Raw genomic sequence first — 66,885 nt, forward strand, 5'->3', positions numbered from 1 at the left:
GGCCGGGACCTGTCAGAGAGAAGGCACCCAGTCATGATATCATCCAGGACCTCATCTCATCCTTATAACCACATGGTCTATTAAGTTGTGATCTTCCTAATGCCACGTGAAGAAACTAAAGCTCAGAGAAGGTAAATTACCCGCTCAGAGTCACACAGAAATCCTGCAACTCTGCTGTCCTTCCAGAGCCTTCCATCAGCCAATTGCCCCCAGTTCAAGGAGCACGGGGATGGGCCAGATAGCACAGGGGTCTGCAAAGACAGAAGTCCAACATCCTCCTCATCTTGATAATTGCACAAAGGACATAAATTCAGCAACATGTGCCTGGTCAGCTGCCCCCGTTTCCTGCTAAGTAGCAAATTTATGGGGCACACATGCACATGGGTGATTATTTCCTGATAGTTTATAGTATCAGGGCTCCTTTATTTCCCTCCAATAAATCTAATTTATATGGATTGACAGATCAAACAGTGCATTTCCTGGCATCGGGAGGTTGTGAATCATTCACAGTGATTTAGGAAACTTGGGGAGATTAAGGTTTTGCATAATGCAAATAGTGATGGAAACGTATTTGGTTGGACTTGCTGTGGATGCAATTAGAGCAATGAACACCAGGAGAAATTCGTTTTCCCGGGACAGAGAAAGGTCTGCTTGATATGCAAAAGAGCACAGTTATTTGCAACACAGGAGCCCAGAACGTGGTTAGCAAAGCATCCAGTGACTGTTTGATTTGCAGCTTTAAAGAATTCAAGGATGAATAAAACATTGAATTAATTGCCAAAGAACTGTCGCCAGCCTGCATGTGATCTAAGCGGCTTAGAAAGCACAAAATACCCCGAGTCCAGGCCTGTGGTTTCCCTGTTCCTGGCCCCAGAAACTGCGTTTGGCTCACAGTACTTGGTTCTACCTGGAATTTCTCCCTTCAGAACTCTCCCTCTCTCAGTCCAACTGGTCCCACCCCAAGTACCCTCCCTCCAAAAGCCCTCCCTGCTTACCCTGCCCTGCGGTGGGTGCTCTCTTGTCTGATCTCCTATTGCAATGGCCTCATTTGTTGAGTGACTATTTCCTGAGCACTTGCTATGTGCCAGGCATGCTCTGTTCTAGGTGCTGGGGAAACAGTAGTGAGCAAAGCAGAGGGTGACTCCTGCCTGTGGGGAGTGAAAAATGACAAGCAAAAATAGAGAAATTAGTGCATGGGAAATGACAAGTGCTAGAGAGAAAAGCAGAACGCAGGAAGGTGGAAGGGAGGGTAGGAGATGCCAGGAGGGTGGATCTGGTGCAGATCTGGGCAGAGTAGGCAGGGAGGCCCGAGACCCCTGCAGGCGGTAAGGGCAGGAGCCGTGAGAAACATCTAGGGGAGGAATGTGCCAGCCAGAGGGAAGAGCATGAGCAAAGGCCCTGAGGCGAGAAAACTCCCTGGAGTCTGAGACATGGCAAAGGCAGGTGTGGCTGGAATGACCCAGAAGGACGTGCTGGGCAGCGAGTCCAGACAGGTAGCAGGGCCAAGGTCATAGAAGACCCATTCATTCCACTTCCCAGTTTGTTCATTCACTCAACAAATATTTTTGGAAGCCCTACTACGTGCCCGGCACCTGCTCCCCTAGGCCCCGGAATCCAACACTCGATGAGCAGGTCCTGTGCTCTCATGGGGCTCACATTCTGGCAGAAGATAGAGAAGAAGTGAATGAGTAGCTTAAAAAAGGTGATTTCAGAGAGAGATCGGGAGGCATAGGGAGTAAGGCGGTGGAGAGGATGGGCCCGGCAGGGATGAGAGGTGCACCCCGGGGTGGGCAAATAGACTAATTTTGGGGGTGGTAGGGGGTGACTCTCCTGAAGTGGGCAGGACCCCTGTCCCCATTGACACTGTCCAGGCCCATGAGCCCTGCAGAAATTCCTCATTGTTCTTGAGTGACTCTTATCTTCTCCCTAAGCCCATGTAGCAGATGGGAAAACAAAGTCTCCTTCGGGGCTGGGAACTTGGCTTCCACTGTTTGACCTCTCCCCATCCAGTCTGGCAGGTGATGGGGGAGAGAATGGGGTGGGTGGTCCTCATGGAGCCAGCATGAGGGAGGCTCGCAAACCGTGGGTGGGGTCTTACACACGCAGCCTCCTGCAGACCCCCCGCCCTGGGCTGGCCGCCCCAGAGGAGCCACTGGGTTTGGAGAGGGAGGAGCACCCATAGTCAGGAAGGAGGAGCCCCCTCCCCTGCACTGCAGGCACTCTGGGGGCAAGGGGCTCCAGGGCTCTCTGGGTACCAGTGGGCAGGCCCCCCGTCCTGGTTCCAGAGGGCAGGTTCAGGTCAGGAGCAGGGGCCCGGTGTGCAGAGAGGGCAAAGCAGGCTGCGTCTCTCTCTGGCAGCCCGGCTCTGACTCAGGCCCCAGGAAGGTCTCTGCGCAGCTACTCTCCCTTCTATGGGAATCTCCTTCCTGCCTCCGCCTCCACCCACCCTCCATGGAGCCATAGAGATCCCAGCTCAAGACTTCCATGACTCCCACGGGACCCAGGTTGAGAGGACGCCCTAGTGACCAGGCCCTCTGACCAGGCCAGGCCAGACCCTCCCAGCACTTTCGAATTAATCCTCCAACGACCTTGGAGTGAGGACTGCTGTCATCCCTACCTGTTGAGCGGGAGCCCCCTCCCCAGCATTTGTTGAGGGAACAAAGGAACAGGGGGGTGACTCCCCCTCTCTGCTGCCCCAGGGTCTTGGGAGGGCACAGAGGAGGCCTGTGTCACGCAGGGGGAGGGGGAGGAGGTCTTCAGGGGCTGTTCTTCTTGGTCCAGAGGCAACACCTGACTCTGCTCTTCACCACGGGGGCGGGGGGCTGGGTGTCACTTTAAAACAGAAAGTCCTGCTCCCACTCACCAGGCCGCTGGCCCACCAGCTCCGTGTCCCCATCCCTGTGGCCTCAGAAGGCCTGGGAAAGGGAGAAAACAGAGGATGGGGGCACCGAGGCACAGGGAGGGGTGCTGACCAGAGGCCATTGGTCCGGGGGCTGCTCCAGGCACCCGGGGTGGACGTGGCCTTGGGTCCACACGCCCGGACAGGGCAGCTTGGTGGACATCTGTCTGGCTGTCTGCCCCCATTTTCATGTGAAAGGCAGGCGGGACATGACACGGGGACGACGCTGCCATCTGCTCCTGGAAAAGCGCTGTGTTGAGAGCCGTGTGTCCGCAACCAGGGTGGAGAGGCTGGCTGGGGCAGAGGGTCAAGGGGAAGAAAGCCAGCAGCAGGTGCTTGCAGGGCGGCTCATGTGGGGGGTGGGCTCTCGAGGGCAGGGCTGTTCTGGGCTGGGTCACCATCTGTGCCCGTGTCCCTGGAGGCGGTTCTGGGCTCGGCCCGGCTCAGAGGCACCCCTCCCTGCCCAGGGCCCGGCCGATCCGATGCAGCCGGTGCTCGGCCCCTCTCCGCTGCCTGCTGCGGAGCCGACCCCTGAACCGGCTCCATCTGCCTCCAAGGTCTGCCCAGCAGGATCCTGCCTCAGTTCCTCGGCTACCAGAATGTTGGGATGGTCCCTAGGCCACACCTGCTCGGTGGTCAGGAGGTTGTCCCCCTGGGAGGTTCCCTCCAGCTCTGACCCTCCGGGTCTGGACACCTGGACACTCCAACCAGAGGTGGCTCGGGATGAGGGAGCAAAGAGAGGCTCTCCCAGGGAGCAAGCAGGCGGGGGAGGAGGAGGGACACCATCCTCTGGCAGTGCCCCTGTACACTTGAATTTCCAGCGAGGAAGACCAACGGTGGTCTCCTCTTTCTGCAGGGACTCTGCACAGGGGGGCAGGCTCTTTGCTGGCTGCAGAAGCCCCCAGGTCAGGACAGCCCGCTGTCTCACTGCAGACACCTCCCTGCAGCCCAAATTCCGTGCCGACCTCAACAGGATCCCTTTGTCTTGTTTTAGTGGAAAGTTGGTGTGTCCCCTTTTGAGCAGTTCTAGGGGTTGGGGAGGAGGCAGGCTGTTGAGAAGAAGGTGTGCTGCCCGCGTGGCCCAGAAGCGGCAGGAGCATCTGCGGGGGTTTGACGGGTGACTGGCGGGAGGGTCACCCAGACGCAGAAGGAGGAAAGGAGGGACCGGTCTCACTGGCCGCGGCGGGGCAGCCCATATGGGGAACGGAAGGGAAATGCAGGCCCGGCCATTCCTGCAGGGCTTTCTCCCCTGCACACCCGCCGCGCTCACCCAGAGGGAATGCACAGGTATTCTGTTTGTAATTAGAAAGTAATTTAATTAGCTGCTGAAAATGAGGTTCCAGAATTAATATTGAAATGAATTTCTAGCTGTGCCATTCAACATCTTCTCTCCTGCCTGTTAGAAAATCAGGAGGTTGGAGGGAGAGGAGGCCCGAGGAGCAAGCGTGAGGCTCCTTCTTTGGTAGATGCCGCGGCAGCCCAGCTCTGGGCTGGGGAAGGGGAGACACAGCCCCCGGTACCCTCAGACCCAGAGCACCTGCGGGGTCTGGGCGAGACAGGGAGGAAGAGTTACAGTCGACTTTGGGGGTTGATGGCTCTGCCACTCAGCGGCTGTGTGGCCCTGGGCAAGTCACCGAACCCCTCTGAGCCGAGTGTCCTCACATGGAAAACAGGGATGACCTGTTGGGGGATTTGGACTCCTTGAGCTCTGGACTCTGATGTCACTTGTGAGCAAGGCTGTCCCCGGCCGCCTCACCTGAAGTCTCCACCCAGCCCCTCGTCAGCGCCTGTCTCCTGGCAGGTAGCACCACCGCCCACGCTGCGTGTTGCCCTTCTCTCTCTTGTTGTCTGGCTTCCACCGCGAAATTTAAAGTCCTTGAACGAAGGGATTTTGATCTTGTGCTCCTTGCTTTACTCCTAGAACCCATGACACTTGCTGGCCCGCAGCAGGTGCTCAGTAAAGGCAGGTTTGGGTGAGACGGTGAGTGGATGAATGGGTGAGTGGGTGAGTGAGTGAACGGGACGTAGGGCCGCGAGCCCTGGCTGCACGGACAGCTCCTGGGAGAGTTAGCCACCCTGTTCCCCTCTCTCCTCCTTTTCTTCCTTCACTCACTCAACAGTCATCCACAGACTCCCGCCACGTGTCGGGTGCCCTCCTAGGCGCTGTGTGAATACAGCCGTCGGGGGAGAAAAGACTTAAACTCCTGTCCTCTTGGAGGCCGCATTTCGGGGGCAGGAGGCAGACACTGAAGCTTTGTGTAAAGGTTAAATACCCAGCAGAGCGTCAGCTGGGGCTGAATCTTAGGGAGGATGTCGGGAAGGGGGTGGAGAGTGATGGTGTGCTAGTCAGCAGGGCGGGTGGAGGGGACCTCTGGGGACGGCGGCCCGTGGGCAGAGCCCCGGGGGGTTGGAGCAGCCCTCGGGTGTGGGCGTGGGTCAGGGGGCCCTGCAGAGGGCAGAGGCAGGGGGAAGGCCCGGTGGGCACCGCGTGGGGGGTCGGGGGCTGCAGGGGCGGGCGAGGCGGTGCCAGGTGGGCAGAGAGGAATTGGGGGGAAGGGGTGAGGTTGTTCCTGGGGCGCCTGTGGGCGGGGTGAGGGGTTCGGCTTCTACCCCGAGCGAGATGGGAGCGGGTGTCCCAGCACCGGAGGGCCCTGAGCGGGGTTTTGAGGCTCCCTGGGGCCACGCGTGGAGCCCCCACTGGGCAAGGGCAGAGGCCGGGGAGGGGGCACACGGGCTGGACGACGGTGCTTAGGGAGCAACGGGGGGAGAGGGGCTGGAGGGAAGGCGAAGAGGGCGCGGGGTCTGTGCTGTTTCCTCTGGTCCCCTCTTCCCCCTTGCAAGCCTCTTCCCACAGGGCCCCGGGGCCCCGGAGCCCAGGCCACGGTCAGGTGTGCTCACCGCCCACCCAGGGCAGACCGGGGTGGGTCCTGTCGGGCTCGGCCCCCGGGGGTCCCCTGGGCTGGCAGGTGGCTCCAGGTGGAAAGGGGGTGTCAGCGGGGCGACGGGGGGCACCACGGGCAGAGAGGGGTGGCCCCTGGGTGGGCCCAGCCTCAGCAGCAGGAGATCCGGGCCGGGGTGTCAGCGCCCAGGCCTCCAGCATTTGTAAATCAGAGTCACCTGCAGCTCCGGTTACTTACACAGGACAGTCGCGGCGTCCGAAGGCCAAGCTCTGAGACCAAGACGGTGGCAGAGCAGAGTCCAGGGCTTGACTCCTCCGGGGCCCCTTCTTCATGTGCCCGCTGCCGCCCGCCTGCCTCCTGTGGAAGCTTCCAGGAGGCTCTACTGGGCCTTGGGAGGACAGGCTCATTGAGCTGAGGTTCACCGAGGTCTTGCAGGAAGCCTGGGCAGCTCGAGGCCTCCATCGATCAATACCGTCAGCCGAAGCTTCCTGGCAGGGGCCTGGTTCCCAGAAATGGGCTCTCAAGACAGGGCTGTGACAGGCAGGGACATGGGGGACCTGGCCTCCTGGATGCCCTGGCTGGTGGGTGGACGCAGGTCTCCAGGGGTGGCTCTGACCAGGGTCTCGGCAGTCCCAGCGGGAGGGTCCTGGGATCTGGGGGCAAGGGAGGGCAGGACACGGGGAGGGTGCCAGAGCGGGTGCTCACCTGGAGGGCGCTCACCGGGTGGCCCCGCTCATCCAGGAGTGCTGTGCATCCTGGTCACCTGCTGTTGGAGGCGTTGAACACCCTCCACCGTATCACACACCGTGGGCTGGATTTGCCGCTAGATGCCCAGCAGTGACCCTGGCAGTTGACCATCAGTAAGTATCTGTAGAATTGGTCATAGAAGCTGAGCCTGGTGACACCTGTCACGGTGCATCATGGACCCTACCAGCTGCTGAAGGACAGCCTTTTCTAGGGCCTCTGAGCATTGTCTGTTTGCTTGTCTTCTCTTTCTCACTCTGCTCCCCTGCCCCATCAGGCACAAGTGACACTTGAGCCCCCAAAGGTCAGGGGACAATGGGATCTGGGCAGACATGTACCTGGGGCTGAGGAACTACCAGCAGAGTCCCTCCCCAGACTGCTGAGAGGTGCTCCTGCTCCTGCCTTGGGGGAAGATGTGCCACACAGAGGCAGCCTATGTTTACCCCAAGCTGGGGCCGTGCTGGGTGCTAGGGACGCAGGGAGGGAACAGACACTGTCCCCACCCTCAGCAATGCCCAGTCCAACAAGAGCGAACACAAGTCAGGCACTGGGCTGAACCCTCATCCCCCTGCTCGGGGGGAGCAGGAAATCCATCCTGCCTTTGCCCCAACTTCAGCCCATGTCAGGGCTCCCGTGAAGGGGTGCAGAGTAGTACAGGTCAGGATCTGTCTAGTGACAAAATGTAAAGTGGGCTTCCCTGCTGCAGGGTGCATCCAAGTCACTCTATGTCCCTTCCGAGTACTGCAGTGGGTTCCTCCGTGGTCTGCATCCCCCCCACCCTGCCCCCTGTGGTTCCTTCTCCACATTCAGCTACAGGGGCCCTCCTCGACGGGCAGCCCCCTCCAAAGCCAGCATCCTCGCAGCCATCCACAAGGCTGTGCCTGGTCTTTCCCGTTTATATCTCACCCACCCTTGTTACGATGCAAAGCAGATTTATTTGCATGTACAACAATGGGATTAGGAGATAAGATAAAAAGGAAAGCAGTCTTCTGTGGGTAGAAGATCAAGATTCTTAAATAGCTCACTTTGGGCCCAGTATGATGGGAAGACATAGTCCCCACTCTCCTCACTCGCTCCCCTCAGGCACGCTGGCCTGCGTGCTGGGCCACACACACACACACACACACACACACAAGTACACATAACTGAGCCTCAGGACCTTTGCTCTTGTCCTTCCCGCCATCTAGAATGTCCTTTCCCAGATATCCAGCCTACATGGCTTTCTTCCTCAACTAACCCAGTCTTTTCTCAAATGTCATCTGATCAACAAGGCCTTTCTTGGTCACCCACTTTAGAATTGTGCATGCGTGCACATACACACACGCACACATACACACACACACACACACACCCTATCCTCTTTACCTGCATTATTTTTCTCCTTCGTAATTATCACCATTCTATATGCTATTTTTTTGTACTTGTTTCCTTCACTTACTCTCTGGCTCCCCTGCTAGAGCAGCAGCTCCGCAGGGCAGGGACATTTGTTTATTCAAGCTATGGCCATAGCACCTAGTGCTCATTTTCTCTTGATTGGGTGATGAGTGAATGGATGGATGGGTGGATGGATGGATGGATGGATGGATGGATGGACAGGTGGATGGGTGGGTGGCTTTGTGTTGTCCCTTCCAGCTGATCTGGAGGCCTCTGCTTTCTCTGGGCCCTGTATGAGACACAGAGCACTTAAGGAATCCCCCCTGCCTAATGCCACAGGGAGGTGGCTAGAGTCCCCAGATGGTGTGTGGACTTTGAGCAAAGCCAAGACTTGGGCTACTGGCTGGGGTAGAGCCAGTAGCAAGGCAGCAAGGCCCAAACACAGAACCACTGTATCCAGGTGTAGGCTTAGCAGAGGCCCAAAGACATTTTATGCTTGACCTATTTGGTGCTTTTTAAATTGCCATTTTGCCAATATTTAAAAATCAGGAGATTTCACACAAAAGCTCAGGCTTCTTTCAAAAGTAAAGAATTAAGCTCCATGAGGTCTCCCTTCTCTCACATAATGATGGGCCAGACCCCATTTATACAGAGCACGAGCGTTCTGGCTCAGGGTGGGCCCCACCCCCACTCCCGCCCATTCACTACGTAGGTCACCTGCCCCCCCCTGCAGGTGGCTGAGTGGGTAACCCTTTCCCCGAGCAACTGGATCTTTGAGGATGACAGAGAGTCCCTATCCTGCAGCATAGGAGCTGTGGGGGGACTTCAATGTGCCTCAAGTGGCAAAGAAGAAACAGAGAGAATGGCCACTGGGAGGGGCATGGGACAGGCACAGAAGCATCTCCATGGTAGTTGTCTGAGTCAACCCGTGGACCCAGCCAGAGAGTGGATGTCTCGGAGAATGCCAGCTCGAGAGAAGGGGCCTGAGGACTCTGTTGCTCCTTCTGTCACCTGGAACCAGGTATATCTTCAGAAAAGGAGAAGGATTGGCACCACACTGTCTGAGGTCAAGTTTCCATCTTCTTGAAAAAAAGTGACTCAAATGGAACCAAAAATAGCTAACATGGCAGGCACTGTTCTAAGCGTTTTCACAGGAAAGTGTTTTTTTATTTTCTCAGGACCCTAAGTAAAGGTTCTGTTATTGCCGATGAGGAAACTGAGACACAGAGTACTCAGGTAGAGGTGGTCAAGGGCGTGGACTCCTGAGAACAGCTGCCTGGGTTCAATTCCTTGCTTCACCCTTTTATTACTGTGTGACCTTGAGTGAACGCCTAACAGCTCCGGTGTTAGTTAGCTCATGGTAAACTGCACCATAATAATCACAGTGGGTTCCCGGGCTGTGCTGAAAGAGCTGCTACCCCTGAGCACCTGGGCCTGAGCTGCCCAGAGTGAACGCGTCACTGGACAACAGATCTCATCTAAACCAACCCCCCTGGAACTTCCATGTGACTTCATGTTCTGCCTCTTCCAGGAAGCCCTCTCTGACCACCACAGGTTTCTGGGCTCCCTTGCATAACATGCTGCTGGGCAGTGCCCCAGACCTCCCAGGTCAGCTTGTCAGTCATGTGCCTCTGCAACCGATGATGATGGTAATGAATGATGACGATGGTGGCGATGGTGGCGATGGTGGCGATGGTGGCGATGGTGGTGATGGAGGTGATGATGATCGTGATGGTGATGTGGTGATGGTGATGGTGATGATGATGGTGATGATGTGATGGTGGTGATGGTAACAATGGTGGTGACGGTGATGGTGATGGTGGTGATAGTGATGGTGATGATGGTGATGGTGATGGTGATGATGTGATGGTGGCGATGATGGTGATGGTAACAATGGTGGTGATGGTGATGGTGATGGTGACAATAATGAACTATTACTGAGCCCTGATGTGGACCAGGAGGTACATTTCATGTTTGTGTATCACCTCATTAAACTGACCAAAGGCAGACAAAGACTCTGCTGTCAATCCTGCGCCCATCAGGCCTCCTGGCAGGAAGGAAAGACCAGGATGCACAGCTGTTTCTAAGCCCCTGCCATGTACTCAGCTTTTTTACACACACTGGCTCCCTTAACTCTGCAGGATCATGTGTCCATCATCCCCATTTCATAGATCAGCACAGTGAGGCTCAAGGAAGCTGAGGTGACCTGCCCCGGGTCACACAGCCAGTGAGTGGCAGAGGGTGGTCATGCACGCAGTGTGTTTGGTGCTAAACCCCAGATCTGCCCACATGTCCTCCTGGCATTTCCTCCAGACATGAGTGGGAAGAAGATTCCAGAAGGCAAGGCTTGCCCCCAGGTGGGCCATTGGCTCAGAGAAGGTTGTGATGAGACTGTGAGGTAGCATTTTGGGGTTCCCTCCCCTAACCTCCACTGCACTCACTCCACAAAAGGAGACTGGGCCCCCTGCAGAGGCGATGGCTGACCTCTACACACTGACAGGATGGCTTCAGGCATGGCTACATCCAGGGGCTCCTACAACGTCAGTGAGATGCTGCCGCTCATCTCTCAGGCCTGGTTTCCCTCTGTGTTGGTGTCGTTCTCAGACAGGCTCTTCCAGGTGGGGGCAGACTGGTCACTGGCAGCTCCAGGCTTCCATCCACCAACGTAGCAGCCCAAGTAGAAACCAGAGACCTCCTTCCAGGAGTCCAGCTGAGCCCCAGGGTGCTGCTCATCGGCCAGACCGGGGTCACATGAGGAGGGGATTAGGCCACATGGACTGGGAGTGAGAGGAGCTTCCACTGCTGAGCCCAGAGCTGGGTGTCTGGGTGCAAGCTGGGGTGTCCGCGCCCCGGGCAGCAGCAGTGGGTCCCCGGGAGCTGTCCTGCCAGGGAAGTCGGTCTTGGTTGCTGCTTGTGGAGCCTCCAAACCTGCGTCTCTGGTCCTCGCAGCAGCTCTAGAGCCTGCTGACCCCGAAATCCATTTCTTTCTCTGCTCAAACCAGCTGGAGCAGAGTCTGTGGTTTGCCGTGAAGAGCTCTGATACTCTGACCATAAGCCTCATTTTGCAGATGGGGAGACTGAGTCCCAGAGAGGGGAAGTGACTCCCCGGTCACCCAGCTGGCGAGTGTGGAGCTGGGATCTGAGCCCGGGATGCAGGGAGAGGGGTGCCTGCTGCCATCCAGGTGCAGCGGGTCTCCTTCCTGCAGGCGGGGCAGGCCCCAGGGCTGAGCCAGTGGCCCCGCCGCGGTGGCCCTGCAGGAGGACCTGGGCCCGAGGTCCCTCCGGGGTTGGGTGTGGCGCTGTCGCAGCCAGTTCTGATGGATGCTCAGGGCAGGGGCGGACGCAAGGGTGAGCTCTGAGGGCACAGTGATTTTCCAGCAGGACGCGGCCTGGCCCCTTGGGTGTCCTCCTACTGGGCGGGGAAGCCCAACCCCGGAGCAGCGCGGCCCCGGCCCAGGGCCTTCCCGGGGCCCTGACGCTCCTGCTGTCGGCTCTTCTGGGGCAGCCGTGGGCTCCTCAGGGGTGGCACAGGCGGGAGACTCTGGGTCACGTCCCTGGCCCTGACCCCACGGTCTCTAGGGCCTGAAATCTCCACTTGCCCAGGTGTTCAGGCCGTGTGTGTGCACAGGCACAGCTGTCCCTCGGCGTTCAAGCTGCACCTGAGAGCCAGCCCTGTCCCGAGGCCACCTGCAACTCCTCCGTGTGGCTTTTTGTCCCCCCCTAGCTGGAGCCAGGTCACCTATCCCTGGGGCACCTCACATACCTCCCCACTGATCTCCTGCCCCCACTCTGTCCCCGTAGCAGTGATGTGACACTTGAAACTGAAACGTGTAAATCGGTTCTTGTCATCTCTCAGCTCATCGTCCCCTGGGGGTCCTCACCTAACTCAGCATCAGTGCCATAGCCCTGGCCTTGACTGTGGGCCTGTGCCACCTGTTTGCCCTTTGCCCTCCACGACTACTCTCCTCATCTCCCTGCACAGCCCTCCTGTGTAGGGGGGAGTACCTCTGTTCCCCATTAATCTTTAAAAGATTGCCTGGTTATTTTCTCTCATTACCCTTATGTCATCATAAAATTAACTTTATTGGTTATTAGCAGACCGTACTTAGTTTTGTCTGTCTCCTGTTGGCCATTTAAACCACTGGACCTTAAGGGTAGAACACAATCCCAGGTACACAGCAGGTAATTGGTAAATATTCCCTGAATGGATAAATGAATTAGTGAATATATAGTGGGCACAGACAGCCACATCCGTGCACACACACACACACACACACACCCTGGTCTCCCCCCTCCTAACAATGGGACCTTTTCCCAATGATGAGACACAGTTCCTGTGAGCTTTCAAGGAGCCCCCCGTGGAGCCAGGCCCCACCTTCAATCCCCTGCAGATACCTGCTGGCTTAGAAAAAGATACTTATTTAGACTTTTCCTCCTCTGGGCAGAGGATCCTTAAATCTCTGTGGATTTATGTCTTGTCCTTCTCATTTCTCCGTGAGGGTGTGGGAAAGATTCATGGAGGAAATAAGAAGGCAACCCAACTTCCAAGAGTCCGGGGGGCCAAGGCAGCATTTTCACAGGGAAGGAAGCTTTTCCACAGTTGCAGCTGCCCCATGGGTAGCGTCACGCGGTCACCCTGGGGAAGCTCTGCCACCAGCTCCTGTGTCCCCTGAGCCCCCACCTGCCAGTCTGGCCTCCTCCCCACTGTCTCCTCTGTGGTTCCTGCTTCGAGGGATGCGTCTTCTCTGAGCCCCGAGCTGCTCCAGCTGCCCGCTCCCTGCGGGTTTATCTCCACGTGGTCAGGACGCTGCTCAAGGCCCCCCCGGCACCCACGGTTCCCCCCGGGGTCGTTCCTCACCACGGGCTTTGCTTGCCAAGTCACAGACAGGACCGTGTTATGTCACAATACGCCATGAAAGCCATGCTACAACTTTGAACCTCTGTAAATATTGAAAAGTAATGAAATTATATTCTAAGTCTTATAAAACATTCATTGCATCAAGGGCCCCTGGTATCATAAAAATATACACATATACATTAAAAGATAACTCTCCAGGACCATAAATATGACACGAAATTAATATAAGGGCTGGAACGGACATTAAATCTTCTATTCACATAAATAAATATACTTTTCTTTCTAGAGTTTTGGAGGCTGTTTTGGAATAATTTATTTGGCCCAAGTTTGTGACAAAAGCTGATTCAAAGGCCAGGCTTTGGAGCAAGTCAGGTGGGACCTGGGGTCAAGTCCAGGTTTGATCCTAAGGGCTGTGTGACCTTGGGAAGAACATCAGATCCTCTGCGCATCAAGTTCCTCATCTGTAAAATGGTAATAGCAACAGGACCCCTTGTCACCAGGTTCTCCTGAGGACACAGTGGAGTCCCACACATGGACAGCTGCGATGGGACCTGCTGATTGCTCATTAAGCTGGAAACTTTGCTGTTCACCTAGGCTCTTGGGAACTCTCCAGGGGGCCCCCCAATATACCAGGTGCTGCTGAACTCCTAGAGAGAGAGGCCTTAATGGATCTTCATAAATAGTTAAACAATAAAAATATGCTCCTAGGCATATATATATATATGGAAGAGCATAGTGATTACACAATGGGCCCTAATGTAATAAAAGTTACATAGACCAGATTAGAAATACAACTCTCTCTGGCCCATAAATTTGACCTACAGCTTGCACATGAGCTAAGGAAGACATTAAACATTTCATTAATGCTCATTTGTTGGGCCTTTTAGAATTTAGAGCAAGGTCCCCGTAGACGTGTCTGCTGCCCCCACTTTGATCTGCTTTTCTGGGATTTGGAATTCACCCCTGTACCCTGAGCAGGACTTCCCATCTGCTCAAGACTCAAGGGAGTTCATTCATCCAACAGATACTTGTGGAGTGCTGGCTCCATGCTAAGGAAGGTTCTAGGCCCTGGGGATGAAACCCTGAATGACAGCAACCCCCCAGAAAAACAGATAAAAGCCACTGTTCTCTTAGACTCTCTGGGCTAATCAAGTGAAATAAAGACAAGAGGAAGGGAAAACCAGCGGCCATTTGGGAGGGAGGGAGAGAGAGAGGAAGGAAAACAAACACCAGCGCGTTGAAGGTTTGTTCTGTGTTGGGCTCTGACGCGCTGTCCTGCTGGAAGTTCAGGGCGACCCATTGGGTGCAAGGTGCTATGAGGTCCCCCCATTTTACAGATGTGGAGACTGAGGCCCAGAAAGGATAAAGGGACCCAATGGGAAGTGGTAGAGGCATGAACCGAACCAGGCACATCTGGATCCAAAGCCTCTCAAAGGTTTGGAATGAATGAATGGTTTCCAGAATGAACGAATGAGTGGATATATGAGCGCATACACATTACTCTAAGGGCCCCTCCAGCAGGGATCCCTCGAAGACTTTGCAAAACCCGGGGAGAGTCAAGACCTTTCTTTATGTCCTCTTACCTGCTTTCTAATTCCCAGAAATAATCCAGGATCGAGATGGAGACAAGGCACCTGCTCCTCCTCACCTGCTTGCTCTCCCTGCTTTTGCCCTCACCCCCTCCAGTCCGCTGTCCACTCCAGCCAGGGGAATCCTGCGAAAGCCCACGTCAGGCCATGCCGCCCTGCACAGACCCCTCCATGGCTCCCACCTCATTCAGAAGACAAGCCGCAGGCCTCGAGAGGGACCCGGGCCCTGTGTCCTGCCCCGTCCCTCTGCATCCCTGGGCCCAGCTCCTCCCCAGGCTTCGCTCCCTCTGCTCCTGCCACGCCTCCTCCAACACACCAGATACGCTCCCACTCTGCAACAGTTGTCCCTGCTCTTCCCTCTGCCTGGAAAATTCCTCCCCAGGGTCCCCTGGCTCCCTCCGTTGGCAACCTAGGCCTCCTCTGTGAAGCCCACCCAGACCACCTACTTTCTCACTGGGCCTCACCCCTGCTGTCCTTCCTTCTTCTCCACAGCACGTCACCAGCTGACAACCTTCTTACAGTATCTCTGCTGCTGTACGTCTCTCGCTCCTAGAGGGTGTCTGCTCAAGAGGGCAGGGATTCTTTCCCAGGCCGACCCGTGCTCTCCCTGGCTGGAATTGTTTTCATCTCCATTACAACACATCTCAAACATCAAACATGAAAGCCTTTGCTCGATGTGTTCTTGGTGCCAGGCACCGTGGCCGCCTCTATCCTACTGAGACTGGCTGTCAGTGAAGCCCAGGACAGGCCTTTGCTGATGGACCCAGTCACTGTTTCTCTTTGCTTCATCCAATTTCTGTAAGTGATATTTCCCTGCATGACTTACCCATACCTTATTCTGTAAGAAGGTCATTTGAGTAAACTGAGTCCCCAGTTAGAAACTGAAAGTTTCTTCAGACAAAAGATCTCTTCTCCAACGTGTCTGGTCCCTAGACTGCCAAGGGCAGTGCAAGGGAGGCAGAGAGTTTTTGTCTGTCTCACTCACTTCTGTACTTCCAGCACACAGAGCAGTGGCTGGTATACAGTGGATGCTCCCTAAATGTTTGAGTTGGCATGGATGTGAAAGGGATCGGCAGCAGCTGAGGAGAGGGACTTCAGTCGGTGTGGGGAGTCACATTTGAGCTGAGACCTGAAGGATGAGAAGGAGCTACCAGGAAGAGAGGTGGGGGGATAGCATATGCAAAGGCCCTGGGGCAAGAACGAGCTTGGTGAGTTGGAGGAACAGTAAGGAACTCGAGGCAGCTGCACTGGAGAGGGCTGGGGGAGAGTAGAGAGAGATGAGTCTAAGAGGTCAGCAGGGGCCAGGCCGTGCAAGGTATTGAAGGTCATGACAGGGAATTTGGGTTTTATTTTAAGTGCAATAGGGAGCCACTGAAGGATTCAGAGTAGTGACACAATTGATTTATTTGATTTTTTTTTCAAGATTTTATTTTTAAGTATTCTCTACCCCCAACAGGGTGCTCAAACTCACAACCCCAAGAATGAGCCAGCTGTCTTGATCCAGAAGTGCCATGGTGGATTATGGGCTCAGGTTAGGAGGCATGTGGGAGGTTCAGACGCTCTTTGGTGACAGGCTTGTGATTCCAGCTGGGCCGTGTGGGGTCTACACTAAAGCTTAGGGAACAAAGCCTCTGTTTATCATAAGATGAGGCTGTGTCTGGAAATTCTCTTGTTCCCTCGACACGTTCACATGTAGACATCATGGGAAGGAGCGGTGGTTGGACAAGTGCCCCATCAAAAATGTCACATACAATCCAAATGGCCCCCCAAACTCCACCCCCCCAGGGGGACCTTCATCCTTGAGCTTCCCCACTCAGCTTCCCTTCCTGGAGCACAGCCTCTGCTGGAGTCTGCATACAGCCATAAGCTCATGTTAGTTTTGCTAATTGATATAAATGGTTTGCCTTTCACAGCTGAGCATAGGCACTGAGCACGTCCACATTAATTGGGTTGGAGGAGGAAAATTAAGTGCTTCAATTTGCCATTTTTCAAGATGAAAAATGGGAAAGGAGAAAGTCATTTGGTTTAGAAAGAGGAGCTCTGAGTAGCTGACACCCCTTTTGGGGAGGGGACAGAGACTGCCCTGCGGAGGGGTCTGGACTCCTGCGGGGGTCAGCCCAGGGGAGAGGAAGTGTGGAGATGAGGTCACACCTTCTAGCACCTCCAGCAGCCCTTCATATGCATAAAGAATTTTAAAATGACCAAGTGCTTTCCAAAGGCAGGTTCATCCGGCCCCCTGGGTGTGACAGGAGCCTAAAGTTGCAAGGATGGGAAACCTAACTTCAAGAGATATAAGCACAAAGGCTATGTATGAATGGGCTCATAGAACTGAAAGATCCCAAGAGTGGTGTGGGCCTCATGTAGGGCTGGATCCAGGCACTCGAGTCATTTTCTTCCAGTTTGTAGCATTTCTCTCTTCCTCTCCCTACGCTGTAAGGAGATGCCACTTACCTGCACAGCAACCCCGAAGGAAAGACTTTTCTTCCTGGTGGCACCTGTGCATTTCACAGGATTCACCTGACTGGACCAACCTGGTCACAAGCCCATCTCTGACCCAACACTAGGGTCGGAATAGGGGATTTATTTGCTCATGGCCAGGGCTGCCTCTGGAGTGTCTTGGTGCCAGTTACAAAAGGTGCCCCTTCCTCTTGGGAAAAGCAGCCTCACACCAGGACACAGGCTTGGTGAACAAAATTTCAGCCCCTTGTTCAGATACAACATGTTTGGTGTACCCAGCGGTTCTGGGTATGTCGATTACGGGCCTGGATGGTGTGCCTGGCATGGAGTTGGGTGTGGGGTCCACCCCCTTCCCCAAAAATGTGAACTGAGAGTGGAGGATGGAGGTTTCCCAAAGGACAATCAAGGCACTGTGCCCAGAGGGAGAATTCATTCATTCACTCAACATATTCTTAAAAAGTGCCCACTAGTACCAGGCAATATGGTAGGTACTAAAGACACTGCAGTGAAGAAAGGAGGACATTCTTCCTGAAGCTCACATCCCAGAGAGGGAGCCAGATAACAAATGAATTAATGATTAATTACATAATAATCATGACAATCATGCTATGGAAAAAAATACAGTGGGATAGGAGGACAGGGTGTGCTGTATCAGATGGGGTGGCTGGGGAGGGCCTCAATGACAAGGTGATGTTTGAATAAAAATTGGAAGAGGGGAGTCAGGTGATATCTCAAGGAAGAGAATTAAGAAAAGAAGAAAAGAAAAGAAAAAAAAAAAGAAAAGAAAAGAAAAAAAAAAGGATGACAAGGCTCTGGGGCCAAAGACAAGTTGGCCTGAGCCCAATATAGCTGGACAGATCCTGCAGGGCCTCGTAGGCCATTGTAAGGAATTTAGTTGCCACTCTATGTGAGATAAAAACCCGCCAGAGAGTTCTGAACAGATGAGGGACAGGATCCGACCTGGGTTCTAACAGGATTGCCCAGATTGCTGTACAGAGAGGAGTCTGTCGCAGGAGCCGATGGAAGCAGCAGACTAGGAGAAAGAGGGCGGTGCCTTGGATTCAGATGGTGGCAAAGACGCTGATGCGAAGTGGCTGGATCCTGGAAGTAATCTGGAAGCGGAGCGAAAACAGTGTGCATCATGAGTAAGTGAGATGGTGAATGCCGCCTCTGGGGGATGAGCTGACTAGATACTGAATCAGAAGGAGGCAATCTATTTGTTTAAGTGTAATGCGGACCCTGCCTACCTGTCTCCTCCCCTATGCCCCTCAGATCTCACCACATTCTGGAAGCCGCTGCTGGCTCTCCTCCTCTAGAGCACCTGCCAGGGCTTGGCTGAGCCAGCCGGGCGGGACCTGTGTCATCCAGGGAAAGAGGGACCGTGAGCCGGGTCCTGAGGCTCCCCTGGTTGCTGAGGGGGCCGTCCTGGGGGTGGACGAGGGGACACAGCACAGCCCCGCCCCACCTGGAGAAGCCCCCAAGCCTGCCGGGTCTCCAGACACTGAGGACACAGCCTTCCTGGAGCAGCCCCCCTGCCACGGTCGGCTGGTGCCACCACTGAGGGGTCCCAGAGGCAAACTCGGCTCTAATAGCTGGGAGTCTCCCAATTGCAAGTGACAGAAATTAAATTCAAAAGAGCAAATGCAACAGCAAATGTATTAGCTCGGGTAATTAAAAGTCAGGTGTTTGGGGTGCCCACCCAGCCACATCCAGGGCCTCCGACAGCTTAGTCATGATTGGGTCCCTCTCCCTCTCTGGGCTCTGCTCTCCCCTGGGTTGGCTTCACTCTCAAGCAGGTGGTCTCCGTGGGGTGACCAAGATGCAGCCCCAGACGACAGAGTCTCTCCCCACCTGATCCAGGAAAAGCCCCAGGGCAGCCTCTCATTGGCCCGTTTCGGGTCACATGTCCTTCCCGTAGCCAATCAGAGCATCCGAGAGGATGGACCGCCCGCTGGTCCGCACCTGGGTCACGAGTCCCTCCTGGTGTTGGGAGTTGGGGTCACACTGCTCGGTCCACACCAGGAGGCCGTGTCCCCAGTGGGAAATCAGGGGTGGACAGGGGTGGACACGACTTAGAAATCGTGGGTGCTCCGTGGTTCCTCACCCCAGAGCAGGAGAGCGAGTCAGAGGTGGGACGTGCGTCAGCCGAGGCCGTGGAGCTCGAAGTGGCCAGAGAAGGGTTTTCAGTGCAGGGCCTCACACGCAGCTCCTGAGGGAGCGGGGTCACCGATGTTTTCCATGTGAAACACCCGCAAAGTTTGCAGGAGGCCCTGGCTCATGGGTGAGGCCTCTCTCCGGGATGGCAGCATTGTCTCCAGAGGGCAAGCCTCATCTGTGCACCCCGAAAAGCAACCTGTGAAGTAGGAGCAACCCCAGGAAGCCCTTCTGTCCATCCCGAATGTTCCCAGGGGCGGCTGATGCCCCCACCAGTGCCTCATCCCCCAGCTTGGAAAACACAAATGAGCAACACCTAATGCAGACTCATCCATCAGGTGGCTTTCCTCCTTCCTGACTGTGGGGACCTGCAGGGACTTCCTTCCCTGCAGGGAAGGGGGGTATGGGGGGAGGAGGGAGGAGTGTGGGAGGAAGAGGGTGGAGGCTGCCAGGAGGACATCTGCTTCCCTTAGAACTGTAGGGAGCCCTGCAATCCCTTTCCATCACGTCTGGGTGCAAATCCACACCTTGTCCCCAAAAGGGTGTGCATGTCTACATAAGCACACACCCACAGGGACACACATGGGTACACATGTGTGAGCACGTTTACATGTGTGTGCAAAACCTATCTACAGCACACATGTGCCTGCCCACACATACATCATCCAAAATGCACACATGCATGGGGCCATGCACAACCCCCAAAACACAGCATTTCGTACCGTCTCACACACACACATGCACGTACTTCCTGAAACAGTTGTGTGCACAATGCCCCACAGTATACACGCAACCTCACACATGGGGGTGGAATCACTGATTCTGAAGCCAGGCTGCTTGGCTCTAAATCCCAGAGTCTGGGGACAGTCCCAAGGGCTGGGATCCTCTAGCAAAGTACGTGTGCACTGGGTGTGCAGGTGTGTGCTGTAGCAGGACACCCAAGGGCTGGTGTGGGCCTGGGCTGTGTGTGCCATCTGTGTATGTGGGAGTGGAGTATGGATCTTGCATGATCACAGCATGTGCACAGGGATTATAGGAGGCGCCTCACGTTGAGAGGTTTTATCGCCTCCCTGCACAGCATTCCCTGTGGCATTTTCTTTCCCAGACATGCACAATCTCCAAGGCTGGTAAAATGCCACCAGCTAGATGCTGCCAAGACCTGCCTGGCCCTGGCCTCCTGGGGAGAGACAATGAATTCTCCTCCACTGTTCACTGGCTGCATCTACCCCAGCAGGGCCCGGAATCTCTCATACATCCTGCCTGCTTCCATCGCCTCCTTGACTCAAGAACGGACATCCTTCTTGGAGGATGAAGCCCAGCAACCCCAAGGCAAACAAGACTGGAGTCCTCCCATCTCTCATTAATTTTTAATAATAACGATGACAGTAAAAGAGCTACCATTTATTGAGCAATGACCACATGCTGGCCACTTCTGCCACTACCTCAATTAAGAGCCCAGGATCTCACTCAACCCACCCTCCACAGAGCCCAATCCAGTAGTCATCCTTACGACTTATAGATAAGGAAACTGAGGCACAGGGTGGGCAATGAGTGACCCAGGTTGTAAGTGGTAGAAGCAGGACCTGACTCCGGTAGACCAATTCCAGGGCAAAATTGTCTGGAAATTTGTGTGCAAGATTACATGCTGAAGCAGAGGCTTCCTGATGTGCGATCTTGCTGACACCTGCTTTCTTATCTACTGCTTCAGCCACACTCTGGACCCTTCCTCCCTGCCCCTTCTCGCCGAAGTGTTGTTGAAGTTTCCATACTGTTCCGCATGCTGTTCCATCTAACTGGGAGTCTTTTCCTCCCCCCACTCTGCCTGGGAGGCTTTGGGTTGTCTCTCAGGCTGTAGCAGCCAAGGTCATCACCATCTCTCTTTACAATTTTCTCTGATCCCAGAGTGGAGTTAGTTGTTCAATACTCCGTGTGCCCATCACACTGTGCTCAAAGCTGTGTCAGAGTATCTAACTACAGTGAAAGAGAGAAAAGTTGGTCGACAGGATGAGCAGATTGATGAGAAACTCTAAATATCAGAAGACAGCAATACAACAAATGTGAAGTACAGAGCAAGAAAGTTAGCATAACCCAGTAGTGATCGATCAGTGATGAAGAACCAGGACAAAATAGTTAGGCGTGATATGTATATGTTTTTGGAGAGAGGGTCAGTAATTTATCACATTCTCAAAGGAGTCTGAGAAACAATGTGCTTAGAAAAATATTTATATGCAAAGCGAAAAGGAGTTAACATAGAACATTCTAAAAGAAAGTGAAAAACTCTGTGTATTTCTGTTACCTTATTATTTAATCACATGTAGATATTGACTCATTAAATGTATCAACAAAGAATAGAAACGGTAAATATAAGTACATCACTTAAAAAGCAGTTTTTAGCCCCAGGAGGAATAATAATAGAATGACCTAATGAACTCTGGTGTCAAGTCAGACAAAGCCATGTAAACGACTCAAAATCCAACAGCATATAACTTCATTATTGTTACCTAAAAGACAGGATGTACATGTTGTATGGTCCTAAGAACATAAAAGGGTACAAGAGTTCTAAAGTGTATAAAATTATATTTTTAAGATCTTATCAAATTCAAAGATTTAGACATAGAGGGGGAAAGCCAGGTACGTATCATACATTTATCAGCTTAGCGGAGACATGAGCCTTACCTGGTAGACAGAAAAATTAGATAAAGTGTATAATGTGCATACATAGACGTGAGCCAGGTAATCACTCCCTTCATGAATTCAAAGAATCACTGACGTCACAACATAAGTGAGCACATACCCTCAACGTCACAAACAAGAATCCAGACACCACCCCCCACTACCTACCTAAATCTCTGCTAACCATTATATAAATCACAGCAAACAAGCATCCGTACCATGTGCTGTTCATGGGCAAGGACAGTAGGGTTCAACTCCAGGGGAAGCCAGTTCTTTTCCAGCTGTTTCCTCCAATACCCAGAAGACATAATGCTACCGTTTCCCTTTGAGAGCGTGAGTGCTGCTGGCTGCGGGGCCAACAGCAAAGTTCAGGTCAGCATCCGCAGCCCAGCAGGAAGCACAGCTCCACACAGAGAGTCCGAAGAAAAGACTCTGCATCCAGAAGGATGGTCCTTGAAGAGAGAGCCTCCCTTCTAAGTCAACCGTGCACTCTGCCCAGAGACCCACGGGCCCCAGAACTTACCCACTTGAAAAGTGCGACCAAGGAAAGAGGAGTGGCTCTTCAGCAAATCACGGGGAACCCCCCACACACACACACAAAAAAAAAACCCTAGAAGAAAATCCCTAGTTTTCTTTTCCTGGTGGCGCAAAGACAAGAAGGAGAAGAAGACATGCTCAGGAAGAGCCAGGTTGCAGAGCCCTGTGAGCAAGGCAGTGGGTCTCGAATGCGGAGTAATCATACTGAACCAAGCACGACAGAACGGTGACTCCAGAACAAATCCCAGGAGAGATGAGACAGTAGTGATCTTGCCAGGTGCTGGACTAGGCACTGGGGTATTACACTGGCTTCTCTTCCTTGAGGGGCCCCGGTCCTGGGGAGACAACTGTGTCAACAGGTCATCTCAGGATGGGTGGTATGTGCCAATCCGTGGAGCGCTAAAAGCCCAGATGGTAAAGACTGTGACCTCCTGGAGAGTGAGGACTGTCACCGTATCCATGAAATCTATCCACAGGCCTGACCCCCGCCCCCAGGGCATTGAGGACACATCTGAGGTGGAACAGCCTGGTGCAGAAGGCCAAAGTAGAACCGTGTCAGTCCCGGGCTCGTCCCTAACTCTGGGACTTGGGAAAAGTGATTCTACGTCTGTGTCTGTTACTTCATTTTTAAGTTGAAAATGCTAATAAGCAGCATCTGCCCCCTATGGCTATAATAGAGAAGATTAAATAATAATTTGGTTGCACCTGGTACATAATAGTAAGAAAATACCAAAAATTGTCAATATTATTATTGTTGTTGTTGCTATTATAAATGAGTGGTGAGTGTCTAACTACCCCAGTGGAAATCAGGGTAGTTACTTCTTACCCTGTACTCTTGGAGAGTGTGGGGCGGGAGCCACCTCTCAAGGCATTGTGGGGATTTTCCTGCTTTGCAGACTTCAACCCAATTTGCAGACTGGAGAATGGAGGTGAGGGGCCTGGGGCATGGGTATCCTAGGGCGACCCAGCGAGACAGAGGCAGGGATGAAGGCTGCAAGGGATGACCCCAGTGCAGGGCACCAGCAGCTGGGTGACGAGGAGCAAAGTAAGGAGAAGCCTCACTGCACGGCCTCCTGCGGGGGGCATCCGGGAGAGCAGTGTCATGGCACACAAGGCTCCCAGAGAGCCCAAAATTGCACCCCTCTTCCTTGCTTTTCTGGAGAAGCAGTGGGCATCGTCTTGGGGATAGGGCCAGTTATTCCAGCAGCTTCGACAGCCATCCCTCACCCGGATGGACCCATGGGCAGTAATTCATGGGGTTAGAGACCTAATGGGCTCCAAGCCTTTCCCAAGAGTCTGTCACCTGTGCAAAGTCTGCCCCTCAGGAAGATGAACTGAATGACAGGACTGTCAGTGAGCAGCCCTGTGTCCCCCGCTGGCCACCCACCAGTTCTTCCCCTCGAGGGCAGCTCAGGACACCTCCCAGACCTTCCTGATGAAAGCATTCCTGCTTCCGGCCCCTACTGCACCCCACAACCAGACCCTTAGCCTGGGCCCTAGCCTCGCACCCATGGTCTTTGTTCCCTGGGCCCCCCGCAACAGGTGGGTCGTCCATTTGTTTTGTCATGCTTGTATTCGAGAAGCGTCTAATAAATAGACAAGTACAAAGAATATGAATAAATGCACATGTATCAAAATACCCAGAATGGACAATCGCTAACACTTCATCGTACTCATGTCTTTGGTTCTTCTTGCTAATAAAGGCAATGAAATTGAAGATAGAATTAAAGTTTCTTTTATCTCTTGCAGTGGCCCATTTCCTCACCTTATGGACTATCACTGAATTTGATAAACTTTGGAGAAGTTTTAGCTTCATAGGGAAGTTGAGTGGAAGGTGCAGAGAGTTCCCCATAAGTGGCACATTTATTACAACTGACGAGCCCGCGTTGACACATCACAATCGCCCAGGGACTATAGTTTACAGTAGGAGCTCACTCGTGGCTGTGGGGTACGTTCTATGGGTTTGGACAGATGCGTAATGACATGTACCCATCATTATAGTGTCATACAGAGTAGTTTCACTGCCCTAAAAATCCTCAGTGCTTTCACTCCTCCCTCCCCTGCAGGCAGGTGGCTTTAGTTAAGTGTTGTCGATCATGTTTTCCTCTGGGCACCATCTCAGCTCTCTCCTCGTCCTGCACGTCCTGGCTAGCGGCCTTCTCACCCATCATCTTGAGCGCTTGCTGACCGGGACACCTGCAGGAGGAGCAGGTTCCAGGTGGGGAATATGGGGGCTCAGTTGGGGACCTGCTATGTCTGAGGTGCCCACAGACGTCCTAGTGGGCTCTTCCGGGAGCACCTGGAGACTCACATCTGGAAATTCAGAGAGGGAACAAGCAGACCGTGGGGTAGGGGCTCTGTGTCCCAGGCAGTCACATCTCCCATAAGGCTCCGTGTCCCAGGCAGTCACATCGTGGGAGGGGCGGAGGCTTGTTACTGTTTACTCCTCACTCTTTCCAGAAGCTTCCCTGGAGCTCAGCTGGAGTGCTTCCTCCCCTCCCCTCCCGCACCTACTGCTGATATTTACTCTTCCACTGTCTGTTGTGCTAAGTGCACAGCTTGTTTGTGAGATATGCTAATAAAGCCACCAGGTCATCACATTAGCAGTTCCTTGCTGAGACCTCCCTTCTTCGGGGGGCGGCAGGCACCCAAACACAGGCCCCATAGTCAGGCTAGCACAGCTAATGATATGCTTCCAACAGGAAGGCAAGCGGCTTCCTGAGGCTTCCACGGACTTGAAACTGCTGATAGATTCCAGAGGGTAGAACCCACCAGGCTGGCCTGGATGCCGAGAGACACTTTCTGGACCAGCCAGGTTCCCCATCTCCCCGTTTGCCAGAAGGGGATCTGGGGTCCAGAGAGGGGCTGACGTCTCTCATTATGCAGATGAGAAAAGATGATGCATTCATCAGCTCAGGGCTGGAGACCAGGGACCAGGCTTCCTGTCTCCACAGGACAGCTCTCTCTAGGCCCATCTCACCTCTTCCCTGCCAGTAGAGTGACCTTCCTCCCCAGTGTGGAGGGTCATACAGGGACCAGACTCTGTGTGCGACCACAGTGTGCTTAGAAAAGGAGGGCCGTGGCTCTCCCCTCTGTCCACCCAATCCTGCCCACCGACCTACCCTCCTCCTGCAGGAGGTCCACATGCTGCCAGGCCTCGCCCAGAGGCCCATGGTTGGTAGCTTCCAGACTACCTCATGCTTTCCCACCGCCCCATCTCCTTGACCAGCACTCTCTCTGTGTGATCCAGCGCACACACTCCTGGTGTCTGCGGTTGACAGTTTTCCAGACTGTCCACCCTGTGTGTTCCACTTCCAGCCACAGTGACAGGTCCGACACCGACATCTGCTCAAGTTGGTCCAATGGAAACACACTGGGGATGTCAGCTGGATGGAGAGCGGAAGAGAGGCCCTCCTTCCTCTGGGGTTTCCTGAGAGTGATGCAAGTCTGGAGCATATAGGGAGTTCGAATGGGAAGCCAGCCCAGGTAAAAGGACTACCGGCTAAGATGTGTTGGGTTAAAAGTGACAAACAAATCCACAAAAAAAAAGAATTTATATTAGTTTAATAGAGCTCAGCTCAATCCCCGTACTCTGAGAACTTTGTCAGAATTCTTGCCCCAACTCTCAGCTCGCCTTGCCTCTGCATCAGTTTCTCTATCAAGCCTGACATTTTCTAGAGCGTCAGGGATGGCCTCCCCATCTCGGCCCCTCCAGCCAGACCCTGATGCCAAAGTCCTGGGACTGACTTCATCTGGACCAACCTGGGTCACGTGTGCAACTCTGAACCCATCCTGTAGTCAGGGGAAGGGGCTGCTCTGATTGGTCGGACCTTGATCATGTGATAACTGGGGCTGCCAAGGACCCTGCCCCCCTCTGCCCCCCTGAGCCTTTGAACAGTAGGTTGCCTAGCAACCGGGTGCGGGCTCTTTTCCTGCACCCAGGCCTGGGAAAGCCACACCAGGGTCCTGAATGTTGCATTACAGGGATCCTCAGTACTTGCATCTCAGCTGGCTGTGGCTCCTTGGAGCAGAGGACGGCAAGATATCCTTGATTTAAATCCTGCCAGTGACACTTGCTCACTAAGAGACCTTAGGTAAATGACTCCGTGTCTGTCCCCCCTTGGGTAAAATGGAAATAATAATAGCACTTGTCTCAGAGGGTTGTGTGAGGATCGAATCAGGTAATTTGTCATGGGGACTTAGAAGAATAACTCCCTCATAGTTGGAGCTCGGTAAAGAGTTATTATTAACTGGTGTGAGGAGGAGGTGCCCCTTACTACATCTAGTCAGGACCGCCTCCCCACTTTCCCCTTCATTCCCTCCCCTTCCCTCTCTCCTAGGGACCCTGTCCACCCTTCCATTTAGCCTGTGTACCCCTCAATCCCCTCCTTCTCCCTCTCTCCTGTGGCCCCCCTCCACCCCTCCATCCCTCCCACCCTGTGATCCCCTCTATTCTCCTCCCCCTCCCCTGTGACCTCCTCTACCCCCCTCCATCTCTCCTCCCCCATCACTCTCTACTCCTCCCTCATCTCCCCTCATCACCCCTTGCTTCCCCATTTCCCTCCCCCACCCCCATCACCCCTTCCATCTTCCAGGTAACAAGAAGGAGCAGATTTCTACTGTGGTTTTCAGGCGCCTGTCACCAACTCACAAAAAGCTCCTTAATGCCTCCTTCGTGGCATCCAGAGTCCAGGTCAGGCTCCCACACTGGTCTACAAGTTCCTCCAGAATCCAGCCCTGCCCATCTCACTTGGGCAACATTGGGCCTTTTATATTTCCAAACATGCCACGCAGAGCTCATCCAACCTCAGGGCCCTTCCTCCTTGCTGCTCCCTCTGCCTGAAGAGTCTCCCTCAGATACCATCATAACTGGCTCCTAGGTTCATATAGGCCCCTTCCCATAGCCACCCCCTCGGAAGGGCCTCTTCTGAGCATCCAATCCAAGGTGGACCACCTCCCTCATTCCCTTTCTGGGCTCGTCAGCCTGTCACTCGAGTCTCTGTGTCTCCTCTCATTATCGAAAATGTTCTTAGTCCCTGTTTGTGTTTTTATTGCCAGTAAGGGGACATTTGGGGCTTGGAGGGCAAAGTCCAGACAAGGCAACTCGAGAAGGAAAGAAGCCGAGGCTTAGGGCCCTTGTTACGGGATGATCGGAGGCTGCTTTCAGAGGGAGAGCTTTGCAGGGCCCCGATGAGCCAGCTGATGGGGTCCGCAGATCCCAGGAGCCGTCTCTGCTTGCTGGCAGCTTTGCTGGTTCATCATGGAGGCTGGATCTGCTCTCCTGCACCTTCATGGTAAACAGGACAAAGCTGGACCCTTCTCCTGGAAAGCAGGAGGCCGCCACCTGGTGCATAATTCACCTGCAGTCAGCAGCCCCAAATGCTGCGCTGGCAAAAAGCAAACAGCCTGCAGAACTGTTTCTTATTTTTAATCTACTCAAAACCAGGGCCTTAAAGCGCTTACTTTTCCATCCTACTAATTTGGGAGGCAATTAGCTGTTGGGTGTTCTTGCCCGCCAGCGCCCGCTCTGCGTGTCTGCTGCTTCAGTGTGTTCATTTCTGCCCAAATAGGCCAGCTGTGAAGAGCTCTGTTAATCTGCTCTTGAACTACAATTTTTAACAAGACTCTTAAATGATAGAGGCATTTGTGCATAAATAGCACATGGTAAGACTCCCCTTGGGACACTAACCTGATTTATTAAAAATTCTGTAACTACCAAGCTTTATATATCAACATCATTAACACAAAAATATATGATCTAATCTCCTCCCGCAGCCCGGCCCTGATGCAGACAGACAGCTCGGATGAAAGGTAAGAACCTGAAAGACACGCCATGAAGGGCAAAAGAAGCCAGTTTTAAATATTTTAAGTGAAGCCCGGCCAGCCAACCAAAATTTGTTTTCTCCGATGTTAGCCTGGGAACATGTGGAGGAAAACAGACACAATTTCTTTCCATGACCAAACGTTCCCACCGTGCTGGGCTCGGGGTGGGGTCACCCTGGCACCTTTCTCTGTCGTTCTCATGGGCAGAAGAGGATCCCCTCCCACCCCTGTGATGGGATTTAAAATTCAGTGCCCAAACCGCCCCGCCTGCCAGATGCTCGGCGTGTCCCAAGTGGCACCCATCACACGGCCCCCTCATGTTTGTCGCTGGGACCACCTCCCTGCACCACCTGTGCTACTATTTAATGGGTTTATCTAAATGGACTCACTCATTCAAATTTTAGCCTCAAACCAAGCAATATTGTCTATGAAATCATAGATTTGATGTGCTAGTTATAAATGCTCTTCTTTAAAACTTTAAAAAACAAATAATGAAATAAATTATGCTTGCCAGCATGGAGCACCTGGATGGCTCAGTCGGTTGAGCCTCTGACCCTTGATTTCCACTCAGGTCATGATCTCAGGGTGGAGGATAGATCAATCACCACCACTCCCATCCCCTCCAGTCCCCCCGCCCCACACTCATCCAGGAGTCTGCTTGCAATTCTCTCTCCTTCTCTCCCTGCCCCTGGCACCCTGATACCTGTGCTATAAATAAATAAATAAATAAATAAATAAATAAATAAATAAATAAATCCTTTAAAAAAAAATAATGCTTGCCAGCATACCATGCTCTCCTGGTGTGATGGGCAGTGCACCTGGCGTATGCTGAGTTGACTCCATATACCAAGGTTCAGAGCACACCATGTGGACTAGGACGTGGAGGGTGTCTGTTACTTTGAAAATTCAAAGACGAAGGCTCAGTTTTCCAAGCACAGACACTCAGGTCCAGGAGAGGAGTGTCAGGTGGGAGCAGATGACACACAGTGCCCCCCTCCGGCCACATTCCTCCAGCGCCTCCCCTCTGAGAAGACACAAGAGCCAGACCTCAGAAGGATGACTAAGGAGGTGATGTCTTGATGTGTTTGCTTTGTTCTGTTTCTGATGATAGGTTAATCATCTCTGTGTCCCGGAGCCTTTATCAGAGGGAGGGAGAGACACATGCTCGAGACTGAACCGCCAGGCCCACCCTCAGCTTTGGACTGACTGCTCTGCTACCAGGTAATTTCCTCTCCAGCAAATTCCTTACTTTTTCTCATCTGCAGGTATATATGGCATGTCTTTATAGTTACAGGATTTCTTCTAACTGTAAAATTCTGGGACAATTCCAGCATATTCTAAGCCACCAAACCCAGGATGGTGAGGAGGTTAGAGCACGGGCTCTCAGGGTGGAGGTCCTGGCCTTGGGTCCTGACCTTGCTACTCTCTGTGTGACCTTGGGCAAAGGATCCAATGGCTCAGTTTCCCCATCTGCGATACAGGAAGAATCACATGGTTACCACTTTGGAAGTTGTTCTATTGATTCAGAAAATATATGTAAAGCCTACATGTCAACAGTGCCAGGCGTATGTTAAGCACTTAATCCATGGTCTTGTTTTAGCATTTTTAATGTTGCAGCTCGCAAGTAGAGCATAATCCAGCAATCACAGGCTAAATGTTTTCTACAAACCAGTTTGTTTGGGGTTCATCCTTCCCCCAAAGTATTAGAATACACACACACACACACACACACACATTTAAATTAACTATCACTTGTTTTTTAATTGAAGGATTGTGCATCAGAGCAAACCTCCAGCTGTGCTGAAAAGGTTGGAAGACCTGTCTCTTCTGTCCCTCTTTCTGCATGGAGACAGGGGGAGTATGCAGCGAGGGCTGCCCTGGATGGGACGTTGTCACTAGTGCCCCTCAGGCCCTTCTCTGCCAGTTCTCTAGTCCACGTGACCCCAGCTTGGCCCCTAAAGATGCTGAGTTCACAACTTCAGCCCCAGCTCAATGATCCTGTGAATAGAGCACTCTGCTGTGACCCAAGGGACATTCCAGATGAGACCCATGGGTGTTTGTCGGGGGAGAGAAGCTGCAGGTCTGGGGTGGTTTCAGAACTGGGGCAGGGCCATCAGTGCAGCCCAGGGATGGGAAAGCACATGCGTCCTGCTCCGCCCTCCAAACACCAGCGTGGGCCCACCAGGCTGGAATTCCTATGGCAACCCTTGTCTGGCCTTCATCTGATCCTGGAATGTCCCTGGAATGTCCACAGTGTCACCAGATCAGATTGTGAGCCACCTGCCCCATCAATCCGACTGCCCCGTCCCCAGCAGGGGAGGCGAGAGGAAGATCTGGGGATGAGCCGCAGAAGTGGAGGCCACATCTGGGCAGAAGGACTCCATTGTTTCCCGAACAATGACATTTGATTCCTCTCCTGGTGCTGGAATGTGCTCGCTGCAGTCAGCTGGCAATGACTAGTCACCCTGGGTGCCCGGGACCTGCTGCTCAGACCACTTTTCCTCCCGATGGAGCAGAGGGGGAGCCACTCCTGGCTCTCGGATGTTACAAAATAAAATCAAATGCTATTGCTGGTTTTAGCTACAAGAAGCCAAGGCTCAAAATTGGTTCCTAAACCCGGTATCAATTAAGCAGATGTCGAAGAGGCAGTGTTGGAATTTCATTAATGAACCTTGAATGGAAAAATCAGAAAAATTATGCAGTAATGTTTTCCCTCTGCCTTCTGCTGGTTCTGGCTGCAGAAGCTTCAGAGAGAACACTGGGATGCGATCGTTCTGAGTGGAGGGTAGATGGCAGAGGGCCTGGGAAAGGGCAGGTCGCGGGCATCACAACGGCCCTGGGCAACCGTTGGGCATTTCTGTTTTCTCTCTGAGAAGCTCTGCCCACAAGTTGTCCTTTCCTGATTGTGTCACTTGTGACTTAATAAGGCTCTGTCTTCAGCAGCAGGATTTTTATCTAATGAGGTGTAGCCTACAAGGCGTGTTTCCAAGTTCGGGGTGTCAGCCCCACAAGAGCCAGTGGACCAGAAACTGCTGCTGGACCGTGTCTGCAGAGCAGCTTAATGTCCACCCTCCCTCCTGCCCCCCCATCTGTTCCTCCTCCCCTGGTCTCCCCATCTCTAACAGGCACCACCATCTGCCCAGCTGCTCAGCCAAAACCTAGGCTTCTCCCCCACTCCCCTGCCACCACTCGTAATCCATCAACAAGCCCTGCAGACCTTCAAACCAGACCTGATCCACCCACGCCCAGACTCCGCGGCACCCCTGTCCTGCCCTTGCCACCACCATCTCCCCCGTGGACCAGGAGTCTCCCTCATTCTTATCTGGCCCTCAGGTCCCTTTATAACCGCAGCCAGAGTGAGCCTTTGAAAACACCAAGCAGATGTTAACTCATCTTGGAACGAGTCAATAGCTTTCTCTTCTTACAATCAAATCCAAATGCTCTTTCATGGCCTCCTGGGCCCTGCTTGACCTGTCTCCATGCCAGTCCACCCTGGTCTCTCACCTGTCCTCCCCTGCCCCGCGGCATGAATGAGGGAGCAGCAATTGGCCTGGCCTGGGTCACAAACTTAGTATGCGGTCCTTCAGTGTGACATTTAAGAAAATCCTCAAAGGCAAAAAAAAAAAAAAATGTTTTTTGCCTTTACATTAGTTTTGGGGTCATCCTTAAGATCAGCAATCTAAGGGGATCTCTGAGAGGCACCTTATTTCTGCCTGGTGTGGACACTCAGGAAAGTAAGTCATGGAGAAGCAATGCCCGAAATCCTAGGGTTTGGGGACTGTCTACTTAGCTCCAGACAAAAGAGCCACTACTTTGCTGACCCATGGACGTGTGGCCCCAGCATTAGAAGCCCATGACTCACCCTGGAGAAATGTTTTCCCTTTCCTAGTCTCCTTCCTGCTAAGCCATCAAGTAGAAAGTCTCCAGGAGGTACGACTTTATCTTAAACACCTCTCTTCTCACTCTCATTGAATTAAGACGTATCAGCCATCATAGGAAGCAATAACTTGCTAAAGATTAATATGTTTTCACTGTACTTGGTTTTACAACAAACTTCTACTTATTTTTGTGAATATTGGTTTCCTGCTCACAGGACATAAATTTTATTTTAAAACAAAATTAAGCCTAAAAATAAAAAGTCCAATTCAGACAAGTCTCAATAGCAGAGATGGCACTGGGTTATTGCAAAACCGGTGCAATTGCAGGCGGCTGGCTGTTCGTGGAGAACTCTGAGCTACATCGGATGCTCTGCAAGGCAAGGGCTATGAATTATTACCTGAGTGTCCCCAGGCCTGGCCAACTACTAGCCCTGGGGATTTGTCCAGATTGAATAAAGTCAGTACCACCTGTCCACAGATATCTCTGGAAAAGGCCACTATTGCCACAGCCGCTCTTCCAAAGGACACGATGCAAACAAGGGCTGGACCTTCCTGTGTGTGTCTCTCTCTCTGCAGAGAAAGGAAGACTCTACCTATTGAAGGCACCACCCCTATGCCTCCCTCATCATTAGGAAGCAGGATGATTCCCTTTCCTTGCTGTGTCCCATGCCAGCTATCCCAACCAGCCCCAAGGAAAGGGGCACAGCTGTTCACCCACCCTGGGACTGGAAGGAAGCCTGGGATGATCTCAGTCAAGAAGCCTCTGGCCCTGAGAACCATCAAAACTGCCACACAGCTGAACAGAAAACAGCAGATGGCACATTTTCCCCCGACCCCCACCTCTGCATGCAGGCTGTACCCAGCTGTGAGAAAATGTGTTGTTGAACTTTGGGGGGAAGAGCATCATTGACCTGGGTCTGTTTCCAGGCTCAGACGTCCCATCCTCTTGCCCATTCCCCCTGTCTCAGAAGGAGCTTGGCCACCTTCAGAGCCTGGTTCAGCAGCTAGAAAGGAAGTCCTGGCTCTTTGTAATAGGAAAGGCTTTGAGGCACTGATCTAAGAGGGTGGGCTATAGGGTGGGGGCTGACAGATGCCACAGATGGGAGGGACTTTCAGACACATCCTCTCCCTGAATTCATCTTCAGAAACCCTCGGAGTGCAGAGATCTGTGTGTGCAGACATTGCCAGCAACGCTATTTATAACAGTTGAAAAATAACCTTTCAAATTGGAACCACTCAATATCCTCTACCAGACTGGTTGAACAGTGCAGTGGTTAAGAACATGTGTTCAAATCTTGGCTCTGCTACTCCAATATATCCATAAAATATGCACATATAAATTAATATGTATATATACCTGCCATGTATAAATACACACACACACATACACACACACACACACACACAGATACCTTTTCAACCTTCCATGATTTTCCTTGCTCTGCGACCCCATCACACCCAATGCTCCCTTTTTTACTCCAGTATATTCTGCTGGTTTCCATTGAGTCACGGACATAAGATCATAATCCAAGCCTGATATTTAGCTTATTTGAAGCACCGATTGTACAGCAGACATTTGTTGATCCCAAGAGAAAAGTTCTGGTGTTCAGTCACCAACCTAAGTGATTCAGGTAAAAATTCTAAGAGATGTCCCTGCTCCTTTTCTGGGCCTCAACCTCCCAAGCCCACGCTGGGTCCTGCAATTTCTCAATGCCACCGGGCTCTGGCCAGCCCCCATCACCTCTCACCTGATTATCACACTGCCATCCTCCACCATCTTCCTGCTTCCCCCCTCACCCTCCACCATTCGTTCTCCACCTGAACACGAAGAGATCTTGCTGGGATTTGAGGCAAGCTGTATCCTCCTCTGTTTAAAACCCCCTAACTCGTGTCTCTCTCTTGGAATAAAGCCTGGCACCTCAGCACAGCCCATGGGCCCCCACATTATGGCATTGCCACCCTCTCTAAGCACAAATCCACTTAGCAAAGTTCTGCCTGGACACAAAAGTCCACCACAGTATCCATGGTCTGGCAGGTGGCTCCAGGTGGCCTATTCTAAACACAACCGTGTTCTTATGTATCAAATTGTCAGTGCAAGTCTGGGGCTCTGATTGCTTCCTGACTGCATATTCTTTTTGAAAACTGCCTTAAAAAATCTATATGCGTGATCATTAATACATATTGTCACATGAGGAGTACCTTGGTTTCATACTAATCATCTATTCTTGGCAGCTAAAAGACTGATTCATGCTTTTAAATAATGAATTCAAAAAGGCTACAGATTTGCAGTTGTATTATCACCACAATTTAAGAGTTGATTGCAAAATCTCACCTAGAAAATCTTAAAAATTTCTGCTAGCAACAATATTCCAAACTCTGTTGTCCTTGACAGTGGACAGGCTAAAGACCCAACCCTCAGCTTATCGATGGCTAGCACTTCTTGCCATGCCCAGAGAGTCTCCAGGATCTGTCTCCTACCTTTCCCTCCAGTCTCATGATCTACCTGCCTTCCCCAGCCTCAGTCAATTCCAGCCATACCTGCCCTCCTAGTTCTCCTTCAGGATATTTGCACATGCAAAGAGAGTCCCTCTGAAACCTGCCTTTCAGGTGGTGATGTGACAAAAAACATAGAACTTCTTTTTAGGTTTTTTAGGGTTGTTTTGTTTTTTTTTTTAAGTAGGCTTCATGCTGGGTGTGGAGCCCAGCGTGGGGCTCGAATTCATGACCCCGAGATCAAGACCTGAGCTGAGATCTAAAGTCGGATGCTTAATCAAGCCTGAGCCACCCTTTAGCAGAGAGAAAGCAGTTGTGGAAAGTTGGCAAAGTAGGAGCTAGGGGGCTGATATCTTGTTTCTTTCAGGATGCAGGAGTAGCATTTTGTTGTTTTATTTCTTTTTCTCCTTGCCTTTACATTCATGGGTCTAAAGGAAAAGAATCATGTGGATATTTACACAAAGGCAGGCCCAACACCAGCACTCAGATAACGATTTGTATAATGTCTCCTGGCATGAACAATGAGTTTCTTTGAACAGTTGAAGCTATAGCAGAGCAAAAATTTAACTTTGCTAAAGTCAAAAGAAAAATATTTGCAATTTGCTCGGTCAATAGACTGGCAGAAAAGCCTTTTGAGATCACTTCTGCAGGTAGAATTTCTCCCCTGGGCCCAGAAGGATGTGCTAGTGGCAGCCTAAGACCCAAGTCAGAAAACCAGCCTGTCTCTGAACCATCCAACCAATTCAACAGACAAATCAGCCCCAGAGAAAGAAAAGCTAAAAGCCCAAACTGGGGGTGGGTGGGTGGTGGGTGGATATTTTTGCTCGTCCTTTTCTCTGTCTGCTCTGTGCATTAGGAGAGTCCCACATCTACAGCCAGGTCATCTGGGCTCCCTTCCCTGTGGCTTTCTGTGTTTGTTCCATAGTAGGAGGCAGAACAAATTATATAGGAGGAGAACGGGGTCAGCAGGTCCCCCTCCCTTGAGGGTCCATGATGTGACAGTGGCCATGATTCTCTCCCAGTGGCCTCAGCTCCTCACCAGCAGCCCTGCCTTAGAGGTATAGCTCTCCCTGGGCTCCCCCGCCCCAGGCCTGGAGCTGGTAAGGGCCCCTCTCAGTTTCTAGTCCCCATGATCCTAGAAAAGTCCCCACTCCCCACTATGCCTCACAGTCCTGATCTATATACTGGGCACAATAATGGCACCTTCCTTGTTGGGTTATTGTAATGATTAAATGAGTGAATGCATAGGAGGTGCCTAGAACAGTGTCTGGTATGTAATAAACCTTCAATAAGGGTTGGCTATTGCTCTTATTCTTTTACTACTGCCATTCCTGTGTTAAGTGCTCTATGTGGTATCTTACTAGAGCCTATGAAGTATACTCTTTACTCAAACTGGTAAAGTGATGACACTCATATATTGTGGTAAATTATGTGTATACCAAAAACAATCACTAAAAAAAAACCTATACAAGGAGATATACTTAAAAACACCACAGATAGGGGCACCTGGGTGACTCAGTGGTTGAGCATCTGCCTTTGTCTCAGGATGTGATCCTGGGGTCCTGATGTTGAGCCCCACATCAGGTTCCCTGCATGGACCTGCTTCTCCCTCTGCCTGTGTCTCTGCCTCTCTCTGTGTGTCTCTCGTGGGAGAATAAATAAAATCTTTAAAAAACAAACAAGCAAAAATCAAACAAACAAACAAAAAAACCTCCAACACCATAGATAAATCAAAATGGAATGTTAAAAATTGTTCAAATAACCTACAGAAAGCCAAGACAAAACAAAACACCAGAAAGAACAAACAAAAATAAAATGACAGACTTAAACCCTAACATACCATTAATTACATTAAATGCAGATGGTCTAAATACACCAAGGGAAACACAGAATTTGGCAGACTGAATTTAAGAACATGTCCAATTACATGCTGTCTACAAGAAACTCATTTCTGCACAGGCAGAAAGAAACCAGTATCAGAAGAAAGCTCTCGGAATTTGAGAAAGGAAAAACAAATACTGGATTGGGCAAAATTAGGTGTGAGTTTAAAAGACTGTTCTTCACTTCATGAGCTTCTTAAACTGTATAGGATGGCGGAAGCAAACATAATTGCATCGTGTGATGGGATGCTTGAGGTGTGAAGGGTAACACTTCAGGGAATCAGTTGCATTTTTTAAAAGATTTATTTATTTGAAGGGGGGTGTTCAGGGGGAGAAAATCTCAAGCAGACTCCCTGCTGAGCACAGAGCCGGACTCGGGGCTCGATCTCATGACCCTAAGATCACGAACTCAGTTGAACTCAGGAGTTGCACACTTAACCAACTGACCCACCCAGGCCCCCCGGGCCAATTGCCCTTGACAAGTGGGAAGGATCAAGGACCTTAAATATCAGGAAGACTTCAATACTTCCCTCTAAGTGTTAAAACATGGTAGCAGTCGTGTTGATCAGTTATATGCATACCAAACACTAAATTACCACTGAGAAAAAGATATAAAACAATGTGCTCTAAAATGTTATAAGTAATCACAACAGAATTACAAAAAGGACTCGGAAACCACAGGAGGGGAAGAGAAACAGAGGGAGTAAATTGAGAATAATAATAAAATTGCAGTCTTTAGCCCTAACTGATCAATAATTATTTTAAAATGCCAATGGTCTAAATAGACTAATTAAAAGAGAGAGACTGGCAGGTTGGATTGAAAAAAACAACCCAATTATATGTTGTCTGTAAGAAACTCACTTCACTCACTCACTCACTTCAAACATAATGACACAGGTGAGCCGCAGGTAAAAGAATGGATGAGGGCAGCCCGGGTGGTTCAGCAGGTTTAGCGCTGCCTTCGGTCCAGGACCTGATTCTAGAGACCCGGGATCGAGTCCCACGTCAGGCTCCCTGCATGGAGCCTGCTTCTCCCTCTGCCTGTGTCTCTGCCTCTGTGTGTGTGTGTCTCTCATGAATAAATAAATAAAATCTTTAAAAAAAAAATAAAAGAAAAGAATGGATGAAATTGTGTCGTGCAAACATTAACTTAATAAAAGCAGGAGGGGATGTATTGATATCAGATTAAGTATACTTGATTGCAAAGAAAATGACTAGGGACAACGAGGGCCATTGTGTAATCATAGAAGGACCATTCTCCCAAGAAGATATAGCGAACCTAAACATGTGCGCACCAAACAACAGAGCCTCAAATCACAGGAGGCAGAAACTGATGGAGCTGAAAGAAGAAACAGATAAATCCACAATTATAGGTGGAGACTTCAGCGCCTAACTTATCAGGATTTGACACCTTCTATCAGTAATTGACGCACCTGGAAGCCTGATCTTGCAGCCAGGAATCAGTTAAGGATACAGTTAAACTGAACATCACCATAAATCAACCGGATCTAACTGACATTTATAGACTACTTCATCATCAACAACAGAATACACATCCTTCCCCAGCTCATAATGGAACATTTGCCAAGAGAGACCATATCCTGGTTCATAAAGCAAACGCTAACAAGTGGAAAATAATTCAGATCACGAAGAGGATGTTCTTTCACCATAATGAAATCAAACTAAAAATCAGTAACAGAAAGACAGCAGGAAACTCTTCAAACACATGAATATTACACAGCACACCTCTATGTAACCCACGAGTCAAAGAGGAAATCTCAAAGGACATTTTAAAAATACATAGAATTGAATGAAAATGAAAATAAAACATATCAACACATGTGAGATGCAGCTGAAGTCATGCCGGAGAGGAATTTAGAGTGCTAAAATGCTCACGCTGGGGGAAAAAAGGTGAGATATCAAATCAGTAATCTCAGCTTCTACCTATGAAACTAGATAAAGAAGAGCAAAGTAAATCCAAAGTGAGCAGAAGGAGGGACCAAATGAAGATAAAAGCAGGAATCAGTGAAATTGAAAACAGACAGAATAGAAAAAAATCAATGAAACAAAGAACAGTTTCTTTGAAAAAGATCAATAAAATCGACAAGATTCTAGCAAGACTGACAAAGATAAAAAGAGAGAAAAAAAATCAAATCACCATGCCCTGAATAAAACACTACAGATCATATAGCCAGTAAAAGCATAATAAAGGACTGCTGTGAATGACTTTACACTCGTAGATTCCATATATTAGAAAAAAACAGACCAATTCTTCAAAAACCAAAAACTACCAAACTCAATCAAGATGAAGTAGACAACATGAACAGTCCTGAACTATGTAAGAAATTACATTTGTCATTTGAAAGCTCCTGAAGAAGCTCCCGAAGAAGTCGCCAGACGCAGAATTTTCCACTGGAGAATTTTATCCAACACTTAAAATATTTAAAACATCCAACATTTAAAAAAAATTAACAGCAACTTTATACAATCTCTTCTAGAAAACAGATAAAGGAACTCTTCCAAGCAGAGGCTTTGTTCTTTGCTTCTTGGGTTTTTCATTTTTCTATTACACACTTGTTAACTTTTAAAAAAATAAATTTAATTTTAAAAACCTAAAAAAAAATGATCAGCTTCATGAAATGATACTGATACCAAAGTCCGACAAAAACAGTACAAAAATAGGAAACTGCAGACCTCTTTTGTGAATTTAGACACAAGAATTTTCCAATTTATTAGCAAACTGAATCCAATAACGTATAAGGGAATTATATAACGTGACCCAGTGGGATTTAACTCCAGATATGCAAGACTGGTTCAATATTAAAAAATCCATCAATATAATCCACCATATCAACAGGCTAAGAAAGAAAAAGAAAATCATTTTAACGGATGCAGAAAAAAGTATCCATTCATGAAAAAATGCTCAGCAAACTAGGAACAGAGGGTAACTTTCTTTGTCTCACAGAGAACATCTACAAAAAAGCTACAGCTAACAACGTACTTAATGGTGAAAGACTGAATGCTTTGTCTCTAAGACCAGGAAGAAGGCAAGAATGTCCATTTTCACCACTTTTATATACCTTAATACTGAAACTTCTAGACAGTGCCATAAAATAAAGAGAAAGAAAGAAGAAAGAAGAAGAAAGAAAGAAAGAAAGAAAGAAAGAAAGAAAGAAAGAAAGAAAGAAAGAAAACAGAAGAAATGAAAATGTCTGTATTTGAAAATAACACGATTGCTTACAGAGAAAATCCAAAGAACCTACCCCCAGAAGTTCCTAGAACTAGTGAGTTCAGCAAGGTTGCAGGATGCAAGATCAAAACACAAAAGCCAATCGATCGCATTTCCTTATACCTAACAATGAACAAATGGGAACTGAAATTTAAATTGCAATGCCACTTATAATTGCTCCAAATACAATGAAGTACTTAGATGCAAAAATTAACAAAACATGTACAAGATCTATATGCTGAAAACGACAAAATGCTAATGAAAGAAATTCAAGAGCTAAATAGAAAGACCTTGTTGGTGGATTGGAAAACTCAACAGAGCAAAATGTCAGTTCTCTCCCAACTGATCTTCATGTTAAAATTTTTTTTTAAAGATTTATTTATTTTATTTATTTATGAGAGAGAGAGAGAGAGAGAGAGAGAGAGAGAGAGAGAGGCAGAGACACAGGAGGAGGGAGAAGCAGGCTCCATGCCGGCCCGACGTGGGACTCGATCCCGGGACTCCAGGACCGCGCCGTGGGCCAAAGGCAGGCGCTAAACCACTGAGTCACCCAGGGATCCCCTGATCTTCATGTTAAACACATCTTGAGTTAAAATCCCAAGGTCTCCGTAGGCACAGACAAGCCACTGCCGATGCCGCCAGGGGAGGGAAGCTCCCACCTGGCTTCCTCCTGGTAGGGGCCAGAGTAGCTCTCTGCCATGGGGGAAGTGTCGGAAGACCGTGGGCCTCGTTCACCTTCTACTGCTGGATGCAGATTGGGGGGGATACCTGGTCTAAGTTACCCTCTGCTCTTGGGTGGAGGGTCACGAGATGCCAGGCTGGCTGGTGCTCCCAGGGTGAGCTGAAGGGCCTGCAGGCTGCAGGTGAGTATGGGGTTTGGAGTGGGTCAACCCCCACCCCACTGGGGGTGCTGCCGCTGACAGAATTAACCCACCCCTGCCACTCGGTGGGTCTCCACCCGGCCTTCCATTTCCTATTCCATTGATTGGATTGTTTTGTTTCTGTCTATGCCTTTGGTGGCTTTGGGTCGCAGGCCTCTGCAGAGCCCCACGAAGGACACACGTGAAGTAAAGGAAAACTCTGGTAACTCACACGAGGTTCTGTTATTCCAGTCCTGAGGTTGCTAGCTGGTTCCTCTTCTTTCTGAGTCTTTTAGGATTGTAGGATTATAGCGTTGTTTGCACAGGATTGTCGAATTTAAGATACAAATTATTTCCAGGGTATTCTGTTGGATTTAGAGGGGGAGAGGAGGGGAAAATGACTCTACACCATCTTGTCCCAGAACTGCAGGACAGTTTCTTTTAAAACTAAAAGTGGAGTTGCCACAGCCCCAACCATCACATCCTTGAGCATTTATCCAGATGGTATTCACATGAACAATTTGTACCTGAAATTTCACAGCAACTTGATTTATAACAGCCTCAAACTACCCAAAAGTCCTTCAGCGGGTGAGTGGTTTAGACGTAGGATATCCACACCACAGAATATGCCAACAATATGAAGGAGAAGCTATTGAGAAACACAACTTGGATGAACCTCAAGGGAATTTTACAGTGAAAAAAAAAAAAGTCAGTCTCGAAATGCTGCAGGTTGTATTTACACAGCATTGTTGAAATAAAAGAATTATAGAGATGGCAATCCGTTAGGGGTTGCCAGGGGTTAGGGGTGGGTGGGTGTAGCTACACTGGGTAGCACAAGGGTCCTTCTGGCAACCGAGCACTTCCATACCTTGAGTGTGGTAGTGGTTGCACAAAGCCACACGCGTGATAAAATTGCATGGAACCACAGACACGCACGTACACACACAAATGAGTGTGTACATAACCGGTGAAGTCTGAATAAACCCTGTGGATTGTATCAATATCAATTTCCTGATTCAAGATGTTACCCTCAGGGGAGGCTCACAGAAGCCCCTTAAGCAATTCTCTGCCCGCTGCCCGTGAATCTAAAGTATTTCAAAGTAAAAAGTTGCTAAAAACAAACAAAATTATGAATTTCTAACTAATAATATTTCCTTGAAAGTCCTCTCTCTCTCTCCAGGTCACTGTAAAGGCCTATTAGCACCAGCCTGAAACCATCTAACCGTCTGAGGTTCTACAAGAGCTAGCAGAGGGTGGAAAAACATAACTTCTCAGCTGCCTCATTCACCGGTATTTAATGTGGTCGCTCAACTACCCCAACTAATGGAGAGGATCCTCTAGGGGCTTCGTTTATCAGTATCCCTGCCCCACCCTCTGGGAATCATTGTGGGGTGCTTGGCACTTCAAACAGATACAAAGGAACCACCGCAAAGTGGGGATTCCTGATGCCTTCAAACATAAGCCATTTTCATTTTGTCGAATGATGAGATGCTATGGAGGTAATTTTCCCAAATGCTCTACAATTGGCAACCAAACCAGCCACCGGGAATCCTCTGTGGTGGCTTCGCACCTCCGCACCACCCAGATCGCTGGGTAAGCGTTCCATGTGCCTCACACCCGGGTAGATGCACAAACACACGTTTATGTGCACACACAGGACACAGAGACACTGTCCTCCAGACTAGGCATTTTACAGTTAACTCGTGGATCTGCTATTATGTTTAAGGAAAAGTCCTGAATTCAAATAAAACATGTCCATGTGTGTATGTATATATGTATATGCCCGTGGGTGTATATACACACCCTTACCCACTCACTCCTCGGCATTGGCAGTTATGCCAACACTGTGTATTTTTGTATGTGAGCTTGGCCCCAGGAAGCCAGATCCTTCATGTGCAAATAAATGTGCAATGAGCCTGGTATCAGCCAAGCCTGCCAGGGGTGCCCTTCGAGATGCTTAGTAGAACCCTAAGTTACACCCCCAGACAGGCTGTTTTGAGGAGTGTTCTTTCCTCCAGGATTAGGACAAGCAAAGCTGGGAGAACCTGTCTGACAAGGTGAGTGGTCTCTGTCCTCCCCACCCCCTTTACACAGGTAGGAATGGCTTTCATTTAATTAAAGCCCTCCAGTGGTTCCGTGATGGGTAGCGGAGATGCAGTAAGAAACCCCCTTCACTATTAACCACGAGATGAGAGTGACTCTTGCTGCTCTGGGGAGAGACGCTGGTGTCCTCCAGGGAAAGCCCATCCTACCAGCTTCTCTGTCCCCAGAGCACCCGCTTAAGAGCAGCATCCCCTTTACTGCCCCAAAGGAAGGGAGGGTGGCACTGAGGGGCAGAGGCTGGGGTGGGTGGAGGGGGCCGGGGTGGACACCCGGGCATGCACAGATGTGCAAATACCCAGATTCAAGCGTAAGCTGAATGTAATTACTTGGTTAATTAAATATTGACTTTTAACTCAAAAAGTCATTAAAACAAGCTGCAGAAAAGACTGTCCAGAGCATAGAGGGGGCAGGGAAAGAATCAGAACTTTCAGGAAGGGAAAGAGGTAGAAGGGGATTGTCAGCAGGAAAGACTGCACTTGTCCTACTCTGCACAGGTGCCTACTGTGTGCGGGGCAGGCGGGGGGGGCTTCAGTCTCCAGGCGGGTTGGACAGAGGCCACTGTCCAAAACTAGGATATTCAGGGAGGGATCTCCTTACATTCTTCCACCCTAAGATCCCATTGCTTTTCCCAGCTGTCCTCCAAGTGGACCAAGAGTTTCTGGTATATAGGAACTGGACACCGTTCATATGAGTTTTCCCGAATTACAATGCAACATCCGGCAAGGGGAGGCGCTCCAGAAATGCTTACAGAAGGAACACATGAGCTCTTGTTCAAGCATTGACACGTGAGCATGGATTTGTACGTAGGTGCCTTTGTGCACGTGTGTGTGCAAGCACATGTGCGTGTCCTCACTATAGGCAGACGCTATGGATCCGGTTTCAGGTGAGGACTTCATTCACCAGCTCAGAGGCTCCCAGAGTCAAAGCTCTGCAAAGCGCCCTCTGGCCACATCTCACTCCCCTAATTCACAACAAACTCCCTGGTCCTCTGGGTCTGAGGCCTCAGCCTGACTTTTCCAGCTCCCTTCCAGGCAGGAGGGGGCTCAGTGTGTGCCTGGGAGATGAGGGGGGACTCAGGGGCTCAGATGTCTCCCAGCCTGGGAAGTCGCTCAGCCACTGTGCAGGGCCCGGGTGGGGCCCCAGTGTGATTCTCGGGACCCTCCGGCCTCCTGACAGTCCAGCCCCGGCCCGTCTCTAACCCCATGGCCCGGGACAGCCTCTCCTCTCCTGTCCCTCGCCACCCTGATGGCACCCCTCTCTGTGAGCGTCCTGGCTGGATAATCGGGCTTTTCAGGCTCCTCCTGCCAGTCCTGACTCCCCCCACCTCGCTGGTCTAACCTCGCGGGGACCTTTCTGTTGACACCCACACGCCTCATTTCATCCTTCCGGGAGTTCCTTGGCGGCCCTCTGCGCACAAGGCCTGGCCGGCTCTACCCCCCTCGCAAAGCCAGAATGCTGTTTTATTTCCGGAACTCCTATACAACAATTAAAAAAAGAAGAATCATTCCTGCTGTGTTTATCTCCATCAAGAGCTGAAATATAACCTGAACCATTTTTATCTGAGCACTTTCTGGCTGAGTTTGGGTTGAAGCTGAGGGGATTTATGAGATTGTAAAAGTCATGCTTTCAGCAAGTCGAACAAATCAGTGTGTGAAGGAGAAACCATTGAAAGTGGGGGAAATGACTGCGGCTTGGCCTGGGCTTGGAAGATCCAGAAAAGAAGGCACAGAGCCGGAGCAAGGGGACTTTAAGAGTCACAGCGTCGGGCCAAAACTTGCAAAAGACAGCACAGTAAAAAAAAATAAAAATAAAAAAAAAAATAAATAAAAAATAAAAAAAAAAAAGACAGCACAGTCACTCTCAGGGGTTAGGGGCCAAACACCTCACCTCTGGAGCAGGAAAAGCGATGCACGTGTTCTCGAATAGAAATTCCAGCAGCATCCAGAACCCTGCACTCTCGCGGCTAGCTCCGCCTGAACTTTCTTAGACACAAGCCATCTTGTATGTAGGATTGTAATTGCATTAGGGGGAAAAAAAAGGTTTGTACGTCTTGAGAAGTTATGATACTGAAACATAGCACCATAAACCCCCATTAAGTCAGAAGAAAGATAATTGCGTTTCCTGCAGCCTCCCTGGGCTGGCTCGCTGACACGGAGATAGATTCACCCCGGCGAAGCGGGGCTCATCTCTGTAGCTCGGTACCCATTTCCCCTCTTAATTACACGTAACTGCGGAAGTCTAATTTATCCGGGCGCCCGGAGCCCAACAGAGCATCCCCGCGGAGGGAGGGTGACGCTGGGAAGCAGGAGATTGCAAACCGCGAGCTGTTTTATGTGTGACCTCCCACGGCGGCGGTGGCGACACTAAATTCTCACTCTTAGGATCTCAGGGCCATGACCAGTTAGGACACTGCTCTGAGAACACAGATAAAGGTGGCAATTTGTCTGTCTGCTTTATGGTCCATCAGTAATTCTCTTTTGGGGGAGCAATGGAGGCAGATTGAACACGCAGCTCTCAGCTTGTGATGGAACAGGTGCCCCCAAGGAGCATTTGTGCGCATGGGGTCATGTGTCACCCCGTGCATGCCCTGGGCAGCCCCACTGCAAATCTCTGTGGGCCCTCGCTGGGGGACCGTGTTCTAAAGGTTTGAGAAGCGGGTCCACTTGACAATAAGTGCGATTCAATTTAGGTCTCTCTGTGACCGCGGAGCTTGTTTGACCATCACCTTTCAGAAAACTCACTTGCGAGCTCATTAACGTGGCTGCTGATTTAATAAAAGAACAGAGCAGCCCCGAAGCTGGGGCTCTAACCAACCCGGCTCTGTGTCCCTGGCCGGCGACTCCTTTGCCGACCTCCCCGGGCCTCAGCGTCCTCATCTCAAGAACGGGAATGGTATCAAGTCTATTGCGCGGCTGTCATGTGCATTAAGTGAAGTTGACGTGAGTGCAGATGTACCGCAGAGGCCAGTTCTGATTCTCCGATGTCGCTTCAGAGCAGGAAGACGGATCTCCCCCGTGGGGACACATTGAAAGGGAAGCCACGTGTAAGATCTTTCAGAGGATGCTTTGATTTGGGGTTCTCAGAACTCAAAGCTGCCTTGGAGATCTCTGATGAGACTCCCGCTCATGGATTCATTCGTCTGACAGATATTACTAAGTTAAGCACCAAGTCATAAACAAACACAGGGACTGTAAATAGGACATGGCCTCTGCCTCGAGGCTAGTGCTGAAGCAGGTATAACAAGTGAGCACGGCCGAGTTGGTGTCGGACTGCTGGCTGCTTACCTCTCCTTTGCTGATAGAAATGGGATCTGTTTGGGAAGCAAAGCGTCCAACTCAAGGGGACAGATCAACCCTGCCAATCATGACAATCCCACGAGTGGGCATTTAACCACTTCTGGCCAATGAGCTGGGAGGGCCCCTCGGCTGGGGGCTTCTGGGAAATGTTTTTCTCCCAGAAAACTAGAGGGCCCCCTTCTGGTTTCTATTCAGAGCCACAGCTGGAAAGAACATAACCCCGAAGCTTGCAAAGGACAGAAGCCAGAGTAGCAGCAAGTGCATGACTTTTCTAGATCCCAACAGGGCAGTTAACAGTCTCAAAGCCTAAGGAGAGAGAGGCGCCTGCAGGGAGAGAGGACTGTCTTACCTGGGCTGGATGTAGCCAGAACTAGCAGGAAGCGTTCAGCTGGGGCAGTGGTTCTAACCAGGGGGTGATTTTGTCCCCCAGGGGGCATCTGGCCTTGTCTGAGAACATTATTGTCACAACAGGACTGGAAGAGCTACTGTCACGTAGGGGGTGGAGGCCAGGGAGGCTGCTAAACATCCCACGATGCACTAGACAGCTCCCACAGCAGACGGTGAGCCAGCTTGGATTGCCACTAGTGTCAAGGTCGAGAAAAGTTGAAATGAACCACCATTGCCTCTCGGCCAGGTAACAGTATTAGGGCCCTAACTGGTCCCCTGGGCTTCTACAGCCTCTTCTCCATACAGCAGCCAGAAGTGAATGATAACCCGATCATACCATTGCTCTACTTGAAACCCTCCAATGGTGCTCATCTCCAGGCTTCATGTGTCTACACAAACCCTGGAGTTGGCTCCCCCTCGCTCTTCAATCCAGCCTTACTGGTCTCACTGCAAGAACATTCCCACCCCAGGGCCTTTGCACTTGCTTCCTCTGCCCAGGATGTTCTTTTCCCTCCCAAGTCTTATCACCACATTTCATCCCTGTCTCTGTTCAAGTGTCTCATCTTCAGAGAGGAGATACAAAATCCCCAAATCCCAACCTCAGCACCAGTAAAACTCACTGGAATGTTTTAAGCAGAGATGTAAAAATATTTAAGTAATGGTTTTTAAAAAGACTGGCCTCTGTAAGGCAAAGATGCAAGAGTGGAAGCAGGAAGAGCAGTTAGGAGGCCATGGGCATAGACAGTGGCTTGGACTGGGATGGTAGGGCTGGAGGTCATACGCAGAGGTAGAACCTGGACATCTTTAAATGATTTCTTTAAAAAACATAAACAGAATTTTCTGATGAAGTAAAAGATTTTTCTCAATTCCCCTCCCACAGACAATAGAAGATGTGGCCTTGGAGGACTTTGATCTGCCCTCCCAGACTCCTCATAGCCTCTGAATAAACCACCCCCGAATACAAGTAAAAGCTAAGCAAAATCTGTGTGCCTTAGCAGCCTCACCGTCCCGACCAGCCCCTCAGCTCACTGCACCGAGACATAGACACACACATAGTAATGGATAAAAACTCGATTTACCAATAATCAAAAGATAAGGTAAAAGCAAGGACACTTAGAACCATGAAGCTGGAATTTGAAATAACAACACAGAGAGGCTGTCTTCCGAGTAGGAAGAGTGAACACGCTCAGAAGCCGGAGATTGGGAGGGTTTGGGGGGCAAAGTCACTTCGCTGGCATCCTGGGCCGTGCACGCAGACTGTAAGAAGTTCACGGGCAAGCCTCTGCATCCTCCTTCTGCTCATCCTGAGATCAAACCAGGCAGCCTTCGGCTCTGGCTTTGATTAGCTATGTGTGGCTCGGCTGGCTGGGACTCATGCAATAGAGATGAATGGAAAATGAGGCTCTTAATTATTTTCCAAAGACACACAGCCTGGCTTCATCCCAGGATGAGTTTCAGGCCCCTGGAAGCCACTCCGGCTACATATACAACCTAGGCAGGGTCGCAGGACCTGTTTAGGAGGGTTCCCGCTTGATTCAATGCTCTGCTGGATTGAAATCCTTCATAATTTTTTAACAAGAGGCCCCATGTTTTCATTTTGTGCTGGGAAACTGTCTGCCTCATTTCCATTCCAATTACTGAAACCCTTCTGTCAAATCTTTCAGAGGGAAGGATGACCTGGGATGGGGGGCATTCCTGGGACTGTGATTAGGGAGTGGTATGGGTTCTTGCAACACCTCCTGGGTGGTCGAGGACAGGGGCCTTGGGGACATGAGAGGGACCTCAGCTGAGTGAGCCTGCAGGACAAGCCAACCAAAGGAGGTGGGCATCGTCCTACCCAAGCATAGACAATCCAGGGCACAGAACACAAACTACCCCAGCCCCAAACGTATCAACAGAGCAGCTGGAGCTCAGTGACATCCTAATCAAACCTCTCCTGAGGCAGGGAGGACAGAGCCAAGAAATGAGAAGGGAAGAAACTAACCAGGGGCCTCCTGGCCACACTCCAGTGACGCTCCATCTCTGGCCAGGCTCAGATATTAAAATCATGACTTGGCTCTCGGGGTATGAGCTGAGCAATGGTAAGACCTATGTTGTTTAGCCAACTCAGTGACATTGATGAATCTCAATGAGCACAATCTTTTCTGAAGGGGACCTCTGATGACACACCCATTGATCAGACACTTGGGGATTTCTCTCAGGAAGGGAGTTGCCTTTATTCTGGAATCCCTGCTTCTCAACGCCCAAGAAGGGCAAACTGGTAGTAGGTCCAAATATATAATGTTTGGGGCCCAATGCAAAATAATGCAGAGTCCTATGTCCAAAAATTCTTAAGAATTTCAGGTCAGCTGGGGCACCTGGGTGGCTCAGTCAGTTGAACATCCGATTCTTGATTTTGGCTTAGGTCAGGATCTCAGGGTCGTGGGTAGGATTGAGCCCCACATCGGTCTCTGTGCTCAGCACAGAATCTGCTTGTCCCTCTCCCTCCGCTCCTGCCTCCAATATTGCTCTCTCTCAAATAAGTAAATAAATAAAATCTTTAAAAAGGAAAAAGAAAGAATTCCAAGTCAGCCATGGCAAAGGATTAAATCAGGTACAGTCCCTTCTGAGCCACCTAGGGTTCTGTGTAACTGTGCAGGTCACATGCCCACCTCGCTGGCCCTGGAGAGTGAGGTTGACATTTAGACATGTCTGGAGGTGACTCAGGTTTGATGTTAATGGTAAGAAAATGTGCTGCTGCTCAGAGTACTGTCGGAGGGCCAGGCGAGGTGTGACTGTGCACTAACGGGCCAGATTTCTCTGTGGTTCCCACCCCAGCTCCTCCTCCTGGTGGAGGCCATGATCGCCTTGACAATGACTCCATTGTTGGAATAAGCATGATTCCTCCTGGGGACCACTCGGTGAGGACCGAGGTTGATGGGGTATGTGATACATCCTAGTCCATTTTCCATTCATCTCTATGGTTGCAGTTCCCTGGGGTCTGGAGGGATGTAAGGGACCATCACTGAGGCCTGGGGAAAAGACCCGGGGAGGAGGGAATGGTGGGAAATCTGCTCCTGAGAAGTCTGTGAAGAAGCTGGGCAGCGTGCCTCAGTTTCCCCACCTGTGCCATGTGCATGATAATAGCACCTACGTCCGGGACTGCTGCGAGGTGCTAATGAGCTGGCAAATGAACCACAGAGCCTGGTGGTTTATAAGGCAAATAGATGTCACTGCTTTTGCTGTTTCCACCCACTCTTCTCCCGCCGAGGAGAGCACAGAAGCTGTTCAATAAACAATCCAAGAGCCTAATACACACAGGCACCTATCTCCACACGCGTGTGACTCCCATCACCTCAGGAAGGACCGAGTCTTTCAAGGCTCTGAATTTCCGACAGCGCTTTGCATAAAATAGTCCTTGGGGGAAGATATCTGGATTCCTGTGAAGTTGGTGTTAAAAATATCTTCTAGGTCACCCGATCCAGAGCCCCGGACCACAAACAAGGCTCAGAAGGTGGAGAAACTTCCTGGCCGATGTCAGACAGCCAGTTGCTGATGGAGCCAGGACTTGAACTTGGCCTTGGCACTCCAAGGGCTCTGCTCCCTCACCGTCCTCACTGGCTGCTCAGATCCCACCAGAGCAGCGTGAGGTGGACGGTGGGCTGGAGGCATCACTCTTCCCAGGACAGAGACCGGGCTTGGGGCTTCTGTACTCGGGGCCTCCTGTGACGTTAGCACAGAGCAGTGGAGCAGACAGGACGGACTGCCATGTACCTGCCACAGCCCACCCAGGGGCCCTGGTCCCGCTATCCACATCACACCCATCCATCCATGTGGAGACCCCGCCAGTGGCCCTGTCCAGGCCCTGCCAGTGGGTCCAGCATATCATTTTTAAGCTGTCCTTCCCCACCCAGCATGTCATTCACATTTGGCCACATGCTCACAGCCCTCCCAGGACACCTGGGTTTTGGTTTTTTTTTCCCCCATTTGTTTTTTCCTTCAACAAAAACTGGATTCTAGACAAAGATGTTGAATCCTAGGGAGGTGACAAGAAGCAGGACACACAGGCTTGGCCCTGCAACATAAAAATTTCCATTTTATTATTGGTTTGAAACTCTCTAGAGATAATGCACCCCCTTCCTGCCTGTACCTGGGGTAGACCGCTCCTGCCGCTCCTCGCTGACTGTATCTCCTTGAGTGGAACTCCACGCAGTACATATACAGTGACCTGCCATTGCTCCAACATGTGAGACACAGTCCTGCCCCAGGGCCCTTGCCCCTGCTGTGTCCTCTTCCTACAGCTCTCTTTCCTCATTTAGAAGCTTGGTTCATGCCTTCATGTCCTTCAGATCTGCACTTGGCTGTCACTTTCCTACCTTATAAAAAGGGATACCACTCCCAAGGATACCCTCTATTCTCTTTTACTTTTCCCCACAGCCACAATTGCTGCCTGGTGGACTGTGTGTTGCTCCTTGTCTGTCTTCCTCAACTCAGCCCACTATGGATTTTGCTGATTGTGTTCATTGCTCTTTCTCCAGTTACTATCCCCTAAATGAAGCTCAACATCATCGAATGACTAGATGGATAAGAGGGTTCTTGTGTGCAAATTCTGCTCTTGCCCTATGCCAGCTGTGTGACCTTGAGTGAGTTACTGCCCCTCTCTGAGCTTCCATTTCTTCTTCTGAAAACAGAAACAAGACCAACCCCCAAGAGGCTGAGCCAATTAACCAGGCAAGAGGTGAGAACACCTGCTCTCCTCAGGGGAGATGATAAGCATCACCTTCCTCCATCCTGTCTCCTCCACAGCCGCTGATGTGATGCTGGGGAGGGAGGCGGGGGACCCTCCGAGCCTGTCCAGGCAGGAGCAGGATTCCTCTCCACTCACCCCACCTCAGCCCGACCTCGGAGAATGTCATGCTGCCAAACAGCAGGGCCGGGAAGTAGGCTGGATTTATACCTGCCTTCCCAGCAAAGTGTTCTAAGAATGTGCACATCTATAACTCCATTTCGCTCATGAAGACCCAGTGACAACCGGATGGACAAAGATATGTGAGCCTCTCCCCTTGTGTGAAAAGGCAGGAAGAAATGCTCACATCTGAGTGACCCCAAAGGCAAACACCTGCTGGCAGCTAATGCAAGCACACCCACAGCCACTGCCTGGCACCTCCAGTCTCAGTGGGGATGACGACACCTCGAATATTGGGCTGCTGACCCTGGGGTTTGCAGCAGGATTCAGGGATGGGAAGCAGGAGATCAGCACCCCAGCCCCGTTGCCTGCTGCACCGCACTCCCCCCACCCCACCCCCCGCTGACCCCCACCCCTGGCTCTGTTAGCAGGTGGATTCAGGACACATTTTACTTCCAATTCCAACTTAAACAGCAGCTGCCGTCCTGGCCTGGGGACCCCTATCTCTTTACGCGTTACTGCAGATCGGCTGCCCGCCACTGCAATAAAGAACTCTCAATGGGTTGTCTGGAATTTCTAAATCAGCACTGCAGAGAGCCTGGCGGGTAAAGAAACAAGACAGGCTGCCCTACAAGACTGATAAGTGCTCAGCTCAAGCAGGTGACCCTGGAGGCCTGGTCTCCTGGGGTCAATCCCTCTCAAACATCAGCTCAAGGAGGGACTTGGCTTCCCTGCTATGAGAGCAATGGGGGTGTCACTCATCCTGACTACCTGGGATCTCTCTGCATCCTTTAGCCTGGATGCTAAACACCTCACTAGCTTTCTTAATGACATTCTGGTTCCCAGCACTGCTTCTGCAATTATGGGGCAGAGAGAGAGAGAGAGAGAGAAGGGCAGATGGTCAGGTATTAGATCAGCAATCGTCAAATCGAAGCACTCAGACCCCTGGAGGTACGTGGGGACTTCCTAAAGGCTCCCGGTCGCAGACAGCTTTAAGAGAATCAATTTCTAGATCCTTGACTGACATGTGCGCTCGGTGGGTTCTTCTTTTCCACATCCTCCTTTACAAATGCCCTTCTCGCAGTTGATAAAAGAAAGATTGATCCGTCAGGATTCCAACAGGGAACAGATGGCACACTCCTGTGGGCTAACTTGAGGATCATTTCACAAAGGTACTATTTCAAACGAGTGGGCGGAGGACGAAGGGAAAGTACAAAGGATAGTGTAGACCTCAGCTAGTACGGGGTGCGAGGGGGTGGTGAGGAGAGGGGAGGGATGTTTCTGGAACCCGGAGACAGAGGGGTGGTACACAGTGAGCCTCGAGACAGGCAGTGACCTGGAGAGGACAGGCCGCAGCAGCTACCTGTGGGAGCCAGGGGCATGAGGTGGGAGCCAGGGGCATGAGGACCCACTTCTCTCATCTCCCACCGCTTCTCCTCACCCAGTGGCCAACACAATCAGGAGGCAGAAAACAAGGCAGCCCATGTTGGCGGAAGGTCATTCAAAGGGCTGAGTGACATTGGACAGATACTCTTCAATTGTCGTCTGTTTATTTATGTGAACAAGGTTCAGCAGGCTTACATCAGCCCAACCAAAAAAAAAAAAAAGAAAGAAAAATGAGCGGGATGCATTGATGCCGTAACTTCTCATTATAACAGTAAGCCGTATTCATTCATGAATACTTGAATTAATCGAAAAACAGTCTCACAACAGTGATATGGCTTTGATCAATTGTGTACTATTCACAATTGTGATAACCGAACGCAGAGTCATGTGTTTAACATTTAAAGTGTTACGGTCACAGACATCTGTAAATTTTCAATTATGATGTATACATGTTTTCCTTGGAACATACATGCTTTGTTGCTTTTGTTGGAATAAAAGACTTGCCAGCGTAAAAATATGATACCTTTGCATCAAATCTTGCCAGGGGAGTAGCTCCAGGAGACAAAGAAATAATGCAAAATTTCCAACAATCAGAGAAGAGCTGCTCATGTATTTTTAAGACTGACGATGGCAGATATCGAATGACTGTGGTATTTGAGTTTCCACTTGACCACACAGTTTTTAAAAACGAAAGAACAGTTTTCTTTCATTATATAAATATTAAATACTTCGGGTGCAATGATTCGAACTTGTGATAAAAATTTAGGTGTCGGGGCGCCTGGGTGGCTCAGCGGTTGAGTGTCTCTGCCTTTGGCTCAGGGCATGATCCCAGGTCCGGGGATCGAGTCCCACATGGGGCTCCCTGAGTGCAGCCTGTTTCCCTCTCTGCCTAGGTCTCTGCCTCTCTCTTCCTTTCTTCATGAATAAATAAATAAATCTTTTAAAAAAATTGTTAACAATGTGAGAAGGGGTACATGGATTTTTACATGTGGGAGGAAACGGAAGGGATTAGTCTGGAGAATTGAGAATTCGGTGGTCCGATATTTGGCCCCTCACGTGGCTGAGAAACCAGGGGAGGGAACAAGAGAAGAATCTACAAGATGTCGAGGACAGCCTTCCTCGGGTACCCGACGACAGGGCAGTAATGATGTCAGGAAGAGAAAAGGCTGCAGATTTCCTAGAGAGGAACGGAGACTCGCCTAGAAGGACGGATGAGATTTGAATACATGGGGGGAAGGCTGCCAGGACATCTTAGGAAGGAAATGAGCTTAAAGACCCTGAGATCCTCTTGTTCACAACCATTAACAATAATGACGTTACAATTCTGCATTTATCGACCGCTGATGTTTTCCAGGCACTGAGCTGAGCAAAGCATATCTATTTCTGTGCCTGTATATGTATATCCCACTCAACCCAGTCCCCCAAAGGAGAGGCTTTAGCAGCAGCAGCACCAACTTCCACATGAGGGACCTGGCTAAGTACCTTGCCCACATCACCCAGCAACAGCCAAATGGTAAAGCCAGAATTTAAACATTTAAATCCCTGTCCTCAGGTTCTAGAACCCATCCTTTGTTTGCCTCTCTGCTGTCTGGTTGATCGATCATTCACAGTTACTCGATCCTACCTTCATATGACAAAAGGTTACTGAGCACCAGCGGTGTGCTGGGCACTATGCGTATTAGATACATTTATCAATACATGTCAGTTGGCTGGTGGGTCTTCATCGACACAATTTCCTGCAGAAATCTGCTCTGGTGTGGGTTAAGTCTCCCCTTCTGACTTGGCAAGGAGGGACGACTGCCCTTCTGAGCCTCGGAAGGGAAGCCCGCTCTCTGCTCTCCCGTCTCTCATTCTCCAATCTTAGGGCCTGGCTCCCGTGCTCCACCTGCCTGCCCAGTCCCTGAGTTGGGGCTCCATGCAGCCCGATCCCCAGGCCCTGGAGTATTGTACTGCCTTTAGAATCAGACTTTTTTTTTTTTTAAACTAAAATTCCCTATCAACCTGGTCTTCAATGCCTCCTTCCTCTGCTCAAAGTTTCTAGTTAGTGATGAGCAGAGTGGTCTATGTGTTGATTGAGACCAGTCTGCTGTGAATTTCTAAAAACCCAAATGGCAGCGCCTTAAACAGGATTTTTTAAAAATGTATTTCTGTCTCATCTACGTGTGGATGGTCCAGGGCCAGGACAGCGGCTCCCGAGACATCAAGGACCCAGGCGCCCTCTGTCCCACTACGCTGCCATGCTCAGCCTGTGGTATCTCACTGATGAGCCCGGATCCTGCTCCGGATCGGACACCCTAGTCTGTGCTTCTGCCAGCAGGAAGCAGGACAGAGTGATGGAGGCAGGGAATGCTCTCTCTCCTTAAGATACTTCTCAGAATTAGAACACAGCACTGAGGCTTATCATTCCACTAACTGGAGTTTAGGAGCAGCCAAGAGTACCTTTAAGGGTAGCAAAAGTGTGTTCTGAGTGACCAGATACAGATCTGGGATTCTCTGACTGGAGAAGAAGGAGATCTTGGACACTGATGGACCAGTAGGTCTGCCAGAGTGGCCTACGGTCTTTCAACTTGGCCATGACCTTTCTCCTCCTCCTGGCCCCCAACCCTCTGTCTCACTTCTCGTGGACTTCAGGGACCAGAGAGCACTCAGTTTCCCTGTCTGTGACCAGCCCTCCTCCCCAAACCCCCTCCCACTCAAGAAAATCCTACCTTACTAGTTTCCAATATCGACACTGAGTCATCTCCAGGGACGTGGTGTCCTCCAGCTTGTAACATTTAGAATTTGTGAGAACATGTTCGCAGATGGGCTCTCCATTGATTTACAATCCAATTTTCATATTTTGAAGCAAAAAGAAATGTTTTCTGCTCTGTTAGTCTGTCAGCTGCTGCGGGGAGGTGACAAGGAGAAGCTCTTTCACATCAGACACTTGGGGTGGCCATGCAGGGCCACCAGCTGTTCAAACACGGAGAGGATAAGCACATAAAGTGGGAAGTTTTAGTGGCACGTCAGTCAGGGTGGGGTGCTCACTCGCTAGTGTCCATTCCAGCTGTTGGAGCAGGAAAGGGATTTAGTAAGTAGTGCTGGGGAGCCACCAGACTCTGGGGGAGACAAGAAGTCAGGCATCTCAGAGTCTGCGCAGCTGGAATAATGTCTGAATTATACTGTGGAACTCTCCAGTGAGGACCATGAGCACCCCAGAACCCTGTTTCTTTACATGCCAAGCCTTTTAGCAGAAGTCCGCACGTGGGTGCCCACTGGCCAAGTCCAGGGCATCTGTCTGTGTTCTGCCTTCAAGGGAAGAGGAGGAAGCAAGTCTCCCACATCTGTGGTGAAGATGGGGTGTTTGCTAAGAGGGGAAATTCTCTCAAACGCAGGAAGTGTGTTTAGATAGGGCGGTCAAAACCAAGCCAAGAGTCTCCTACCAACGGGAAAGGCTTTACCCTCCTCTCCCCAATATTCTGATCACAATTTTGTTTCCAGTTCTTCTGAGGACAGTCTTATTAGGGTGAATTCTTTATGATTTCTCAAACACACTCTCAACTGTGTCTGTTGGGCTCTTTGGTTATAAATGGGAGAAGCTGCCTCTAGTTAAGCCAAAAAAATGAGCTTTATTGGAAAGGTATGAGGAAAGCCATCAAGTGAAGCAAATCTTGTGAGTTGGGTTTTAGGAATGAGAAGAGCCATGGAAGCTTCAGGACGGGGCGGGGTGGTGGGGGGGGGGCGGGGAGATGCACTCTCCCCTCTTACCGTGCAGCACAATGTTCAGACCTATATGCTTTGTGGCACTTGTCATCACCTGACATGATCTTGTTAACATGTTTGCTGGTCCTTCCCCCCACCCCCACCCTTCTGTCTCCTCAAATTGACCGGACAGAGACCACAGGGCCAGGATCCAGGCCAGGTGCAGGGAAAACACTCAGGAAATGTGTGATAAAAACGCACACAAGTGATTGAATGAATAATGACTTGATTTCCAGAATTTCTAATTCTCTCCCAACTCTAGAATTCTATGGCTTCTAAGAGCAATATGTGGAGACCCAACAGGGAAGCAAGTGGGAGAGATTTGGAAGCTGGCAAAATCACCAACCCCTCTGACTTCTAGGTTCAGACTCAGTCCACCATCCCTTTCCCAGAAGACATCCATCAGCTTTTCTCGAAGATGTGTGCCTCCTGCTCCCCAGGACATATTTTCAAAGTGCCAGCAGGAGATTATTCGATGGGAAGTCTCAGATCTTTGAGGATATTGGGCTGTATCCTTCACTCCACAGGGAATGGTCATTTCTCTTCTGTACAGAGGAGCAGAAAATCCTGAGAAATTGTGAATTTGAAACACACACACAGGGAACTTAGGTAGAGGTATCTGAATTAGAACAAATTTTGCCCCTGGAGTCCAATTTGAAAGCATGCGTAAGCAGCCTTGTGTTTTAATGATCTCAAATATTTGGTTAAAGAAATGGTATAAATACCTGCGTTAAATCCAACCACTGCCACTATTAAAAATGCCATAAGGTTGTTTATTCCCATGGCTTGCTCCGAAAGCAACCTGTGCTTGACAAGCCTGGATGAGCTATTTGTTAGAAGGTGCACAGAAATGAACACTATTAAATTAGGTGCCCGTTTATTCCTCCAAGCTACCCATATTCCTGGCTTTACACTGAAATTCTTTCCCCATGTTTATCCATATTGTTTCATTCCAAGTAAAATTTATTACCCAGATTCCTCAGGGCATTTTTTTCCCTTTTTTTTTCTTTTCTTGACTCCAGTTAAATAAACTATTGATTTTATTTTCAAGGTAATTTAAGGGGGTTGTACAGTTCTGATTTGATAAGTACAACATTAATGCATTCAGAGTAAACACATTTTAGGGGTTCAATTAAGGCTTCTAATTTGTTTTAAAAAATCAAGTCAACCAAACAATGACTGACCACCATGGGGATTTCTGCACGGGCTGGATAGGCACCGAGCTGCATGCGACATTAATAATGTAGAGAGAAATTTTCAAAAGGAAAATTGATATTAGTGGCTGGGGAGGCTCTTCCAAAGACACGTGCTCGTCAAGGATGGATTAACAGTGGGTTTCTCAGAGCTGGCTGAAGTAAAATGCAATTTTTTGAGGCACCGAGATAACCTAGTCAAGTGAGCCAAGAAATCCCGTGGAGTGGGCAGTCGGCTTGTCCTCTCTAATAAGACAGTGACCATCAGTCATCAAGGAGACACATTCCATCTATCAGGGGACATTTAGTTGCAAGTGACAGAAAACGCAGGTCCAACCGATTTAGGGTTTTGGACAGTTTGTTGGCTCATGCCAAGGAGAGGTCAGGGATAGATGGGCTCGGGCGTGTCCAATTCTGACTCCATCTGTCGGCTTGGTCTGACATCACACCGAGGCGCACCGTCCCCATGGGACCTCTGCAGCCACCTCCACCTCCTCCCGCCCGGGGGGCCCTCGGCATCCCCATCTCTCACCTGTTCTTCCCGCCCGGGCCCAGGGTGAGCTCTGATTGGCTGAGGCTGCAGTCACGTGCTGCTCCTGGGCCAATCGCTGGCGCGGGCCCGCCACCTGCAGAGCAGCCCTGGGGCCCCGCTGGCGGGCTGGTACCAGGCTGCGGCTTCGGCCCGGGGGCGGGAAGGCTCGGACACAATCAGGCTTCTCACACAAATACAAGGAAACAGGTGGTTTGCATGTATATTTTATCATATTATATTTATCATATTGCATTACTTTATATGCACACGCATGTGCTGAAATTGTGGAATATGATGGAAGATTATTCTTTATGCTAGCGCTGAAAATTGAGCCACAGGTAAATTACAGAACCTGAGGATTTCACTCTGAAGCACACAATATTATACTCACAGGCGGAAATCATCATCACCTCCAGCACCGTGGGCAGCACCAGAGCTCGCTCGGCTGAGCACAGCTCCCAGCACTTCACGCGTATGATCTCATTTACTCTCTCTTTGTAAGATTTTATGTCTTTATTTGAGAGAGTGAGAGAGAGAACGAGCGGTGGGGAGGGGCAGAGGGAGAGAGAGAGAGAGAAGCAGACTCCCTGCTGAGCAGGAAGGCCTTGGGGGCCTTGATCCCAGGACCTGGACATCATGACTTGAGCTGAAGGCAGACACTCAACCCGCAGAGCCACCCAGGAACCCCTCGTTTGCTCCTTTTATCCAGGCTTTGAGATAAGCCCTACACTTGTGTTCAACTTGTATATTTGTTTCACAAGTGAGGAAACCAAGGCACGGGGAAGTTAAGCAGCTTTGTCTGCGCTAAGTGGTGGAGTCCCGTAGCTGCTGGGATTGACCTTCCTTGAACTGTGAGGTTGGATTTGCGAAGCTAATGAGGCTACTGAGATTTGGGCTTTTTCTTTTCATGTTACTGCAGAATAACATCAGGTATCAAAGGGAACTGTAGCCTCTGTCCGAATGTTTTCATATTTTTCATAAATGGAATGCATTCACGGATCGCTGGTGTCATTAAAACGGCACTTCATAAAAAGAAACCTAAGGTGCTCTACTGGCAGCAGGAGTAACCCTTACCCTGTAACCTTATAAATTAAAGCATTCTGGATATCTCTGTGTTCTCAATGGCTAGCAATTAATAATTTAAACTTTATTTTTTATTTAAACGGTTCAGTTATACTGGTGTTCATTACACTTTTAATTCTTGTATATTTTAAAGTATGATATTCAGCTATTTTTTTTTTTTTTTAAAGCACAACGTAACTTCTTGTTCGTGTCAGAGAAAATAAATTATCCAAAGCCTCTATAGCAATTCCTCCATGCCAGGCATGTTGTGAATGTTTTGCAAGTATTAACTCACTTATACTTGAGGATAGGGATCCCTGGGTGGCTCAGCGGTTTGAGCGTCTGCCTTTGGCCCAGGGTGGGACCCTGGAGACCTGGGATCAAGTCCCACATCGGGCTCTCTGCGTGGAGCCTGCTTCTCCCTCTGCCTGTGTCTCTGCCTCTCTCTCTCTCTCTCTGTCTCTCTCGTGAATGAATAAATAAAAAACCTAAAAAAAAAAACTTGAGGATAACCCTTAGAGTCAGGTATTATTATTAATAAACTATCCTATAGTTGATGAGTGCAGAAGGCCAGGATTTGGTGCAAGGCAGTGTGGTCCAGGGTCTTCACCTTCAATCGTTATATTATTCCATGTTTCCACATACAGAGACTTGGAACAGTGCTTGCTCTCTGACAGTCCATCAAGCATAATTTGTTGAGTGAATGAGCAAATGAACGAATGAGTGGTGCTTCATAGAGTTCTTTCTTCTACATTATTGCATTTGAATGTCACAGTAATCCATTGACCACGGAGGGGTGTGCCATCAGTCTCCCCAAGTTACAAATGAAGCAGCGGAGTCATGGCAGGGTGAAAGGCAGTTATCCTGCTAGGAGGTGACAAAGCTGGGCCTCGTCCACTGTTCTTTCCACTTCCACTGGGTTCAGAAAACGGAGGCCCCAGGCTCAATCCAAACCGCAAGCTATTTAAATTATTTTCAATTAGTTGAGAGCCTCCAGATTTCTGAGTTGTCTTTAAAGAAAGAAGAAGGAGCTTCGGTTGTGTGGGGCCTCATGTAGACAACTGCCTATCCCCGGGGCTGTCTGGCCACCAGCCCTGCCACCCCCACCCCATCCCCTGTGGTTGCACATTCCCACTGACCCTCTCAGGGAGGAGAGAATTGGCACTCTGTCTTTTCTGATGAGGAAACCAAGGCTTGGGAGGCCCAAGGTTGTAGGCTGGAGGCCAGGGTGTCACTCTGGTGGGTGTGGCTCTGGGGCCACCCCTTAGATGACACCTGTGAGGAGGCTGCCCCTGCCTGGGGCCAGAGTGTGGACAGGAGAAGGTGTGAATTGGGCCTCAGAGTGAGAAATCCTTTTTAACAGAGATCCCTGAGATGGTCTCTGACAGGACACCCCCCCACCCCCACCCCTGCGCCTGGCCTCAGGGAGAAAGAACTGCTGTTCCAGGCCTCAAAACAAAGAAAACAAAAGGTTCCTTTTCTCTCCTTCCAAGGGACAGGTGATTCCGCCTCCATCATCTATGGGAAGCATCAACTCGGAGGTTTGCATTTTGAGCAAGTGTGCCCCTCTCTCCGGTTGTCAAGGGGAGGTCTGTGCTCTCCCGGCCACGTGGTAGATGGTAGAGAGGCCCTGAATCGCCCCTTCCAGGGACCCTGGCTGCTTCAGAAATGGAATGTTCCTTCCAGAACAGCATCCTTGTCTTAGCTCAGGCTGCCGTAACTGAGGATCCCAGACTTGGGGGCTTAAACCAAGGATAAATATTTTCTTCCAGTTCTGGAGGCTGAATTCCAAGATCAGAGTGTCAGCAGGGTCAGTTTCTTGTGAGACCTCCCTTCCTGGCTCCTAGACGGCCACCTTCTCACTGTGTCCTCACCTACCCTCTCCTCTGTGCACACACACTCCTGGTATCCCCTCCTCTCCTCATGAGGGCATCGGTCCTATTGGATTAGGGCCTCACCCTTAAGACCTCATTGAAGCTTAATTATCTCCCTAGAGGTCCTATCTCCAAATAGGATCACACTGGAGATTAGGGCTACCCTCCTACCCTCCCCCCTCCCTCCCTCCCTCCCTCCTTCCCTCCTTCCTTCCCTCTTTCTCTCTCTCCATCCTTCCTTTGTCAACTATGGATACTCACCAAGTAACTACTATAGGCCAGACATGAGGATAAAGCAGAACATAGATAGAATGTGACTAGCACTCATTCCTGGAGCTCATACTCCATGGGGGGCACAGAACATAAACAAGCAAAAACACAGCATACTGCCAGCTTATATTAAATATTTTGAAAGAAAAATAGTAACAGTGATGGTGGTAGGAGTAAGGTGAGTTATTTAAGAAAATCATTGGGAAAAGATTCTCTGAGCAGCCCCCTCAACACACACACACACACACACACACACACACACTCACACTCACACACAAACGCACAGGTGATGAGAAAGAGAGAGCCAGGCTGAGAGCCAGGGGAGGGCCATTCCAGACAAGCAGAAGTGCTGTGCAAAGGCCCTGAGGTAGGAGTGACTGCATGTGCAGTCGCTGACAAGGCGTCCTGTGGCCTGCTCAGAGTGGGGGCAGGGACAGAGGCAGGGGTGGGGGGTGCCAGGTGGGGACCCCTGCGGGCTCCAACTACTCTGGCGGCTCCTTCTCCACCTTTCCTCTTTCCCTTCCCTCCCTCTTTTAGGGTCTCTTTGTGCCCTCCCATCTCTGTGGTACCCCCATCTCTTCCTGCATCTATGACTCTCTTCCCCAATCTCCATCTGTCCGCCTCTCTCTGGGACTCTCAGCAGTGCACATGAACACACACAGGAGCTTTGGAGTGAGGTCACCTCTGTCCAAAAGGGGACCCAGAGGCATCACCGCTGAGTTCACCTCTCTGTGCCTCAGTTTTCTCTGCATCACCTGTAGAATGGGATAGACCGTTCTCAGGATACCCACCTGCTAGCGTTGCTGGGGAAACCATGTAAGTTAGGACATGCTGTGCTTAAAATAGTTCTTGGCGCATAATAGGTGCTCCATAAATACTTGCCATGTGAGAAAACAAACGATGACTTCAAAGTACCCTTCCAGGTCCTTACTGCCCATCAGACCAGAGCAGGACAAGATTGCTTCTTTCCTCCTCAACAACCCCCCAGGGGAGATCATTTCCCCTCATCCAACCTATCCCTTTAGTTCTGGACAACCACTGCCATGGCGAGAAGCAAGTTCCCTTTTAGCCAAAGGCAGCAGTGTGCAGGGTTGAGCGTGGGCTTCTGGGGCAGGCTCCACCGCCCACTAACGATTGGGAAACGGACACATCCTCCTGCCTAATTTGTCAAGCGGAACTGGTCTTGGTGCCAGGATTGAAGAAAATACACGGACGGTGTTGGGGACTCACAGAGTGAGCATGCAAGGGTGTGGTGGGCAGAACAACGGCCCCCCCAAGACGTCATGTTCTAATCCCTGGAACCCGCAGGGGGAGAATTTAGGTTGCCAGTAACTGATCTTGGGAATGGGGAGATGGTCCTGGATTTTCCAAGGGGACCCACGTACTCACAGCATCCTTGAAGTGCAGGAAGGAGGCAGGGGAGTGCGAGCCAGCAGGAAGCAACATGGGAGGGATAAGGCGAGGGGACTCAGCCTGCCTCTGCTGGCTTTGAAGACAGAGGAGGGACCCTGAGCCCAGAAGTGGGGACCCTGAGCCCAGAAGGGCAGGCAGCCTCCGGGAGCAGAAAAGGCAGCAGACAGATTCTCCCCAGAGCCTCCACAGAGAACACAGCCCCACTGACACCTCGAGTTTAGCACCGTAAGACTCACTCTGGACTTCTGACCCAGAGACCTGTGAGAGATAAATAGGAGATGTTTAGCCACTGAGTCTGTGACCTTTTGTTGCAGCAACAATAGGAAACGAATACAACCAACTGTAACACCCACTCCACTAGGCCAGGGTTTTCCGTCTGTCATTTTCATCACCGTCAATGCCCGGAGCACAGCCTGGAGCTTAGTACCTGCTGGGTACGTATTTGTTCAATGAGTGGGTAGGTGATGTGCTGCTATGAATCCAGGCATTTCCTCCCAGGCCAGGCTGCCTGGTTTGGAGCAGGCATGTGATCTGCCCCGGACAAGGCTTTGGGGACATTATTATCGGTGGGAATGTTGGCAAAGGAGCTCCCTTTGCACCATATGCCTCTGAGGGCTGGGCCGGCCGAAGCCGCAGGTGCTACCACGATGAGGACCAGGGCCCCTTGGCGTATGGATGGCGGGTGTGGAGGATGAGGTGCTGGACAGAGCGGAGAGAAGAACAGACGGGAGCTGCAACATCTCCAGGTCTTGAAACCCAGTGAAGAATAGAACCTTCTGCTAATTCATTCGAAAAGAGGAAGGGCTGGGTTCAGCACTGAATGGGATGTTGCCCTGAAAAGCTGCGGCATTTGGAAGATCTGAGTTTCCCAAGCATCGTGGCGGACCATGAGAGACGTAGGCAGGAGCTGGTTTCCAGCCCCAGTCGTGCACAAGCTCTCGTGCACACAGAAAGAGTGATACCAACTTACCCCTGCGTGGGACTTTGCAGTTTGTGAAGCATTTTTAAATATTTTAAAAATTCATTCTCAAGGCAATTCTTATGAATGGCACATACCCTGGGCAGGTGGGGAAACTGAGACTCAGGGAATTCACTCATCAACAAATGATTATGAAGTCCCCACTTTGGTTCTTGTTCCAGATCCTGAGGGCACAGCAAGGAAGAGAGCAGATGAAGACCAGCCCTGGTGGGAGAGCCCGAGAAGCCCCGAGGTGCATGGAAGGCCTAGCTGCCTGCATCTCTCAGCTGGGGGCACTCGGGCTTGGATTCCCAGGGCAGCTCTGGTCCCCTCACACCAGATGGTGGCAGAAGTGCCATGGGGCAGCCTCCTGCTGGGGCACCCCAGACCTGCCTCTGTGGTCACAGACTGACCCAAGGGTTCATTCTTCTCCTGGCGGTGTCCTGCTTAGAATACAAGGAAGAAACCAAATGATTCTTGATTTTTTTTTTTTTTTTTTTTTGAAAAAAGAAGTTTGAGTTCTCTGTTAGTGGCTCTGGAATTTTCATGTAGCAGAAGCCAATTTCATTTGAACAGAATTTGAGAGAAGTTTTTATTGCTCATGAGCATTCTGGCCTCCTTCCAAAAACAGAGACATGACACTTCCCATCCCCTTGAAGCTACATGGGACACAGTGGGTGTGGATGGAAGAGGCATCGTGCATTCAATGACAGGTGTGGGAGCCCCGGGGCTCTCTGCCCTGCACTATGATGGTGGCAGCGGGTGCACTGAGGTCACACCAGGCAGGATGGAAGCTCCCAGGATGGCTGAGTCCACATGGGAACACCACCCTCCAGGGTCATCTGCACTTTCAGCGGAACTCACATGAGGACAAGCAAACATGTAAATAAGCACGTAAGTTAAAATGCAAACAAATTCCCAATGTGATTACCACTGAAATCTGGAGGTGACTATGATAGCATATCCCAGCCCTCTATGTTCAATTAGGGGCTGTGACAATGGGCACAGCGTACTTGTCTTGATACTACCTGGGAAGAGCATTCAGTTTCTATTTGGAGTGTCTCAGACAACTAAAATAAAAACAAAACTGTTTTAAGATTCTTTTATCCTTACTTTACACACATAAGTTCTTGGCGGGGTACTAATGGAGATTGCACAGGGTGGCTAACTTGCTCTTTCCAATCCTTTCCTGGCACTACCACTAGTAAAGAATATTAAGCCAAGAACTCAGGCATTTGGGGATTTCTCAAGGGCCAACTCTTATTGCGACTTAATTAAGAAGCTCGGCTGAGAAGCGTCGGGCTATTTAACAGAGGTTGACGGAGCCTGGGTGACTCGAGCTGCATAGAGACACGGCCTGTATCAGTCTTCCTCGCTTCTATGAAAGCAAAGTAGGTTTGTGTTCCACTTAGAGACTAATCCATTAGTCACTGCGAAATCTCTGAGGACAGGCAGGTCCATTTCAAACCTAATTTGCAGTTGGCTTTTCATTTTAGTGGTTTTGGAATGGAATTCATCTGCCTAAACCCTAGAGTGTTTGGTTACCTCATGCAAATATTTAATACCCACGGCGAAATTTCAATATAACACTAACAATTTGTTTTCCCTGAGATCAGCCTCATTTGTCAAAGCTATTGACCCAGGCCCATAAAGAAATGTCATTCTCACCCCCTTTGTAATGGTTTTATGCAAATCGCTTTCAAGACATAATTCCCTGGAAATGTTTAGGGAGAAAGAAGATCCGGAAGAGAAGACAGATCAAGGGTGAAGATAAACAGGAAGGTGGGGGAAGGAAGAGGGAAGAGGAGGAGAGGTGGAGTCACGGAGAGAGGGGAGCTGGGAAAGGAGGAGCAGCTCTGAGTGTCAGGAGCTGTTAAAGGCCTCTGCCACAGGGACCCGGGCAGGTGGAAATTAGCTCCTGCCCCGTGCCCCTCTCAGCACTGCCGTGGGCCAACAGGTAACACGATGCTTTCGAAAGGGTCAAACACAGCTCGCACAATTTGGACTCGTATTGCATGAGCTGAAAGTGAGAAGTCGGAATGACAATTCTGTGAGTGGAGCCCAGATCACCTGACAAAGGAAGGCGTACCTGGGGACCCACCACGCTTCCCGAGGGCATGGACAGCTCAAAGTTTCCAAGTGTTCTTGTCGCCGAAACAGATCGGCCCAAGAACACTCTTGCTGTGTGCTCAGCGTGTCTGTTCTCTTCGCCCACCTTCCTTGCACAATTCTCCTGTTTCACAAAGGAAAGGCCTGGTCTCCACCCATCCCAAACCTTCCCATGATTGCCTCGAGGTACACACACCTCCCTGGTATTAAAGGCAGATTGGCATCTGGACCGGGGCCCCTCTCATCAAGACTAATGATGTTCTCTATGCTTCTTCTGAGGAGATGCATTCCCAATATAAATATTCTCTTAATGTTTAGAAGCATCACATTTTGCTCTTTATTTATATTGTTTTCATCAGTTGAGCACTACTAATCATCCTTTTTTAAAATTCATCTGAGAGAGAGAGAGAGAGCAAGCAAGGGTATGAGCAGGGGAGAGGCAGAGGGAGAGGGAGAAGCAGACTCCCCGCCAAGCAGGGAGCCTGATTAGGGGCTCCACCGCAGGACCCCGGGATCACGACCTGAGCTGAAGGCAGACACTTAGCCAACTGAGCCACCCAGGAGCCCCACTACTAATCATTCTGATGACAATTCAATCCAAAATACATTTTTAAACCCTTGGAGACCTAGGTGCACAGTAAATTTTAAAATTATATACATAATTATATATATAATATATACAATACAATGTATTATATATTTATATTATCTATAAATTATGTATCATAAACTATAATACAGGTGTTATATATATAACATCTATAATATGTATTATATATACAACTTACTATATATAATAGATAATAATATGTATTCCAAGACCACAGGAACAGAACACAAACCACTGTGTTTCCTTTTAGCAGCACCCAGCCACCTGATTGTCCAGACTCATCTTTCAAGAGGCAGGTGGCTCCTGATGTCCTGGGGCCTCTGGGGGCTCCCTCATTAGCAGGGTGTGCTGTGACCCAGACTCGGGCCCCATACTGCCCAGCTACCTCTCAGGCTGCCTGCCCACCGAAACCACTCCATGAACTGCTTTTTAAGTTTCCATTCAGCACATAATGTGGTCTCATCCTCTTCATTAATCTTGGTTGCATTTGCATTTCACTGTTTCATTTTTTCCAAAAGAGCCATTTCCTGGCTGAGCCCATTAATCTTTTAGACTTGTCTTCTTCTAAGACTGGGTTGAGGGTTTTGCTGAACTTCTCCCATGGTGCTGAGAATCCCCAGGAAGACTGTGCTATCGAACGCAAATTTCACAGAGGCCCTGCCCAGCCCTCACGCTCAAGGTCATGTATCTGGAGTTCTTGATGTCATGTAGAATCCAA

At 50.3% G+C, this 66,885-nt stretch overlaps 2 long non-coding RNA genes across 7 annotated transcripts; one reads left to right on the plus strand and one right to left on the minus strand.

Moving 5' to 3' along the window:
• Positions 1-17,361: 17,361 nt before the first annotated feature.
• LOC118352272 (uncharacterized) lies at positions 17,362-21,720 on the minus strand. 2 transcript variants are annotated; one of them, XR_004809151.2, is made up of 3 exons: positions 21,652-21,720; positions 18,926-19,174; positions 17,362-17,933 (listed from the first exon to the last, which is right to left on the minus strand). It is a non-coding gene; the product is annotated as an uncharacterized LOC118352272 (long non-coding RNA). The 2 variants fall into 2 exon arrangements; XR_004809150.2 differs by lacking the exon at positions 17,362-17,933 and adding an exon at positions 17,947-18,176.
• Positions 21,721-26,084: 4,364 nt separating this feature from the next.
• On the plus strand, positions 26,085-47,169 carry LOC112674086 (uncharacterized). 5 transcript variants are annotated; one of them, XR_003145206.3, is made up of 8 exons: positions 26,085-26,279; positions 27,961-27,996; positions 29,120-29,229; positions 41,511-41,941; positions 42,367-42,405; positions 43,084-43,236; positions 46,219-46,381; positions 47,015-47,169. It is a non-coding gene; the product is annotated as an uncharacterized LOC112674086 (long non-coding RNA). The 5 variants fall into 5 exon arrangements; XR_007405588.1 differs by having other exon boundaries at positions 41,511-41,638; XR_007405587.1 differs by lacking the exon at positions 42,367-42,405.
• The last annotated feature ends 19,716 nt before the right edge of the window (positions 47,170-66,885 follow it).

This window comes from Canis lupus, chromosome 24, assembly GCF_003254725.2.
Source record: "Canis lupus dingo isolate Sandy chromosome 24, ASM325472v2, whole genome shotgun sequence".
NCBI classification, from domain to species: domain Eukaryota; kingdom Metazoa; phylum Chordata; class Mammalia; order Carnivora; family Canidae; genus Canis; species Canis lupus.